Here is a 65,532-nt window from a genome sequence, read left to right as displayed (position 1 = left end):
CTGGAAGATCCTGATTGTACCACTTCAGTCAGTGTTTGAAAGGCTGTAGAAGATGTAGATTTTAAAATGATAATTAACAACAGTATTCATCTCAGTGATTCTCTTGGCAAAACTCTTGCTTTAACATTAGCTTTCAATAAACCTCTGCCATTTTAAAATTTCATTTTAAACAGAAATGCTTTTAAAGTTCCATATTTAGAAGCTTTTATGGGGCTTAACAAAAATTGGCTTTTTGGGCAAAGCACAGTCAACAGCTGTATTGGTGCTGGTGGTTTCTATTTAAAAACACTGTCTCTCCATTTGCTGCATCTTGCAGCTGCTGAGATTCTTTGTCTTGCTTCCTCTAACTTTCTTGTATCATTTCACAACCATCAGAGATGGGGGGTTCAAGTGTCTTCAACACCAGTGGAGACAACTTGATTTTATTCTCTCTCCCATCTCTCAGCTGTTTGTATAGGTGTTGGAAGGATGGTGACCGTGCAAAGTATTTTATATATAAAACTTATTGGGACAGAGGCTACTGGTTATTTTATGTTGGGTATTTCCTTGAGTCCTATAAAGACAGAAATGACAGTGCTGTGGGAGTCCTGTTAAATGCTGTTGGTTTTGGACTGACATTCCAAGAACAGATAAGCAACAGCAAAATGATAACCAGAGTAACATGGGCTATTCCAAGAGCACAATTTAGGGAAATAAAGCACCTATGAATTCACTGAGCAAAACATCTGTCTGGAGAGTCTGGGATCCGGCTCATCCTGTTGTCAAATTCCTGGATGACTCTTGCTTCTAGGAAGAAGTGTGAAGAAAAAGAAACCAAAAAGTTAATCTCCTGCCTAACTAGTAGCTGTATCTCTTTACCAGCTTAGCACTTCTGCACCATATATTCATGCAGGAACCCCAGTTCTACTTCTTTTTATGTGTATTGACTTAGTGGAGTGCAAACATGTTAAAAAGTTCACTTTCTCCTTTATACGAGTCTATAAAAAAGCTCTTAAAATGGAGTCATAGGGTTTCAATGAGACAAATGAATGATCAGCCGAGACCTAACAGTCCTTTCTGATGGATTAGGTGCTTTAGTGTGAGAAATTTTAAGATGCTAATCAGCCTGGAGAGTTTTCATGCCTCCAGCACTATGTAATGACACAAAATACTGTGATGCCTCCCAGTTATAATGGAGTAGGCAAGTAGGATGTAGTTATAGGTATCACTCATGATATTTGATTCCAGTTAAAACTACATTTTCAAAAGTCTCCAGGCAGCAAAGATTTCTTATGCATTTATGGGAATTTGAGTAAAACTAAACATATACACACTAGCTTGGAAATTCTAACAGCTATTTGGAACAGTAATGTACAGAAATAATTGTAAACACATGCACAAGTAGATCAGTGTGTGTTTTCAGCGCCTGCTTTTAGGAGAAATAACACATTAACATATTTTCTGAATTTTGCAAATACACTGCAGAATTGCAGCTCAATAAACCTAGCTTTATATATTCTTCTAAACTGATGACACCAGTATAATATCAAAATGTTTTCTAGTTGGGATGTAGGAAGCTGTAAGACATGACAGAAATGTTCATAATAGGACATTTCAGCACAAATTTTAACTTGCATGGAGTGGATCCAAAGTCAGCTCTCCAGCAAGGAATGGATCTGTTTGCAACACTTACTGTGGAAGGATCGACCCCGCTGTCAGGGTAGTAAACCACACATTTGCTGCAAGAGCACAGAAGCAGTCACAGCTTACCCAAAGGAATCATTTACTGCACAGAGCTATTACATTTTATTTCTGTATGTTTGGAATTTTGAGTTATGTCCTGTCACACTTGCAAGTATGTAAGTGCTGTGTTTATATTCCGTGTTGGTCACCATAAAAAGAAAGAAAAAGGATATTTCATCTGTCTTTTTTACACCACCCACCAACACACCCCCCCCCCCCCCCCCCCCCCCCGAATGGTATTATTTTGGGAGATAAAGAGCAAAACTGAAACGTTTGAAAACTGTCCCTGGAACAACTTTGTTTCTACAGGTTTACTGAGCATCACAAGGATGAACTTGAGGTAGTGCTGCAATTTGGTAATGGTGCAGGCTGGAAAGGATTAACTAGTAGCACAGGGCTGGGAAATCAGGATTCATCCCTGGCACAACTGCTTCAGGAATGGTGCCAGGAACCAGTAGCCGAAAGCCTCACTAAAAACAACAGGACAACACTATTAAACGCCTGGAGTCTTAAATGGAGAGTAGTTCGTCAAGGTGACGCATTTGTGGTCTTTATTGAAGTGCAAGCTAAAAAGACATCTCTGCTATTTCCTGAAATGTGTAACCAATGCAGTTTGTGAGTATTTATGTTGTCGTTACAAGAACAACACTTCTGCATAATTACAAAGTTATATTCTGATAGGGATTGTTATTTAAGCCTGTTACATGCTCCAGCAAAGCAGAAAATCCCTTACTGAGCACCGTTAATAATGGAGCATTAAGAATACACTGTTTTCTTTTCTTGTTTTATATATATTTGTTTTTAAAACAACTGGGTTTGGTGCTTTCTAGGATTTCTCTCCTGGGTGCTGGAGAGGTCTCCACAACCATTTCTGGTCATGTCCCTTGTGCCTTGCGGGGACCAGCTCTGTCCCTCCCACCACAGTCTGCAGCAGGGCCTGGGACAGGGCTTTAGGTGGGTGAGAGTTTTAGCTCTAGGGAAAGCACGTGGCCCAGGAGAGGCTGGTCATGTTTGGAGAGTCCTTTCCATAAGGATTAAACTGAACTGAATTTGTATCTGGAGAAGTTGTGGAACTGCTCCTCCACTCAGTGCTGTGTCTAGTGGAGATATTGTGGTTGGACAGTAAGACGGGACCAATCCCGGGAGTCTGGTTTCCTGTGGGGATTCGCACGCTGTAGAATCCTGTAGTTGGAGGATGGTTATGGCAAACCTGTAACTACTCCACTTAATGTGATTAGCTGCTAGGATCCGTGGATGGATCTCCCCATTCTGTAGGAAATGAGCTCATCTCTCCAGTTTCATTAAGACACAGCAGTAATGAAGCAGTGTAAAAAGAATGAAGAATTAAACCCTTTCCTGGGCTGGGCACTTGCAGAACTGCTAAGTGCAACCTCAGCATTATGTGGCTTTATTATGGACACATGCACACTTGGATTTAAAGGCCAGTGGCTAGACTGAGCAAATATTCAGTGTGGGTAGGAGGAGGGAAAACATCTATTTTCTTGTGCAGGTACAAAGGATGACTAATTACAGCAGGAACAGCTGCAGTGCACTTGAAACTATAGAAGACCAGCTGATTCTTATTGAGCTTCCCCAGCCAACTGGCAACACCTGAGCCTTGCCAGGTAAAAACCAGGCTCTGTGCTTTGTCCAAGTCATTAGAGCTCCACTTGGAGAGGAGTGAGCAAGGAACGAGCTTTGCTTCGCTGCTTAGAGTTACTCAAAAAGGCAAAAAAAAATACCTGGAAGAAATATTTCAGTCCAAAGTAATATTTACTTGGGTACTTAAAACTTAGTAAAATGCCCTGAAGGTCACAAGCCATTCATCCTGCTGTGTATTTCTCTTTAAGAAGGTGCTTGTAAGTACTACTGGAACACATGTGTGATGAAGGGTTGCCATGGCAAACAGGTTTTGGCACTATTTAAGACAGAGTTTTATTGCGCAGCAGAATAAATAAGCATGTTAAAGCCACATACAGTAACTTGTTGGCACATACATTAGTGCTCCCAAGGGCTGCAATAACTTAAGCACCCTCCCTTTAAACATTTTTCAAAGTTCTTTTTCTTTTTTTTTATTGACTACATGCATTTAGTATTAGGGCTAGGAATGTCCCGTTTCCACCCTCTTTTGAAGTGAGTAATTGAGGCAAAGAAGGAGGACTGTCTAATAAATTATAAAGAGGCATTGTGCACACACAAGGGGGGCAATTTTCCCTTTCCTAACATACATGAGAATAAACCAGCATGAGACCTGGCTGTGTACTAAATCCTGACTCACTGCCCCTAGACTTAGGAGTAGGTTGGTGTGTTTATATTTCTGATAGAGCCTGAATGATCAGAAATGGTTTCACACAATTTTCTGCAGCTTCTGCCATACTCTTTTGTCCCCAGACAGTCTTCTACCACATCACAGCAGCAAGCTGGTTACTTCAGCTTTACTCATTTTATGAACAACCTGTTCTGTTCCCAGTTTGGCTCCCAGTTGACACCAGTGAGTCCTGTCAGGTCTGGAAACACTCCCAGCTTCGAGGAAGTGCTGCAGGGAGGCAAGAGGCAAATCTGTGCCTGTAAGAGGGCTCAGGTTTGTGTTGCTCTTAAAGGTGAACATAAATTACACTTTATAATGAAAGCTCTGGTTTAAGAAGAGGTATTAGTGTATTAGGCTGGGCTTTATGAGCTTGGAGGTTTTGGAGTCATATAGGAGGTGGGACACTGGCTCCCTCTTCTGTGGGAAGCAGTAACTTTTGTGGTTTGGAGGACTTTGAAGCTGCCAAAAAGCAGGTGAAGCCCAGAAAATCTCCTCCTTCCCCTCCCACCTCAGAGGCATCAACACCCAACCAGTGCAGGAGATCAGATCAGAGGGGCAGAGCTGGGAGGGAAGGGCGGCCCAGGCTGGAGCGGGCAGGAATTGTTTCTTGCTAAATAACTGGCAAATTGCTGAGTGTGATGCACCGAATTCTCCTGTTTCATCAGTGACTGAGGAAGTTACTGGGGAACAGTAACAGTACATGTCACCCTAAAAGACTGTGTTCACTGCTGGCTCCCATTACACTCGGAATAAAAATCTGTTTTACATATTCCCTATGGTTTTAGGATGAAAGTTGTAATGTATTTTACTTTTGAGGCTCTTTTTTACTTCTTGCCCTATTGCCAAGATGACTGCCCCCCCCCCGCTTTCAGTGAGGCTTGGGCTGATGATCATCAGAGCTACTTGTCCCCCCTAAACTTCCCTGTATGCTCAGCAATCACTGAGGTGTGCTCACACCTCATGGAAAAAAAAAGAATTGATTTCTCTATGAAACATACATGTTTGTAATATCGCATACTGATTGGCTCATTATGAATTACAATTTGCTGAATAAGAGAATTCACAAGGGAGGGATAGCACATGGAGAGAGAAGAAAGAAAAAAGGCAGGAGGTGATTTTTATGTCTATAAAGGTGTCTCCTGGGCATAACTGGAGTTGAAGACCTACCATTTTGTTCTAGCTGTTTGGATTTGCTTGCAATTAAAGCCTAGTGAAGCTGTCAGGGGCTGTTGACAAATATATTATAACCAACTTAGCTTAAGCGAAAGTTACTTAAAATTAATCCATCCCTGCACGATACTCTTGTTTCACTTCAGAAGAATGTGCCAGGAGGAATAAGTACAATCCTGACTCTGCTGGGAGAACCTCCTCAAGGTGGGAATTTGCAAATAGGGCTACTGTAGTATGTAATGAGAAGCTGCAGGGCTTTCAATTATCCCACATAGTCTGTCTCTTTGCAGCTTGACTGACAGCTAATTATGCTGGTGCCATTTTTTTGGCAGTGGAATTTAATCTCCCAGATGGAAAGCAAATCAATCTGCCCATTGCTGCAGCTGAGGCATACTTTGGCTCAACTTTAATTTATTCTCCTAAGCCTGAGAAGGCTAGTCATTTCAAGGTACAAAAATATCAAATTTCTTCCCTTAACCAGGCTGGTGAAAAAGTGTGAAAGAGTTGGGATTTCGTAAGCTACGCTGTGAAATGTTGTCGCTCTTGCCTTTGTATTAGGAAACAGCAGCATCATTGCCCCTTGATTCCTGCTCGTGGAATCTGACAAGGAAGGAGCATTTATGAGCAGGTTGCTAGTGATAATGGTTAAACATGAGTTGTGGAGGCATTAAGTAGGATTCTATGGAGGAATGAACTAAATCTCTGAAGAACTCAACACAGAAAGGACTCGGTGGCAATTTTCAAGCACTTTAGCTGGTGTGCAATAGCCCGGTTCCCGCTGGGTTTCACACCAGGGATATAAATACAATCCTTCTACTTACCTGTGCTCCTCAGGCCTATCAATTATGCTGCTCCCTCTGAGTTGCTGCTACAACTTCAGGCATTACTGTCCTCTGGAAACCCATTGTAGAGCAGAGTATGTGACTAGTTACCACAGGCTACAGACCTGATCTTCAAGCACCCAGGCACCTGCACCTCCTGTCAATGTCATTTTGCAGGCTAGGAAACCCTGTTTGAGCTGGGATCAAGGGGAAGGGAGCTCACAAAAACTTGGTGCTAATGAATGCTGGGAAACTGAAGCTTTTCTTTTCTGCCAACTTTTGCCTGTTTGGCTAATGCAGTCACAGCCTGTGTACGGTACTAATGTTTTGTCTGTTTTGTGATTTTTCCCTTTTGGAGAACTTTCTCTGAGTTCTTAATATCTCAGGTTATAGGATGGATGTACTCTGGTTTTCGGAGTTTACAAATAGAAAGGTTCCCAATGCCTGTTTTTACTCAAAAAAAAAAAAAAGGCATTTCTAAAAGTGCTTTGCTCACACCCAATGAATCTGATTCCAGCCTTCCTTACACTTGGACAAATACAGCTGTTCTACTGATGACTCCTTAGTACATTTGGAGGCTGAATGATTACAAGCTCATCTATCTAGCTGTTAATACTCATCTTTTTATATTTTCATATTATGCTTATAATTATGTTGATGCTGCTCCTAATGAGCCCGTGAATGACTTTTTATAATTATGATGAAATCTTGTACATGGAAGCATTTGTTCATGACAAATCTCTGGAGAGCAGATGTTCTGATGCTGTCCCATCAATGCGTTCATCACCGTGCTGCACACTGGGTTTCTGCAATGGGATAGTTTAGAGAGAGCCTTTGAAACGCCCACTCAATTTGTAGCAGAGATATCGTTGAATAGATGGTTGGAATCCTAATTAATCTAGTCTGTGGGAAGAACAATCAATACCTGGGGAAAAACAGTGTAGGAGCAACTAAATGTGGGCTTGACAAGTGACATCCTGTGCACCTCATAACTGACATCTGAGGTTATAATGCCACTTAAAGATGCTCATTGCAGGCAGTTTTTCTGAAAATGTACGTGTAACAAAGGGAAATCCAACATAATCTGGAAATAATCAGCTAAATGGAGTATTATGAGGAAACCCACTGTTCTGGGCAGATGTCAGACCTCTCTTTGTAAAGCGCTGTAAAATATTGGTGTGTCCTTATGGCCTTCTCAAAGGGTGATAATTTTTTTTTTTGCAAGTGGTGCTTGCACACTCAGCTGTAACAAGCAAAACACTAGGGAGATTCCCAAAGTCATGTCCTGGCTGCAATGGATGTGTTAGCAGGAATTTCTCCTCTTGTTTTTCTTCTTATGTGCGTAACCTGATATGTTACTTTTTAGGTTCTTGACTGCGTGCCATAATCTGCTCAGGCCGCCCCATGTGGCTGAGGTCAAGCTTGTGCTGGGACCTCAGGTTATCCTGACGGAGCCTGCTGGATCTCTGGACCTCAGAGCAGCGTTCCCGGGGCTGCAGGAGGTGGGAGAACACAGACCAGCAGGTGGGACCATGTCAGAGATGGGCTCACCCTCCTCCGGACAGACTCACCTGGCTGTGAGTCAGCGGGGACCGGCTGGGCAGGGGTTCAGGGTCACATGCAGAACAGGATGGGTCAAAGTAGCAGATTGGTTGTTTTCTTTGGACATGCTGAGGGTTTAAGGGATTTTGAATGAATAATAATGGAGAGAATGCTCTGGAACTGGTACAGAAGGAGAATACAGCGATGCCCTTGGGAGACCAGATTCAATACTGAATGGTTTTGCACAGGAGCAAAACATAGTCCATAGTGACAAGCTGGAGTGAGAAGAGACTTTGTGACAGCTCTGGGATTGTGGCCCTGCCTGGCACGGAAAGCAGAGCATGTCCCCTGCTCAGGACAGGGATAAAAACCCTTGGTAACTGTTGAAAGACACAAAGCCCTCCCACCATAGTGTAAAATACTGATTTATTAAATGCAGTTGGAGACTGTGCCTTTCACTACTTTGAAAATACTTGTGGACAAACACATTATTTTTGTTTTCTGTTGCTGACACTAGAATTTTGAGACTCTAGAAAAGTGAGACTTTATAGATTGTAGAGTCTACTGTGCAAGAAGTCCAGAAAGCTGTGATCTGTACACTCATTTTGAGGTGTGCATTCCTTCTGTGTTAAAAATCCCCTTCTGTGCCGAGAAAATTTAGGCCCTTCTCACCAAGCGTTTCCTCAGGCACCTGCTCATCCGTGCGCTTTTTGTTTTCCAATCCTTTTACTGACACCTAGTGAAGTTTGTGGAAAGTGCAGTTTCATTTTTCTTCAAGAATCAATGTGACTGCAGTAACGCACCTTTCACAATTAAACGCTGAAGTGCTGCACCTTATTTCATTTACTGCCACTTGAACTGCTGCCTTTGAAGAATGGCACCAGATGCATTTTAGCCATTTAAAAATGTTAAGTTTGAGCCCATAGTACTCTTTCCTACTTTTATGTAGAATAACACTTAAATTTTGTCATCTTTTGTTGCTGCTGTTGTTCCTCTAGAGCAGCCCACCTGTAAAAGCCACAAGTATCTGGACTTCTACACAAAACACCAAACTCTTGCAAGAGCTTGAGCTACACATTTTTAATATTTGGTATTCCTGGGCTCACTGAAAAGTCAGTCAGATTTGGCTCATTCATGGCTCTAGATAAATCTAGCATGGATCTGAAGCATTCTTTCATCAGCAAATGAAGTTTTCCACAGTGATGGCAAACACATGCCTGCTTCCTCGAGAGAAGGTTACAGCCTTCAAAGGAAAAGCTTCCTCTTCAGAGCAAGCATTCATATGTAACTGCTTTTGAATGTGTAACCTCTTCTTTCTTAAAGTACAAAAACAGTGGCTTCTGCAAAGGTTTATGTTGGTATGGAATTCAGCTGTGTAAATGATAGAGCAACCAATACAAACAGGGCTCATAAATATTTGGAAAAAATAAAAAATGGCTTCAAACAGGCCAATATGAAATGACTGGAACTCCTTCAAAAAATCCCAGGCCTTGCTTGATCCAAGAGGCTTCAACCTCCCCAAACTTAACAGGCAAGTAATTCAGATTCAGAACAGGAATCTGTGAAGCACCAACTGGGAAGACAGAATGGTCACCAGGAAAAGATCTGACCATGTGTCACCTGGCACACACGTGTCCAGCTGGTGCAGGTAAGAGCCCCAACATCTCCAAATGAGCTTCCAGGCCCCTGGTTCAGATCTGGTGTTTTACCAGCCTTCTCACGGCTAACTTCTAAGAATTTTAAAAATGAAGGCTTAAGGGAAAAATTAATTCAAGTACACCAACAGTTCAAACATTTTACTAAATCAATTCACACAGTTTCAAAATTGTAAATATAATTAAGGACAACAGGGTTTCTGTATTTTTTTCTTCCAGATTTATCAATAAGACAATAAACAAACACAAATTAGGTTTATAGCATCTGTTCTTTTAAAAAAAATGAAAGGAACGCCACTTGATGTATTGATAAAAGCACCACAACACAGTTACAAAATAGGGTTGGCCTGTTTCTTTCACAAGTAGAAGACTACATACTCCTAACAGCTTTCTGTTTCAATTCATACTTCATTAAAATAAAACTATAAAATCTCCTAGATTACACTAAGTTCAGACAATTCCTGGTATACAGTGCATTAACAGCAGTAATGCCAACTATCAGTGCCAACATAAAACATTTTAGAAAGTAAAAACAAAACAAACAAAAAATCCTCAAAACAAAGAAACAACAGAAACCCCACCCTTTTTTCCCCTAGATGAGCAAAATTTAAAACAAGGGATGCTCTGCTTCACAATGAGTTAAGGATGGGGGGAGGACAATGGGTAGAAGAGAGGGCTGGTACTGCAGCTTTCTGGGCTTAGTTGGCATCGAGTTTGGCCATTTCCTGCACGTAGATCCCTATACTCTCGCTGTCAAAGAGCACGAAGTACACTGTCTTGATTGAAGAGGACATTGTTGACACAAAATAGCTGGAGATGGCTTTCAGGATGAGCTGAGCGGCTGTCTGCTTTGGGAAGCCATTTCTAGGAGAGACAAAAAAAAAAAAAGGAAAGAAAATCAAGACTCATTGAACAAGCTTTTGACAATCTGACCTTGCAGGGAACGCTCAGTCTTTTTTCTCTACCACAGCACAGTAAATAGAACTACAAAGCCAGCGTTTACAGTCTGAATCAGAAAACACAAACTTGTTTGTTTAGGCAAGACTTCAAATGTTCAAACAGAAGAAAAACATTCCAAAAATATAAACACAGAGTCCACATACGTTAATGGCTTGAACCTTACAGTATCTGATGTGTCAATTATTCTCATTTAATAGAGAATAAGCCAATAGCCAGTCAGCCTGAAGTGTTCAGAAAAGCAACATATATGTTAAGAGTTGCAGAGTCCAACCTGTCCTGAAATCAAACCAACCATTAAAGAAAATTAAAAAGGGATAGATTATTGATATAGAAAGTGAAGCATGAAAAGACACAAAATGGTTTTACCGCTATTACTGGTTAATAATATAGCACAACATTTTAAAAGTTACTCATACAGCCTTGCTGCAGACTGAAGAGTATGAGTTGTAGTGGTTTGGTAGTAAGGAACAGCACTGGCAGCCCCCTTCCCATCGTAGATGTGGTAGAAGTGACGTGTGCTGAGGGTCACCTGGGTCACCGCAAGCCTTGTCCAGATGGGGTCAGTCTAACCCCAGTGGGTTTGGGAAGCCCAAGGAGCTGTGCCAGATCTAAGGACAGACTTGAGGGACACAATGGCTTTTCTAAGCCAACCTCAGCAACACTTGCAACACTCCTTAGACCCTTTTTAATTAAAGGATGATTCAATGGAAGTACAGTCCTAAGAAAAATACCTTGTCAGACACCTGCTTGGTATCAACCAGAGAGATTTAAAAACCAGAGGCCTTTCTACTCCTCTAGCAATGCCTATAGAAGAGGCTCCTGCCTCCTTCTGAAGAAGCCACAGACAAACAAAACAAACCTTGCTACTTTCTCTTCACAACTGAATTTCAAAGCTCAGTGCCTAATCCGGGAACCCCTCTTACCCTTCTTTTCCACATTTTTATCTAACAGTCCTTGTCTGAAAGTTTCATCTAATCTTAAAACAGGTCAAGCACAATTGTATGAACAAAGCCATGACCCAAACAGTGAGTTTTACAGGTCATGGCAAACTTCCGAAATTACACCTGGTAACTAGTGTGGATGTGGCCTGAGCTTTGCTACTGTATTACTCACTAAGTACGTCTACCCACCCAGGCTGCGGTTTCGCCCTGGCCCAAGTCCGTGCACTCCCTGAGCCGCAGCGAGGTCCGAAGGACACAATCAGTGTTACAAGGAGGACCCATACAGAGCTTGAACAACCCTGCTGAACATCACCTGGTTGCCTGCCATGCACTTACATATGATGGTCAGTACTCTTGGTTATAAACTGCGTCCTATTAATACTACTAATAATTTACAGATTACAGATAGCAGGGTTCCTCAGGAGTGTCCTCAGCAATTTGAAGAAGCTGGGCTAAATTCACCTCGGGCACTAAGAGGTGCAACATCACATAGCATTTGCTCACTGAAGCACCAAACTCTTGTAATGAAATGCTGCTGTTCTCATTACATGTGGTAAGACACAAAATGAGAAAGGCAACTGCCTGTGTCACGGCCCACTTACTGCACATTACCTTACCATAAACTATACTCCAAGAGCAACTCTGTGGTAGTGCTGCCTGTAATGTGATATAGTACACACTGCCTGAAGATAATGCTTGTGATAGATCAAAAATGATGACATGAAATAGCTCATGCTGTTTCTTTCTTTTCTGAAAAAGCCCTTATTTTCTTTTCTTTTACCCAAGAAGAAAAAAAGGAAAAAGCATTATGAGAAAAACTTGTACTCTTCCGAAGCCAAATGAGCTGGTCGGGGAGAATCAGCTGTGTGACAAGTTAATCCACTGAGAGCACAGTTTTGATACAGGAGCTACTTCCTACTGTCAGCTAACACAGTGAAAAAGACCGAGACTCAGCATCCCTCCACCTCAGATCACTTGCTAGTTACTTATGAATGCTGCATTCTGGCACATAATTGAACAGATCTTTGAGGAATTTTGCTCCTGAGCAGGAATTGCCATGCAGGTCAGCATCAAAATGAGGGTACACACCACTGCTGAATTGCTCACAGGGGATTCTGAAGTCAGACAACTTCCACTTCAGTAGTGTTCCAGCAAGGTGGTCACACCGGGGCAAAGGAAGAAGAGCAGCCTGGTCAGAGGGAGGCACACACACAGGAAGCCAATTAAAGTAAATTGATTAGGACCACTCTCCCAGAAGAAAATGTAAAAAATCAGAAGCTGCTGACCCAGTGGCCATGTGTGGGCTGCAAGAAACAGAAGCCTCTTGCATTGATCTACTGGTCTGAATTAAACTCTTGTGGAAAGCCAGTTTGAGACTTTAGCCAAGTTAGTGTCAATTCAGATCAAAGTCTGAGCCTCAGAATGAGATCCCTACTCCCAGGATGATTTTATGTTCAATCCCTAACTCCCCTTTCCCTGTTCTCCTGCTGGCTCTACCAGACTGAACTCCAGGCTACCTTTGTACAGCACCCAACTTCTGCTTTCCACAAGCTGGCTGTAGCTGAGCATCTGGCCCACTGAATGCTACAAATATGCTATTTTATTTTTGTCCGTGATTTATTTGAACTGCCTTCATGTAATCCCATTCCTCAACTATAAAAGAGAATGAAACTGTTTATGTGGGTTTATTGGGTGATGTCTGCTTGACAGATGTCTGTACTAGAACAGCTGCATACATGTGGTGTCTTTGGCATTTGTTGTCTTTAAAAGCTTTACTTTTATTTTTTTAACGCTTCTGACTTCATAAAAAAAAAAGTAGAGTACTGTTAGAATATATTCTGTTCTCTCCAAAAGTAATTTATGCTTGAATATCTCTAATTAGGAGAAAAAGGGAAAATACACAACCTCATTACTTCTCAAGGCCTGTTGATCCTTCTCCATCTTTCAAATGCACCACTTGAACTGCTTTGAGTGAGAATGACATTCATACGCCAAGCTGAGGACTTAGCCACAGATCTTGCCTGTCAGTAACCAGATTTCATAACAGAATGCAAATCTCATGATTATTCTAGGTCTCATCATCTTCCACTACCAATCCACTACTTTGCAACAAGGGTTGGAAATGGTTCTTCACATTGGGAATGCTGCTTTGCTGGCAGCTATCCCAAAAAGAAAGGGCCCTGTGGAAGATACTTTATAGTCTCACTTTAGGCACCTACATAACCAGCTCTACAGTCTGTGGAGAAATACAATTTCTCCAAAGAGCAATACAGAGTTTCGTTTTGTACTGACTAGCCCGTGAACCTGACAGATAATTCAACACGTTAATACAAACCCTTTACTGTATTTCTCTACCATTCCACAACATTTGCTCATATTACCTCCTTAAAATGACACCCATGCAAATTAACCTTATTTGGAGCTTTGTCTGATGCAAGTGTCTAAAATTTATCATCCTGGTGAAACTTCTTTTTATTTTTTCACCCAAAAGCTCAAATAGCCCTTCCTGTCCTAACCGCCAGAACATGCAGGAATTCATCCAGTGTTGCAACACAGTACAATGGGAAGAATATTCCTCCTGTGCATCAGCCAACTTCTTTCATGGCAAATTCAAAAGGAGCAGTTGTTCAGGGTTAAATACACAACTGTGTCATCCAGCCTAGATTTGACCCCTGGTCTTCACACTGAGCCATCATTACGGGCTAAGTGTTCCAAACCTGCCTTCCCATCTCAGACCCAAGAGTGTCAGATTAAATCTGTAGTCCATATTTAGGCTCTTAAGACCATGATCCAACTTTCAAAGGCACTGAGCATCCTGTACAAAGTCAAAGGACCTTAACTTTAGACTTCTGCTTTCGAAAAACTTGGCAAAAGTTTCTAAAGCCTTTTTTTTTCCCCTGAAAAAATCCTATGATGTAAACTGCATGGAATTCAGCTTACAGTTTTGGGTGAAAGCTTGAAGTGACTCTGCAAATTCTGAGTATCAAGGCATTTCAGGTTTCCTGCTTAAACAAATGCTAAGCCATGTCTTCTGGTCATCCTAAGACATGTATTCAGTAAGTTTAATTATGCACTAAAACTCGGTATAATAGATCTCTTTTCTTCATGTTCTCCTCCACATCTCCAATTTATATGAAAAAATCGACAGCCTGAAGTCTTTTAATATCATCTTGAAAAGTTCATTTTATGCTCTTTAACCTATTTGTGTGCTTTAAGATTCTGCAGAGATCACTACTAGACCTGCCAAAAAGTTGAACTAGTATTCAGGAAAGCACTGCAGGCTCCATGCAGAGCTTGAAGGAACCTAGGAGAAACATTTCATTCAGGGAACTGATCTGAACAAAAAGAATAAAGTAAGCATTGTAGCAATGGGTTTTGTGCATGAGAAGGAACTGGAACACATGAAATGGCACTAAGAAAATGTGACCTATTTGGCATGGGGTTTGTGTAACAGCCTTACCTGCCACTACCAATTGAAGGAAATGCAATTGATTTCAGCTTCTTTTCATCAGCCAGAGCCAAGCAGTTCTTCACCGTCTTTTCCAGCAGCTCCTCACATTTGTCTGAGCCCCAACCTGGGCTATTACAGTGGATCACAAATTTCGCGGGCAATCCGTGGCCAGCACTGACAACAGCTAGTAAGAACCGAAAGTGAAACACTATTACTTTCTTCTCTTTAGGATTAAGAGTGCACATACGATTAAAATAGCAAACAATTGACAGACATTCCTTTAGACTCTCTGAATGTTTTACATTACAAATCACAGAGCCTTAAAATATAACAACATGATTACACAGACTTTGTATTTTCCATTTCCAGCTGCACTTTACTGTGGTAATTTATAAATAATAGCTATAATTGAGCTTATTTTAGAGACAGCAAGAATTCATGGCCGACATCAAAGGAAACACATTTATATTGGGGACTGTGCAAACTTCTGTAATATGTAAGGAGAAGGGCAAGTAATCTGTTAGAATGTAAACCGTTCAGGGGATGATCTTGCTTTGGTTCAGTTTACTTCAGAGCTCCAGTAAGTATCAGGATGCTAAACAGCCACACAGTTACCACTTGTGTGACCTTCAGCTACTCGTGCTCAATACAGTTTGTTCAGACACCTCCTGATCACACTGCAGCTCCCAAACTGGATGAGTCCAGAGCTACTAGTGCTCTGCAAACTGTTAAGGAAGGGTAGAAAAGAGATGAATTAAGATTTTTGCTTTAGTTCTGGATTTGTTTCTGAGTAACTGTAAAGAAAACATTTTGCACGACTTCAAGACTTTGGGCCTGATCCTATTCAAGCTTTTTTTTGTGTATGGGTCATCCAAGACCACTTAAACAATGCTGGTTCTACTTTATCTCTTCCATCACAGGCTCGACAGACAGTTGGAGAGGATGCATTTATATATTTACAATGCTTGATTCACACTGTTTATATACAAATGGGCAAGGCCTTGTATTTACAAAGAAACAAAGAAGAATTTTTAGTATGTTAATCCTATATGATCACCACAATACTACCACAGATGTGTAGGGACTAAGGATGCAGCACAGGGGCGTTCTCTCAGCAGGAGAACACAGTCTGGGTTCACCACAGCCCATCACAGAGCAAGAACAGACTGTGCCCTGCCTGCCAGAAAACAGGACAAGAGGATCGCAGTCACTTCTGAACTCACAAGTCTGTGGTTGCCATTAAAAGCCTGTAACTTTGGCTTGTTTAAAAAAGAAATAAATATAGAAATAAAAAAGAAAGGGCAAGGAAAAGATTTCAATCCTAATCACAAACTGAGGGAAGAAAAACACCTAGTTGAAATCTCTGACGAGCACACCCTGAACCTTCAGAAGGAGTCAAGCTCCTTAACACACACACTGAGATGTGATCATACATGGCCACAAAAGTGTACATATAAAATGGCAGCTTACATCTCCAAAAACGATGACAAAAATACCCTTTTTTTTCTTTTTTTTAATAAAAAGCCAGGTTTGTGAAGGTGCACAAAGGCCAGAAATCCCCTACTCCATTCTGGAATGTTTATGAGACATTTTCTTATTTAAGTGTAGTAGAAATAACTATCGGAGCACAGTCATCACATATGGATACTATCCTGTAGCCGCTGCAGGAAAGAGAAAACAGACTTTGTCATGTGGCGTTCTGACCAGAGGTTAATCAGAAGGGTCCATTTTGAAGGACTATGGAAGTACAAGCATTTATATTCTTATGAGTTTGTAGATTCTCAACACGTTGAATAGCCTCAGTGTTAGTCAATGCTAATTTGTCATAATGTGCAGCTAAAATGTTGGCAGATTCATAATACATCATAAATCCAAGAAAAATCTATTAAAAGCAGCTGACATATCTCTAGTCAGATGTGAAATGTGGATAATATCATAGTCCTGAAATAATAAAATACTATATCGATATGCATCACCAACTTTAATATTTCTCAGGGAGTTTTTTCTAGGGTAGCCATTAATTAGCTTGTTAGAATTCTGTTGAGGACAACTGTTAATTACTAAGAGCAGTTGTCCCTTACTCCAAATGCAAATGCTCTGCAAGGGGAGTGTTCCGCTTTTGCTGGAGAAAGAGGGAACCATGGCTATATCCTGTGCTAGTTGCAATTATAATCCGGGTATGGATCCTGGTTATTGGTAGATTAAAGGGATATCCATATAACTGAGAAATCCGAAAACTGGATATCCATGTGACTGAGAAATCGAGGTGCCCCAGTTTTCTCTAGAGTTCTCCAAAAAGTCCCTGACAAGCAGGTTCTGCCGGTGTCCTCTCGAGCTCCCCCCGGACCCCCAGACCCGAGCGGTGCACGGATGGCTGGGAAAAGAAATCTTTTCTCTCCAACTTGTAACCGATTTGTGAGCAGTTTGTTCTGATACAGAATACTGTACAGAAGTAAGAAGGTAAAAAGAATTATTACACATATTCTTGCAGAACAAGAATTCCAAGAAAAACTTATTAAAAGGAAAAGAACCAACATATTAAGTACCAAAAGTAAACAGCTGAAATTTTTCCTGTCAGAGCTCAAGGCTTATATCTCCCTTTCAGCTTCAGTCAGAATTCGTTTACAAAACTGTGCACACTGTATTTATTTTTATAGCATAAACACAGATGGCAGAATCAGCCTTCTATATGAACAACATGCATCAGCAATTTCACAGATGGTGTAAAATTATATATCGCCATTACCAAACTTTATTACTCATATAGTAGATTTTTCTCAGATATTACATAAATTTTGATAACTAGGCACCAAAAAGTCATAAGCTTTTATAGTGATGATTTTGGCACTGATTAAACAAAGTACCCAAGCAGATGCTTAACTTTAAGCACATTCTTAAGTTCAGTGAAAGTCAGTGGCACTTCAGCAAAGCAGATGTTTAACAGAGTTGGGCTCAACTGTTCCGAAAAATAAGCATCTAATTAATTGCTTTTCTGAACTGTGCCCTTAATAATCAACATTTGCTGTGTGTGCGTGTACCCGTGCACCGCCTGCTGGTACTTGTAACACCACATCACTACACCATTTCCCAGATGCTTTGGTAAAGGTTACTTAAGATGCAACGCGTGTATTTTAACTTTGGAGAACACAAATACCATGTAACCTGTAAGAGTTGTCTGGAGACGTGACAAGAACCCAAGTGTTGTACCAGAAGGATTTCAGCCTCCTGCCCACAACGAAGACCCGGCAGGCAGCGAAGCCGGTGCCCACAGAGTTTTCATTTGCAGGTTCCCGAAGCGCAGAACCTCACCTCCAGCTACGTCCAACGGCCCGTTCTTTTTCCGAAGCTCAATGACAGCTTCCACAAACTCCTTGCCGCCTTTCTTTTCCAAAGTGCTCCCTGAACAGAGAATCGTTAGCTTACTCCTCTGATCCCAGGTTTCCACAGCAAACATGTGATTAATCGTTATTTTTTTATTACATCATTCTAGAGTTTTCTGCCCAAACATTTTTTTGGGGACTGCAAAGTAAGATCTAAACCTTTTGGGACTTCAGAATTAGCTAGTCATTAAAAACAACAACAACAACAACAAAAAGAAAAAGAAACCGAACCAAAACAAAAGACAACCCTAACAACCCAAAAACCTCACATCCCTTGTTCACATTCTCAGAATCCAATTTTAAAGACAAAACACCTGATGTGACATCCCTACCTCCTTCCTTAGCACGAGCATCTGTTAGTGTGAAATGTTCCAGAAGAATGTGCTAGCTCAAGGGTGGCTGAAGGTTCATAATTCCTTCCCCTAAGATTCATTTCCCCTCTCTCTTACAAATTCTTTTAAAGAGCCATTTGCCACAATAAGAATTTGAAACTCACCTGATCTTGGTCCCTGACCCCAACAGGTGGCACCAGGAATGAAACAGTCTCGTGAGTGCAGCGGGCTGCTTTACTTGGTAACTGCCCAGCTTGTTGAGCCACCTTTAACCAAGAGGAAGAGCCTCAGAAATCAGGAGAATCTCTAAGGAACATATTCCTCCAATGAACTTCTCTATACTACAGCTAAGGAGCTGGACAAAATCATTCTGGGAGGAGAAGAGCTGTGCAGCGTGTCAGGGCAACCAAACGGTATGCTGTTTACAAAGGCAGTCCATCACTAAATGGTTTAGATCTTATTTTGCAGCTCTAGTTGTAAATATTAACTTAAAAAAAATGGCCCAAGAAAGCATTTTCCTAACTACATAAGCATCCCACATAATTTTGCACTGTGCGTATTAATTATAAAGGTAGATAAGTACAAAGCAGTGATATCATAAAGGCTCTGATTTGAGAGATTACTTTGAAAACTGATTTCCAAAAATTCAGAACTAGGATCTCTAAAGATCTAGACATTTCTTTGGTGAAACCCTTTACTTTCACTGATGAAGAAAGAAAAACCACATTTTCTGATGGAAGTGCACATACTATACGCTCAAGGAAGCAGAACCCCTCCTCCAAGATTCAGTTGACTAAACGGGGTTATAGCTCTAAGGACTAAGAGGACTGCAAGATGATTTTGCTTTGACACCATTGCTACATTTCTTCCAAAAGTAAAATTAGAAGTTGAAAACAATGCATTTGTTTGTTCTCTCAAATACTGGCTCTCTGACCCTGCCTCTATTCTGCTATTGGCAGTCCATGGCTTTCGGAGTACAAAAGCTGAGGATAATTAAACAATGCATGCCTTTTCTTTTGCCTTTTTCATAACCAATTCACAATGAGTGTTGGCCAAAAGCTGGATTGCAAGGTCAGATTGTAATTTGTTCTTTGTGCTCATTTGAGCTTTCTTATATAAATACTTCGGTCTAAGTTTATTCAGACAAACTCCTCACTACGAATTTTCTGAAACTCAAAGTTACCTATTCCTGTGGAACTGAGTGGAAGGCACCATCTTACCACTCTCTTAGAGAAGACAGTGATGAATTTATTTCTAGGAGCAAATAAACAGTCCTTGGAGAGTGTACTGGGAAGGGAGATCCAGCCCAGAATGGAGGTGCCTGGAAATGAGCTGCCAGACACCAGGTCATACAAACATCACTGACAGAGCAGGGATGGGGAAGAAGACAAACAGTCTTCCATTCTAGTTCTAGTCTTGTCGTATGTATTTCTATATCATTCCTATTTATATTTGTATATATTCCAGTTATATTCTCCTCCAGTCCATTAACTCAGATCAGTCCTAAAACCCATGACATTCATAATCCTTAATTTCTCTTGTTTCAAGGGGAAACATAATTAAGCCTTGTGCAGAATCGAGGAACAGAAAAGATCTATTAAGTAGGTCATTTCTTTGCCATTGCAAAGCTGTTGTACATTTAATGGAATTTAGCCTAGTTTGGTTTAATTCAATCCAGAAGGATCTCTTTTTTCCCTTCTACTGGGAATTAATTTATAATTAAAAGCAATGAACAACCCTGTCAGTTTATTTCACTGAGCTCTCTTCCTGCAGATCCAGTACAAAGAAGAGCAAAAGTAGTATTTGCTAGGAATCAGTGAGGCTTTCTGCATTTACTCCTCAGTTATGCTGCTCTGTCTGATTAATAGTGAGGATTTATATCAAAATCGTATTTCAGACCTGTGTTGTAAATTAGCTTCATCTGGGAAAGGACATACTGTATTTAACTATTTTCCACTACATCGGCAAGTTTCTTGATGGAAGTCTTGCTTCACAGCTTCAAGGTTAGTAGCTTATTTGCTCACAGGCATAAATATGTGTCACTCCCATGAGAATAAGATCATTATTATCTCATGCTTTCCAAGCAGGCATTGGTATCAGTGTTGAAAACAGCGTTAGCAGAAATTTAGCCTCTAAAAGTCTCAGGATAACCCCCAGTACATTTAAATTGTTAGGGAAAAAAACAACAAAAAGAATAAATAAATAAATAAACAAATAATTTAGATGGGTAAAAGTTAATCATTGGAAGCTAAGCATTTGTGCACTTCTATTCTTTCTTACAGCAGTCAGAGGCAACAGGAACCTACACTAAGGAATGAGCAGTGCAGCTTTGAGAGACAGTTTTCTTTGTAGGGTAGGAAAGCATTTCTTTGTCAAAGGGTAGGAGCAAGCACATCAGCTAAATGGGTTGAAAGACTTTAAAAGCATATTCTTCAGATACAGGGTATTAGGGCATTTTTATTTTAATGTCTCTGCATAACATTTAGCCAGCCAAGTCCCAGCTGCTCCTGGCAGGCCATGCAGAGCTGCATTTGCCCGCACATTACTCAGCAAGTAGCCTGTTCAGAAAAAGCAGGTGTTGTATAACACCCAGCTCTGCAGCAGGACACGTGTCCCTCCAAACCAGCACTGGAACAGGACCTCAGGCCTGCAGGGACTCCACCCACACAGCAAAGAGGGGGTTCAGGTGAGAGGCTGGGATCATGTGGGTTTTTTTTTAAAGTGTGGTGGGTCCTCACCCTAACCAGTGACTTCTGTATTCAGCCCAAATTCTGAGTTGCCTTCTCAAATTACCAAGGCAGTTCAGTAAAAGTACTGCTACCCTTTTACAAAACCCTTCAAAGTACTGTACGCAGAGAGGGATACAACTAAGATACTCAAGGGACACTTAAGATACTGAATTAAGATGTCTGTTATGTTTTCTACTGTGTGTTCTCTCATCAGTGTAGCTTAGATGACTGACCACCTGAAAAATGCCTGTAATGTCACAGCCATGTGCTTCTGGGCGTAAGGACCATTGAACACGGCTACAACGGTAATTGGTCCATAGGTAAAACGTAAATGAACTAACCAATCTCAAGAGTTCATAAAATACAGATGGGCTAGATCCAGCATGTCAGATGTGAACATCTGAAACTTGGCATGGAAAGGGTGAACTGAAACAGGTTATAAGTCTTAAGATCAAGACTCAAATCATATTCAAAACAGGCATTTAACATGTCAAACAAACAATGCTGTAATTCTTTTTCCTGGGTCACACGCCTGCATTGAACGTACTGTTCCTGCACTTCAAATTTTGGCGGTGCGTTCTGTTGTTACTTCTGAAAGTCTGATTTGATGATAAAGATCAGAAATGCCAACTGAGTTTGCAATTATGCATTTCTTTTTATTATCAGTCAGGACTGCTGGAAGTGAGAAATGAATGCAAATCTGCATAGCTACAACAAGCTTGTGGCTGCTGATTGACCATGCACACACATACAAACTCCGCAGCACTGAACTTGCCATTACCTACTTCACCACCGGTGTAGATGTCAGAGTTTGTCGGGTGAACGACAGCATCACTGTCGATCGTGGCAATGTCAGCCTGTACAACTTGCAACTACAACAGGTAAACAGATGTATATCAACCACGTTGGACAGAGACCCAGCACAGGCTCTACATTTACACATGTACCAACGTCCATATTTTCCTACCTTTACATCTCCAAACCTTGCGCCAAAGGAGTATGCTGAGGTGTGTGTGCAGGTGTGTGTAGAGAAAGGGGTGTAGGGAACAGGAGGAGGAATCTTGAGTATGACATGATCAAATAAATGTTAAAATGACAAGTCAGAGCAATCACACGAGATCATTTCCAAAGTTTTAATCAGCTAATACCCCATTTCACTTTGCAGAAACCTAGAACAACCAGTTCCCCACAGAGCATGACACTAAAATATGGAATCTGTTTAAACAAAGAAATTCAGGATCATCAAGCCAAACAAAATAACTAGTTTCTCCATTTTGTCAGCATCAATAAGCTGACAGGCACTAATCTTCATATGTATAGTGAGCGACTCACCATTTTGTTTTGAAAAACAACAGTCTCCTTCATATGGAGGAAACCATGTATTTGCAGGCAGGGTTGTAATGAATTTGCTTTTAAAAATTTAAATGATCGATATTACATTTTAAAGATACAGCATATTTGCTAATTATGTGTTGGAATGACTGAGACATGCACAAATATACATATTTCAGAGAAAGGCTGATTTAAAAATTAGCCTTCTTAAATATTTTTCTTATTAGATTACATATGTACATTCCCATAGGAAATTCAGTAGTAGAGGAATTATGGGTTGTAATCCATTAAGGAAGTTCTAAAAAAAGACAGCAGCAGGTATAATCAAATAAGAAAGGAAGGCAGTACATAATGCATAAAAGTTAATTTTTCTTTTGCTGAAGAACAGGCTTTTGTTGAAGGATGATTTTTGTTTTCAATCTGGAACAAGACAGAAGCTTTAAAAGTGATATACCACCTACCATAGTATGTGGAAGTTCAGTGTTGGTATAATGTCAGCATTTTTTTTCAGCTGAATGTGAAAGGGACAAGGAGTAATTTATGCGTAATGGAAACAAATTGTTTAACAGAATTAAACATGAAATCAAGGTAGGAAAGATTTGGGGATAGTTCATTATTCCTCTTTAAAAATCATATGGTTACTCTGAGTATCAGGAAGAAACCCCAGGACTGCAGTTAGAATGGAGAAACTGCTTATTTTGAAAACAACCTGACAAAAAAGTATTTTAGTCCTCAAAGTATCCAAATAAGAAACCCCCCAAAATAGCTAACAGTCACATATGATCATTATGGAAAAGAATTTAAATGATTTGTTTTAACTGTTTCAACTGCAAGTATTCAGATTTGGTGAAAAAAAAAGTCTTTTGAATACAGTTCTTCAAGAAAACAGAACCTGCGAGATTTGAATTTCTGCTTTTATTAAATGTATGAAGCCCTAGAGAGTAAATTCTGGGTTCCATAACTTCCATGTGACCGTTAGTTGTGTCAACCCATGCCCCATTTACCTAGGTCATCTTTAAGGTCAATGTCAGCATTGGTAGGATTGATAATGGCCTCCACCTCGAAGCCGGCTAAATTACTGATTTCACTGTGAATAAGGTTCAGCTGAAAAGAAAAGCATGAGGTGGGAAATAACAGGACAGCTGGGAAATCACAGAGAAGCTGCAGAAAAGTGAGCTTTGCAACACAGATGGAGATAGCATCACTGCAAACATATATGCAAAATAAAAGGCAGGTCATAAATAAGGATTATTATCCAAAAAAAATTCAAACACAAGACTCAAACATTGTTCACACTGGGAGGATATGAATGTACCGACTAATAAGCTCTATTTTGGCTTTGCACTGACAGCTATTTGGGATTATTAGCTTGGCATTATAGGAGGATACTTGTTTCGCCTCGTGGTATAGATGAAGGACACCCTAATCATTTCTCAAGCATCAATTACAGGAATGTGCCATGACCGTTCAGCACTGCTACTGGATAAAAGATGCTGCCCCTCCTTCCTTATGCCAGCAAACAGAAGCCTATCTGGGGGGAAGCACACACCTGTCTCCAGTGGTTCCTCCATCCTAACAAAAGGACATGTTTCTTTTTCTTTCGTTATTAGTGGTCACCGTTTTCTATATCGCTGTCACTTCAGTTTTCATTTGTACAATTCTGCTGCCTTTTGGAATGGCTGGTGACATACAGTAAGCAGGCACTATTCTGTACTGATTGCTTCTCGTTTTTATTTGCTTTACTTCTCTTTGTCATTTATGAAAATTGAGATTTTAACCCCACCCATTAATGCACAATAAGGCTGAGGGGAGACCTCCTTGCTCTCTACAACTGCCTGAAAGGAGGTTGGAGCATGGAAGGTGTTGGTCTCTTCTTCTGAGTACCAAGTGACAGGATGAGAGGAAATGGCCTCAAGTTGCACCAAGGGAGGTTCAGATTGGATATTAGGAAAAATTTCTTCATGGAAAGGGTTGTCAGCCATTGGAACAGGCTGCCCAGGGCAGTGGTGGAGACACCATCCCTAGAGGGGTTTAAAAGACGCAGAGATGAGGATCTTAGGGACATACTATAGTGCCAGAGTTAGGCTATGGTTGGACTCAGTGATCCTGAAGGTCTCTTCCAACCCAAATGATGCTATGATTAACTCCTCTCATTAACACCCATGTATTTAAAACATGCTTCTCAGTTGCTGCCTGGACCATTACAGAAGCAGAAGGATTTCTCATGGGTATACAGTAAGGTGAAGCAGTTAGCACAGATATCTAAAAATTAACCTCAAATCTGCACATGCTCTTTAAAGTATAAAAATAATTAATGAAATACGAGAAAGCGCAGATTTCAGCTTTTAGCAATACATTTTGAGCAAGCCTTACAAACTAGTATATAAAATAAGAAGTTGATTAAAAAAAATCGGACCAGCAATGGTAACAAACTGATCCTACTGTATCATACTAGTGAGGATGTTTTTTGGAAGTACTTAGAGGTGTAAAGCAACAGCAGAGTTTGCTCACTACTGACAGTTCGGGTGTCTCATCATAGTACGTGACCCACAGCATAGAAGCAACATTATTTAAGGCAATTTGATGAGAATGCTGAACTTGGCAAAGGTTGACAGGTAGGAGAGGAAGCTCATAACCAGGGTGTGTGACACTGCTTCGTCCTCAGCCTTGGGAGTCTGATTTCACATGTACCAAGTTTACTTCCACCAAAACTTAAAACACTTTAAAGTGCAAAACATGCACTTTCATGCATGGAAATTGGTTATCTATACCATAAATTACGCTTATATCAACAGCATGCATTTAAAATGATCATTTCAGTAGCTGATTAGGCAATATAAAAATCAACTATGAAACAGAAAGTTCTCATTGATTTATGCAAGTCCTGAAGCCGGCTGCAGTTAAGCCAGGCTTTCTTTCTAAGCCAAAGCCTGCTGGGTTCAACCTATGAAGCATAACACCTACATTCAGGCATGGCAATGAATCTCATCAATAACTGAGTTCTGTCTCTTGGTTTGTAATCCACATTCTGTAAACTTAACACTTCAAATCTTCTCCTTGTGTATGTGAGTTTATTAATAGGGAATGTGAGCCAATTCACATAACCAATACAAGTGAATGGGTCATTTAAGGAGGCCAACATCCATATGCTTAGTTTTATGAAAAAAATATTTCCATTCCATTCATGTGATTACATGAATTGACCTTCTTTCTCTTTTTAAAAGCTTGCATTTTCATATAGTTTACTCAAGCAACATATGCAAATTATGTTCCCTCAAAACAGGGTGATTTTGGCTAAAAATGAGTGTAATTCAGCCCTGGTTTAGGTACAGGTCTGTTCGGGAATTTGTAATAAAATCTAAGCAAGCTTGCTTTCCAAATAGCTTAGAATCTTTTAATACTTCACACGTGGCACGTTATTCATACCTGAGTTTGAGTCTTGAGTTTGACTACAAGCAACTGCTGTTTAAAAAAAAAAAAAAGTCAAATCAAACAAAACCAAAATGTTAAAGAAACTTTATGAATTTTGAAATAAACACAACAACAAAACACATGCACACACCAAAAGACTGTTTTGTGGAGATTTTTGCACGTTCCTAAGTGTATTTTGTTCATTTTATAGGTGACTCTTTTTGATCCCTAATTCTGTGTTCTACAACTTTTTGCCCCAGATCTACTGGCTGCAGACCATTTTGGTTTTAGATCTTTAATCTATCTCTGTGCCTACTCATATATGGGATTTACATAGCAACCAGCTGATAATTAAAGTTTTAACAGCAACAAGATGCTTAAAAAGCCACTCAGCACTGATAGCATATGTTGGCAGCTAAGTATTATTTTACTAAACGTGGCATGTACTGTTCACTGCACTGTTAGCTATATGATTGCCAAAAAACAATTAAAAAAAAAGATGTTGTCCCGTAGAATTAAATTCTCCAATGAATAATTGCTTAATTTTACTACCCAATAGTAGGAAACATGTATTAGACGGAAGAAGTGATTCCCTAACGGGCCACTTAAAAAAACAGGCACAACATACAAATACATGTGCAAAGAATGGACATAACTTCAGGTAATATTTATATTACATGTGAGTTAGACTAGATAAAGTGCAGATGGCACTTAGGAGGTCCATGAATATTTTCTGAACCAAACCTTGTATTTCTTATTTCAGACAAAATTACCTTTAAAATCTTGTAACTTTTTTCTGGTGTGAGTTTCATACAGAAAACTGAAGATGCTTATTGCAGACAATAAGCTGAGTTGGCTCTGAAAGTCCAAATCCTAACGCTTAGAGGCAGAGTTGTAAGACCTCAAGCCCATCTACTCCGTAATTGTCTCAGGGAAAACAAATTAGCGTGCAGAATACCATGTTTTCTTTGGGATGTCACTTGTGGGATGTGCAATTATTTACATAGTTTACTACATGTTAAGAGTTAATTAGAGTAGCACTAATACATTTCCACAGGAATAATTGAAGGGTTCTTTGCTGTTTCCTGACCTCTGAGAATTTCTAGCTGACTGTCAGCAGTTACCTGAAGATTAAATGCAATAACAGTATATTTTAAAAACTAAATGATACCCAGGTTTGCAACATTCTCATTTGTGTCTTCAGTAGCTAAATCTGAGGATATGAGAAGGAAGAAAACTGTTCTTAGAAATAAAGCCCTTCCCTTTCCCTCCTGCAAACATGGAGCCAAGAAAAGAATTCTCCCATTAAATACTCATAAGCGACGTGATACTGAGAACAGGATTTATTTTCTTCCTTCTCTGCATCTAGTCAATTATTTCCTGATCTAGCAGATAGTGGTTTTGTAGACCAAAGAGACGTGATGCAAAGGTGTTCAAGGATGTCACGGCAGGTTCGAAAGATAGCAGTTTGGTTTTTTCCGCTTCAGGTTTTTGTGTTTGCACTGTGGTTTAGTAAGAACACACAGAGCATGAAATTATATTGAGAATCCGTATGTACAAATTCAAGAAAAATCAAGTAACTGTGATTAATACAAATATGTTAGCTTTTCAAACGGAAAAGCTCAAAATGTTTTTACATATTAAGCTTTCCTTCCATCCATGTGAAGAGCATAACTGTATCTCCATTTTGCAAATGGGGGAGGCAACAGAGAAAGGAAAGGTCATTTACAGTATCTTTGAATCCGCCAAAATCAGAAGGCAGGAGTCATGGTTTCCAGGCCTCCAGCCGAACCACCTAAACTCCCTGTTCCTCCCTGCCCAAGAGATTTTTCCTTCCCTGAAAATGCTGTTTAAGGACAGCGAGGATGTGCTGAACAGCAGACGGGTCCTGCCACAAGCAGGCAAACACCTTCTGCCCTCACAGGCTTTGCCAAAAAACAACATGCACAAATCTAAGGAATCAAACTGCAACACTATTGTGCAGAATCACTGTTGAAGCAAATTCTTAGTTCTTTATGAATACCAAATGGCACTAATTTAAGACAACTATAACGAACCAGATTTTTTCCTGTGAAGTATCATACTTAGATAAACACTTTAAAACCCATATTATATTTTTAAACAGCAATTGCATGTAGAAATGGCTCAGCAGAAGCATTTAGCCAATTCAAAGTCACTAGTGTTTTTATAGATAATTGTTATATTTAATTTTTAAATTTCCAAAATAAATAGCAATTATTTGAGACTTCCATGTGTCACTTAAATAATTAACAACCACCACCATCAATGAGACTGCAGCCTGATAAACCTGCACAGAGCAGCAGACAGCCAGGAGCCTCGTGGCCCATGCAAAACGCACCTCACGTGTAGGAGAGAGAAAGGCTCCAACTCCCACCGATCCCAAGATTGAAAGATTTATCTTTGCCTTTCTATTCCAAGGAAATAGACATTATTTTGATAATTTTGAAAATGCATGTTTTGAAAATATTTCTAGGAACAAACCAGTATAAAAGGAGTTTTTTTGGTTGTTTTTATGCTAAGTATAATCTCTTTGATCACTACAGCACAAAGGTTTTTTGCATTTTACGCTTTCCACATTTTCAGTCTTAATGAGAAAGAATTTAGCTTGGTCTAAATGTGCTGTTTTGGGGGTAAATCAGAACAAAGCCATTAATACACTATTTCTCAGCTCAAACAAGTCACAAATAATAGGATACAGAAAACTCCTACATTCGTTAGACATAGCCTACTTCGCTTCGATTTTTACACTAACCACTTACTGCCTCTGAAGACAGTTTCTCACAGGGAATCAAAACCAAAATATAACCTGTGCCAGAGACATCTCAACAGCACCTATGGATGCTTTGCACCTCAGTAATTCATCCATTTCAACTGGAGTGTTCCCTAACCGGAGACAAACGAGTTTCCATTTTTAATTATGTGTACTGTGTTACAACTAAAAGCTGACACCTGGCCCCTCTCATGCACTAACTGACCATGACCCAGCATGGGGCCAAACATGTCATATCAGTAGTTTTGTCAGGGGCTGCACTCCAAGCAAATGAGAAAGCCAGAAAATCCATTTCCCAGCAGAAGGTACTCACTGGAAAGCTCTACAACAGACTCTGGCTTTGCTCCCCACAGCTTAAAGCAGTCCTGGCGTTCACGACTCTCTTCCACTGCACCAAGACCAAAGCCCTGGTTATTTGCTGGGTCAGTCTTGCTGGAACGCAACACCAGGTCTTATTACATGTTTCTTATAGTAACTAAAAGGGGCTCAAGATCAGGTCCAGAAGGCTGATGTTACTTGCTTTTTTGAAAGAGTTTATAAATTCTGGGTTCTAATTTAGTCATTAAAATGTTTTATAAAAATACATTCAAAACTAACCCCCCTAACAAAAAACCCCTACCAAACGAGCAATCTAACCCTAGCTGTAAAATTAAAGGTGGAAAATCACATAACTTGCAAAAAACAATGTTACTCTCGTGCAAACAAACTGTGGAAGGATAAATGGAGAACCACCTGAGTATGACATAAAAATGAGTCAGAGGAGACACATCCCACAATGGACAATGGCTCATCTTTTATGACTTACAATGATCTGATTACTGAATGATGGAAGAAAGATGCAGTTTTACTTAACAAAATTTTGTATCACGAACTAAAGGCAGGTTTCAAGATAAAAGATCGAATTAATTTAATGAATTGTCTCTTTAAATGGATCCTCTCTTTAATCAGACATGTATTTGTATTAAACCACCCCATGTCCCAAAGCATATTCACAGGGAAAAAAGGACTGTTGACTTCTAGCTTTTCATAAAAGCATCATTCATTATTACACAGCATTAACTTTTGTAAATAACAAAGCAGAACAAAGCATAAAACCATTATTATGCGCAAATGTCTAAAATAGTTTTTGATAAAAACCTGTAAATCATTTACATCAGCAGTGAAGTGGGCTGCCCATTGGAAAAAAGGCATTTTAGTCTTAGAATGATCTCATCTTCAGCAGAAGCTGAGCTGTAACAATTATGCCATTTATGAATAAAGTGTGATAGATTACAAGCACACAGGCTTTCCTTCTATTTGAGTACTTAATTATGTAGCCATATGAAGTCTCATTTATATATTGTTAAAATGTTCCAAAAGTGGTTTCAGAGAATTTCTTTGTTCAAAAACTAATATGATACACCTCCTCAAGTGCTCAGTGGGGAAGTGTCCATTGTACCTAGATGTTCTGGGGAAAGTGGGGTGGTGGGAGGGGGTATTCCCTAAGCAGCGCTGAAAATAGGTATTCATGTATAAAAACGCAGGAGCATACCTTCTGGCCCAGAAACAGACTTTTGGTGGACAGGACTGTGAAACCATCCGCAGGAGTTCCCTCTGTTGTGCTGTCAGCACTGGCTGATTTGCTCACTTCTCCCTGCTTCTTCTTCCAAAAATACAGTTAATTAGTTAACTCAAGACTGAGAGAAAAACACCGTTTAACAACACTAAGATATATGACATGCCATAAATGCTTACCAGGCAATAAAATGCCAGTACAAACACTGGGGTTTGGATTTTATCCTTCAGTCTAACTAAGGTGACTGATTTCAGCTGAAGGAACTAATAGAAAAAATGACCTCAACGTCTGCACATCTACATAAGCCTTTTCTTGCCTAGGACAGTGCACAATTCAGACGACAGTTCTCTTAAATGTTGCAGGAAAACATGTAAACACCCCAGGCTTTTAACAGCTTTCTAATGGCTTTTGTGGAAAATGATGATGTATCTATTTATACATGTAGGCGGACATTAATTTTAAGGTAAAAACTGACTTTATCTCTCTATGTGAAGGGAGGTGCTCCCAGATTTCAGAAACTGATTTTTAGAAATACTGCTTTGAATTCTGGTCATCCTTAGAGCCAGTGTCAGAAGAATACACCTACTTTCTACCTGCCTAGAAGCAGAAAATGGGCCGAACAATTTTCTCTGTCTTGTTTAACATGATCATCTTCATCTCCAGTAAAGCTGTAGGGGGAGAGGAAGTTCCTCTCAACCACTATTCCTTTTTCCAACTGTATTACTGAAATAAAATGATAGGTTTCAGGAATGAACTGATTTACTGAATAAAAATGAGAACTAGGAACATGTTGAAAAGGATGTTTCATGAAGACAGTGAACTGACTGCTGTAGTTATAAACTCAGTGACCAAAATAATTTTATATTTTCCATAAAATTACTACTTATGATTTAATATAAATATTCGGTGCCTCAGCAATACATATGCTGAAGCTAAAAAGCACACCTGGAATATTAAGCAAGCCACCATTCTCCTATTCTCCCTTTCCAAAGTATATAAACTAAATCTGTGGCTGAGCAACTAAAATGACTTTGATGCAAGGGTATATTGGTGCTTGTAGAAGCTGTAACCATGCTTTACTTTACACAAATGTTTTGAAAATTAGATTTTCATGGGTCCAATTTCAATTTCCCAGGAGTTTACTGTTAGCCAAATACCAATATAGTAAGCAGACAATACAGTTTATTGTGTGGAAGAAAAACAGAACCCCACAACAGACTTCCTGCTTTTGTAATCAAGTAGGGGGAAAAAAAATCCAGATTTAGGTAAATTATTAGTGCATGTTTATTAGAGGCACTGCACTTGAAATGTCAGCTACTAGGTGCTCTAAAAGACAAAACTAAATTCAACAGTTCAAAAACAAAAAAGTGAAACAGTTAGAAGGGTGGCCAAGTAAACCATAACAGAGACATACATGATGCATACAGAAGCTTTGTCTGACAGGAAAGGCGACTTTTCACATGCACTGTCCATTTCACATGCAATTCATGTTATTTTTTTATGTAGCTTCATAGCTTACTGCTTGACTGTAGTTGTTTTGCAAAAAAAAATCATTGGCTAAACACACACACATTGGAAAGATTCCCTGCTCCTACAAACTGATACTAAAAAAGGAGGAACGGAATGTTCACTTTAGCTTAAAAAAAAAGTTATTCTTAGTTTCCTAACACAAGAAAAATCATGTTTTGGTCCTCTTGTTTTTCCCCTCACCTCCACACTTCATTTTGAATGAGTTTAATTAATTGCTAGGAATTAAAACCAAAACAAAATACAAGTCTAAACATGCAGGATTCTCATCTATAACATATTAAAACGGAGGGGGATATTTGTGCATCTTTAGCTCAGCCAAAGCAATTTTGTGTAGCCATAACACTACACATAGCCATAACGCTACTCTGACATTGCAAGAGACTCTGCTCTAGCAGAAATGCACCCTACTGAAATACTTCACCCTCTTTGGATTTCATCAAATCGACTAAGAGGAATCTTTTACTAAGCTGGAACAAACAAAATTAAAACAAACACCACAATGAAAAATGAAACAAATAAGCCAAAATACACATACACACACACAAGATCCAAACCAAACCAAACCATCCCAACAACAAACAGAAAAACACTACACTTGAAAACAAGGATCTGACCTGCTGGTGGCTGAGGACTTAATAACGCAAGTGACTTGGGCTGTTGTTTTTTTTTCCCAATATTTACAATTGCAAAATGCTGCTTTAGTGTGACATTGCTTTTGAAAAAGATACCCAGTTTCCCTGTTTCTGGCAGACGCATCTCAACACACGAGCAAAGTCCCAGTGAGTTTACTCTGCCCAGCCCAATACCAGCACCACAGCGAAGCTACTCCTGCAGTTGCTACACAAGGTCTCGCTTGCTCACCAGGGCAGCATGATCAGTACAGCCCCCATACACTCGCTTCTTCTGCCTCTTGGTGCCTCCAGCCTGTGTCCACCTAACACCTGTTTTGTACAAAGAACAGAGTATTTCCAGCTTTTCCACCTGTTCTGCAGACCTGACGGTTTTCAGCCTTCCGCCTGTGCTGGGCAGAGGGCAGCACGCCTTCAGCATTTCCTTACACTGCTCCTGAAATTCATGTTGTCAACAACACATGGAACAGAAAGTTGACCCTGTGTGATGCCCCAAACAGCTACTACAAGCAAGCTTGTTGGGTTTAAAACAAACAGGTGACTCTACCTTGGATTTCCTCGCTCCTTTCTTGCCACCTGTTTTCTTTGATACAGTTTTTTTCTGTGATGGAGACTTGGCCTTCTTTGCTGGAGGTGGAGTGATGATGGCTTCCAGTTTTCCTTTTGATCCTCGCTTCTTTGCCAACAGCTCTGGGTGAATATTGGGTAACACTCCACCGCTGGCTATGGTGACCCCTTTCAATAGCTAACAAAAAAAATAAAAGTTGTAGATAACAATTTTCAGCATTCACTTACCAATAAATAGAAAATGACAGTCACTACAAACTTTGTACGTTTTAACTGGTTCTTGTGTTTTTCGCAACACATTATCCTTGAAGAAGAGAGCCATGAAATGGAGTTGATCATGTACTAAATTTTAACTATAAAGTGAACAGGTATTCTTGCACATATGCTTGCTAGTATCTCTTGGGCTCACACCAAATGAGTTTCTGTGAGGCCATGCAATCCAGACCATTACCCAAGCTGCCAGAAAACAGAACAGCCCCAGGCCCAGACGTGAGGGTTCTGCAGGTGGTCTGTGGCAGGGACGGGACCCCAAAGTCCATGGGATGGGACTGCAATGGCTACCACGCTGTGGAGAACCCAATATCTGTCCCAATTACTGAATTTTCTTGAAAGTGCATTTTTAAAACAGATTTTTTTTTATTAGAAGAAAAAACTTCAAATGGAGGGTAACATTTATACAAATCTCTATATCTTAAGTCTTTCTTCAAAAAAAATCTTTATGTAGTTGAAGAAAAGCAGATCAATACTCAAAAGTGTGCAGTTCACTCAAGCCTTTAAAAGCAGAGGTGAAATATATAATATATAATGCTTTGTATTTAAAACCACTTTAACCCATTTTTTATACACCTAACTGGGACTCATTCACTGTTCAGGAGGATACAAAAGGTGACATTAAAGTCCCTCAGGTACTCCCACCTTCTGAGTCGTGTTTACTGCTCCCCAGCCACAACTCATTGAGGCTCCGAGCTCACAAAGGGATGATGAATGGAAAGTATCAAATTTCAGACAAAGTCAGGAGGCGGTTGGTTTGGGGATATTATTTCCTTTTTTCCTGCTCCATCACGATATGTAGGTTTGGAAACAATATCTTTTCAGACCTGTTTTTACAGCACCTCACACAAACGGACATTAATCCTAGCCAGTGTCCCTGGCTGACACCACAGCACTGTAATAATAATGCTCAATTTTTTTTCTGGCTGAGTTACACGCATTTTGAAATCTGTAAAGGACACAGGCTTGCAAGAGATCCAGAGCTCTTAATTCTGTGGTCAAAACTGACAGACTTCAATGGGAACATGATAGGTCCTGCTGAGTCCTAAGCTGCATAAGGGAGAAAACAAAAACAAACAAACAAAAAAGCATCTACAAGATTTTCTCCATGTCTCTGTAGAGTTTATGACAATGTCCTGCTCTAACAGAAGTGGATGTAATAGTGAGAGCATCTCCATTGCATTTTTACACATTTTAAGAGTCCTGAAATACATAATTAAGCTGAGTGCTACAGTATGTTAGGCAGGCAGTGCGCTAGTGAGTGAATGAGCTGCTTCCTGGTGGGCTACTCAATAAGCAGAGGTCTTGAGTTACAATTCAGCTATATGGAAAGACAATTTTAAAAGCCCTAAAGGAAATCGTGGCCCTCACACAGTGAAGTTTTTTCTTACCTGATTTAATTCTTCATCATTTGCTACAGCCAACAGGATGTGTCTAGGAGTGACTCGACCCTTCTTGTTGTCCCTTGCAGCATTTCCAGCCAATTCAAGAATTTCCGCTGGGGAAAAAGTAAGTCCCTTTTAATTATTGCAATCATTAAGAAAAATCAATGTGTTATTTAGCATGCATGCAAAAAGATATCTGAATTATATCATGTTATTCGTAACTACTGTAGAATACACTCAATAGACATCTAACCCTAACATTACAATTTCATTTTATATATCTAATCACCGATGGGCGAGTGCACACTCAAAGTCCTGTAGTCTAAACTATATTCACTTTTTCGTCCTTTTAAAGCAGTTCCTCCAGATTCTTGACTTTTCAGTGTTCTTGTCAGGGCTACTGTGCGTTCATCTCCCAGGATCCCCCTCCTATCAGGTGACAAAGCACTAGATGTACAAACGCTACAGTCTTTTTTCTCAAACCTGTCATATATGTGAGTTCTGGCTTACATCGATTCTATTTTTTTATTAGTGGAAACGACATTAATCTCAGTTTGTAATTTTTAACATTATGGAAACATGTAAGCACACATCCGAGTTAGGACACTAAGGCTACAAACTCCACTGCTGCACCAACTTAATGTTGTTTCTTTTTCCTCTATCTGAAAAGTTTCTGTCCAAAAAAGTAATTGATGAATCATGTCTGTTTCCTCCCAGTAAATTATCTCTGTAAAAGAAATCTCCAGTCCTGACAAAACACATCTAGCAGCTGTGCATAAAATGACTTTTATTGCAATCAGGAAAGATTAACTTGCTCCCCTGCAAAGATCTATGAAGTGAAAGGCTACAGCATTACCTGCTCACTCATCTGTCTTCGACTCAACAAGCCTTAGGCAAAGAATGCAATTAATTACAAGAAAGTCTGGGGAACAATTTAAAAAAAATGACATAACATGTTTATCTGACTTCACAATAATGTGCTATTGCTGTCTCCGTTACACATAACCTTTCATCCCCCTCTGTACAGACTGTGTTTCACTATTGCTTTTGGTAAATTTCCTTTTGCAAATCTGGTAACGTTTGGAGAAAAAGAGAAAAAAGAAAATGGAAGTGTCTTTTTAAAATCTATTACACACTATTATATTAAAATTTAACATTAGAATAGCGTATGAGATTGATTTCACATTAAACAACTGGCTACACCATGAAAGCTCTCCTATAAGCTTGCTTTAGAGGTAAATAGAACTGAATTAAGACATTAATCTGGAAATGAAAAAGACTAAAATCAAAGCCCACATGACCACATGCCTTTACCATAACACATAGTAAATCTTAAGTAATAGCACATAGCACAGACTATGGCTTTTCATTAGGCTGAATTTAACATGATTCCCCAATTATTTTTCATTGGAAGTTCCATAATAATCTAGTTATGACACCTACTGGAAAACTTACAGCTGCTTCTGGATGTTCTACAGTTAAACTTCATGGAGGATTTTGCTAGGCTTTCACTGTCTTTGCATTCTTCAAAGTGCACAATTAACTTTATTATACAAGATAGAATATTAAGTCTAAGCCCCCAAAAGTAACTCAGCATTTCATGCTGACAACAATTGCTTTAATTTATTTTTAAAGCAGGATTAGCAGGGTAAAGTCAACCTGACTATACTTTCCACACCTCCAAAGAACTGAATTAACCTGGCATAATCCTTTTCACATACTTCTCAAAAGCCACAGCTCAGACAGGGGAGCTTTAGCTTGCATTCAGCACTGCATACAGCCGCCTGTCGTGACAGAAGACATGTTACCACCTTCCAACGGAGAAGCTGCGCTCTGGGTTACACCCCACGCATCCCCACTGACCTCAGCAAGACTCTGCGTCACTGTAACAGCACCAGCATCTCCACCTCTCTAGACTGGTAACTGTCTTGGCTGTATCTCAGACTATATCACTGGCTAAAAAGCATGGGAAGAATCTGCCGCAAACAGCAGACAACTTTTTGGTTTGCCTCTGCTTCCCCCACCTCCGCTTCTTTACCGCATCAAGCACCATGAAACAGTCAGTCCGTGTTATTCTCTGCAACCGATCAGCATAACCATGCAGACAGGTCGTTTTGTAACTAAAGAGTCTAAGAAAGTGTTATGCCTGTAAAGTGCAGAGGAATGTTTTATTTGTTCCTCATAAAAGTAAAATGTCTGCCTCGTACAGTGGAGAACTGTTCTTGTAAGTGCTAAGCCCTCTTCCTTGGACAGGAAACTCATTTTGAAATTACAGTTTTCTAATGGTCCTTTAGGGAAGTTGAGGTACCCCGCTTCCTTTGCTGGAACAGAACGCTTTGCACTGGCGTTGGGGACCACAAAAGAGGAGCTGGGGAGAGGGAGAGAGGAGGGCATGGAGGGTGGAATTTTTCTTCTGGCCTTCTCAGCTCTCCAATAATAACCAAGCATTGCTCTCACATGCAGAGAGACCCGCAGCACAGAGAACAGCCAAACACAGCTATGCGTGCAAGTCTGGTCAAAGGGGGAACTCTCCCCTACTTAAAAACAGAAAATCAGGACGGATTCAAGCTGAAGCAAATATAGCCAACTTTTTTTTTGTTGTTTTTAATTTAGCACTGACAGAGGCAAACCTCATCCAAGCCCAACAAATGGTAGAAATGAAGACTTGCTGGATCTGGATGGGATCTTGTCTGGATTTTGCTTGCAGTCAGCTTTACTTTCACATCTGTTTTATGCTACTTTACTGCTTAAGATTGAACTGGTGATTCATCTGTGCTTTAAACCAATTTTAAACTAGATTAAAATCTAGCTCTCTCTGTAAGGAAACTGACTCGAATCTCCAAAATAATGACTCTGGATTTAGATGTGGGGCTGCAAATAGTGGTAGGTGGGAAAAGGTAATTAAAAGCAAGATGGGATCTGAATTCTTAGGTCAGACTCATGTTTGGAAATGCCATTCTACCAGGCTCAAACGTTTGAGTCATTGAAGAATTCTGTTTATTAAAAGTGATCTTCCAACAGTGGGAAAAAATAGACATTCAAAAATCAACTCCTGCAACTGAACAGGGTCAAGAGAGAAAGCTTTAGCTGTCAGGGCTGAGGCAAAAGCGAGTGTTAGGAGCTTCCATGACTTCAGGATTTACTCAGCTTGTATTTATCCAGCCAGAAGACCAAAACAAGACCATTTTACAAAAATGAGGCCTCACAAAAAGGATACAAGTTGCATAATGTCTATTCCATTCCTTTCATTTATTTACTCAAGGCATTTCCCCCCAGAGAATAATTACACCCCTACCACGCAGGCACAAGGCAACTGTGAAACACACTTTAAAGCAGCATTGAACACTAAAATATGTTTTTTAATGAGGAAAATATACAAATTAATCAATATTATAAGCTTTTGAAGGTATAATTCTTCAACTACTACATATTGAAATATTCGGTTAACATGAAGAGATACTCTTTGTATTTATACAAATGGCTTTTTATGTGCTTTTAAATAATTTCCAAAAAAAGCAAACCAACATGTATTACTTTACCTGCAAATATAAAACAATCTAGCAAAAAAACTAAGTAGTACATAATGAGGAAACAAAAAACTATGTAGGAATGCCATGTCAGCATGTGACATATTCATGTATGAACAGCTGCTATATAGCAAGAAAAGGGATGGATGCCTTAGGAGTCTGACTATAATACGAAAAGATCAATTTGATTTCTAAATTCTATTAAATTATTAATATAATTAATTTAATAGAACTATGATTCTATGAAATGTAGTTGTCATTTATATCAACTGAAAAATTCTCTGCAATGTTTAGAACTAGGCAAATGGTACGGGCAGCGAAAACTGGTCTAAGCCTGTTCTCAGCACTTGAACCAAAACTATTTTTTCTCGGAGGTTTTGAAAAGTTCAGTTAAATATTTTTAAAGGAGAAAAAAAAAATACAAACCAGGTTGTATATCTTTGCACTTACGCCTAACGTAAGACCACAGGAAAAGCTGGTCTCAGGGCACTTCCTAATCAAACACAACCAAAACGTTTTAGAATTCTCCACAAAAACCTCATCCTGAAGCAGGTTTTCAGATCGAGTTCCTCATCCTCTACTCACAGAGACTCTATAATCTCTGGTTATCTCTTGGCCACCCTACTAAGTTCCTAATTTCCTTATCTGCATTTCCCTGTCTCACAGTGGTACTGCTCTGCCTTAAATACCGTTGCTTGGGTATTTCACAACACTTGCAAATTTTGGAACAAGAACTCAGCACAAGGTTAAAATGAAACAAATTACAATTAGACCAAACCAAAGCAGGCGCAGTAGCAACTGCAGACCTGGATGGAAACAAAAGCAAATGCATTCTTCTCCACTCCTGGAGAATGCTCTGGTTCATTTATCCTAATTTTCAAACAAAATATTACTGGTCATTACTGACTAAAGTTCCTTTAAAGCCTAAATGACAAGGCGTTTAGCTTATCATGCATTCTAGGCTATAACACTTTCTAAATGTACATCATCAACCTGGTCCAAGTTCATCCCCCAATTCTTTTTTCTTTTCTTCGTTTACATCTCAAGCTAAAACGCTCTTGTTGCATTGAATCCCTTTGTCCACCTTCTCTTCAGGGAGATGAAATCATAGCTTTGAAAATTAAACTCTTAACAACTAACAGGTGATATGCTGACACAAGGCCAATTTCTGAACACGCAAGTTCCAACAGGAACAAGCCTAAAAGTTTTGAAGCCTCTGCTCAAAAGAAAATTGAGCACAATATCCAGAAATTAAAGAAAAACGAAAAGAAATAAAGAAAAACAATTCCACTGAGAAAAATATGTATTTCCTACAAAGCCAACTACATGACAAGGAGTCTGTTTATTGTACTTTAAATTAATCATCCTTCCATAGTATTTGATTGACTTCAGAATCATTTTACATGATTCGGGAAGGTTTTATCCCAATCAACCAAGACTGTTAAGAGTTTCCTGCGTTCTTCTCTCTGTGTATTCCACCCAATCTCCCTGGAATCTGCAGTTGTGAGAGTGAAGGTAGAATCATTTAACAACACTTTCCCTCTTACGCATTCCAATAAAACAGTTCTCAGCCTTGGTTCAAAGTCATGGAAATTTGATGCAGTGAAAATCAATTCAAGAAATGTTACTGCTTTGAACAAGCCTTGATGAAACCTCAACTCTCTACAGAGCAATCATTCTCTTAGGATACGATAAAAAAACCTCAAACCATTCAGTCTTTAGTGTCTGAGCTGTATCAAAACTGGGCCCCTTAAAGGAGAAACTGTTCACTTTGCCAAGTTATTATAAGTTTTGCATTTCTGTGAGGCAGATGACAGACTGCTGTTTACATAAAACTCAAGTTGAGGCCACAAAAGCCACCTCCACTTAGAGCCTTCTGATCTGTCTCACACTTCTTTACAGCACTTCTTGACACTTTAATACCATCCCCCAACCCCAGTTGGTTTTTTTTTTGGTAAGAGATCCAACATTATTTAACTTCCTAATTTTTAAAATGTTATGGTTTACTATCAATCTGTAAAACGTATGTAAGTTTACTTTTCAGGGAAACCTGAAAGTGAATTTAAGCTCAAATGTTATTTATTACAACAGTCACACCCCAGATACTAATTTAAAAAGCAACAGCCTCCACCGACTCAAAGAATTCTGATCCAGCTCAAATGAACCTATTTTCTTTTTTCACAGTGGAGCTTCCCCTACCTAGCAGTTCACACTTTGCCATTACTCCTAACAGTTTACACGTTTTAGAAATGCACTCAAACGTGATTAACATCACTGCTGCCAGACGTTACTCAATCAAGTGCAGCATGTATGATTTGGCCGGGCTGTTACAGTCTGAAGGAGACTCCTCATGTCTTAACGCCTGGTCCTAGCTTAGTCTCTGGCCTTTGCAGGCACACGTTAGGAATTCGCATATCCAAACGTTCTAGAAGTGGCAGGTGCCAATCATCTACTGAAGTTCAGTGAACATTAACTGCATTATTAACAAAAGAAAGAGACAATAGGACTTCATATTGAAACTTTGGATTTTACTGAAGTGGCTCCAAAACCTGGGCTTGAAAGAGGAAATGAAAATGTATGTCAAGGGTGTGCGTACTCCTGTCCCTACAAAGAGGAGCAAGGCGTACAAGTCACCATCAAAAACTTTACTAAACAATGACCAAAGGTGATGTAAACCATATATGCTCTGCTCTCATTTTTGTAGTGTACCCACTTCAGTGATCTGGCAGATGGTGATAATGGTTTCATTAGATACTGCCTCTGACAGTGAGGAAAGTGGATTCAATATTTGTTACTGAAAATATTATGACATTAAATTGCTGTTGTCTCAAAGCCTTTTCCCAACATCAAGTCTTTTTGTATCAAGACAAAAATTGAAACCATAATAAATACAAGTATCTGTAGACAAATACAACTGTTATTATTTGGAAGAAAAACCTTTACAAATATTTTCCCTCATTACTTTACAGAAGCAGAATAGGAGTAACTATATAGCATGTTCAACACTTTTTTTTTAAATCCATGTGTGGAGAACAAAGCATGTGAAAAATTCTATTACTTTGTATATTCTGTGGTAGGTGAGCATATGGATTAGCTATAACTCCATTGGAGCAAAAAAAATACATCAAGCCTGATATCCTGTCGCCAGCCAGTGCCCGAGAGCAGATGCTCAGGAGGATTAAAGGAACAGGCAAAATTAAAATGCTATTTTTTCCAAAACATTCCCTCTGATTCCAGCTATGTGCAGCTTAGTGGTTTCCCAGCTTAGAACTGCCATCTTTGTGTTTAGTCCCCCAGTGGGTTTTATTTCTATGCAAATGTCTAATTGTTTTCTGAAACCATTCAGAATGGTTTGGTATCCATAACATCTTGCAGTAACAAGCCTCACTACATCACAGATATTTTTGTAATTTGGAGCAAAAGTACCTCCTGTTTGTTTTAAAAATACTGTAATTCACTGTATACCCCAATAAATTTATTTTTCCCCAATGAAATTTATATTGAGGATGAAGCATTTTATCTGACTGCACCCAAGAATCCACATGGAATTTAATCCCTGAAAGAAATTCAGGGATAAATGCGCTGTGGAAAAAAGACTGAAGACCAAACATATAGTGTGATCTGAACATGGGTATTCTTAAATAATCCTTATGAAAAAAAGACCAGGGAAAAAAGCATGCTTACAATACTTGATGTCAGAACTTCAAGTCCAAGAAAACCTAGGGAAAGGATGTTGTCTGTTGTTCTCAACAGGAGATATAAGTCAAAATAAATACAAGGGTAGGAAAAAAATGTGTAGCAAAATCAGCTATATTTTTGTTTTACACTTCACTTAAACTCCATTCTTCGAAATGAAGGGTGATACCAATATTAAATTGAACAGCAATTTATAGAAGTCATTGCTTTGTTGCAACTTAGCCAAATAAATAGATGTAATGACTGTTGCTAGAATTAAAAATAATTCTAGCTCTAAGGATATTAAAATATAACTAAAATATAACAGTTTCAAGAGAGAAAATAATTCTGTGACTATGATAAAAAAAAATATCAAACCAATCCAGTCCAGCATTTTGTACAATATCTGAATATGACAAACGTCACAATGCAAATTCTGATGCATATTTACCTCTCCGAAATAAGTGTATATACTGACATATTGGTATGCACTGTTATAGCTTTTATTATGAGAAAATGCTTTTGCTTTTATTGTTTTTCATCAAGTCTGATCTTTGTAGCTTGAAGTACACATTAGATTCCTAATCAGGTAAATAATTTTGTATCAACTTAGCTTTTTGAACTCCGAGATCAACTAAATTCCACTGATTCATGCATTTATAAGTTCAGAAAGAGAGCTGGTCATTCAGTTGATAACAACGCAAAGTTTTAAATGTAAAGAGGCACTTCTTGCAAGTATAGTAATTTTAAATTGTGACAAGCCCCTAATTTATTTTAAACCTCTTTTGGGGGACGGTTTGTGGCACAACACCATAACAAGGATTAGTGTTTCTAAAGCTGCCCGTTTAAATAAAAGAAATGTATCTTGGTAGTGAATGCACATTTCAACAGTATCAAAAAGATATTTTCAATTATTTCTCTTCTTAAATTTCATTACTCCCTAAGGACCATTATTTATGGTATTCTCAGCGTGCCTGGAACTTGAATCTACTTTTAACCTAATGCTTTTTTACTGTGGACCTCTGAGCTATCCCTCTGCCTCCAAGCAGAAGTTCAGCAGTACATCTGCTTTGTCAAACAGGGCAAATCGTTGTTCTCCTCTGTGACTCTGTAAAAAATTTCAGCAGCAAGGAAAACACAAGAGGTAAGCAGCAGTTCAAGTTGATCAGCTTGCACGTTGGAAAGCGAGCAGCTGAAGTGAGCAGCTAAAGTTACTGCATTTGGGAAGAAGTTTCAATCTGCAGCCAATCAGCAACTGGCTTAAGAAAATTTTCCACATCGAAAATTAATCAAGATGGAAATGCAATGAACTGAGCTCTGGCACATGAACCCCCATTAAGGAATTCTGGTGACATCAGAAAGCCTGAAAACAAAAACTCAGGTAAGCACCAGAATGCCCCAGATGCAATTCTAACTGTGGGATTCTAAAGGTGCTTTAGATTTTAACAAAATACATGATCAACAGCACACAATGGGCAATAAAAACCCAGGTAAGAGAAAAAAAAAAAATCTAATGGAGAAAACAGACATTTTCTCCTACCTTACTTCAGTATGTACAAAACAAACATAAATCAAAGTCTCATTTCTTCTGTATTTCTGTTCTCCTGCTGTTTTATAAACTTCTCCTTCTCCTCATTTGCGATGACATTTTGGCAATTGAAAATTATTTACAGTGTAGAGAAAATGATGGGGGCCAGGGAGAACAGAATCACTTGCAGGCCTGGTTCTTGCTGCCTTTAAATATACTCAAGAGGTTTCTATTTTTTGAGGGCAAAGGAGTGTCTTTTTCAGTTAGTAAAAAAGTTTGGACTATATTATAACTTTGCAAGCTACACATCTGAAAGGAACACACCTGATTACATGTATGGCCAGACCAGTTCTGACAAACACAAACCACACAACTTCATCAGAGCAGCTGCAATGCCCAAATGATGTCTCTGGCTATTCTCCTAACTGACCTAGTTGTTTTGCTTTTTTGTTTGTTGTTTGTTTGTTTGTTTTTTATGTAAACTGATACTGATGCACTACTTTGTAGAGAAAATAGAGAATGGATTGTAGTTTTTTGAATTACACATTAGGGAAGATAAATAAGTAATGAACCACTGTAAAACAAGTGCCACAATAAGTAAAAAAGACAAAAGGAAATACTAACAATGAACTTCTTGACAGCTTAAAGCAGTTGATAATGCTTACAATTAGTCATTCAGCATAAGCCTAAATTAATCCAATATTCTGACTACTCGCTGCAAGACAGGCAGCACTGCATGAAGTGCTGCTGCAAACACAGAAAAGAAACAAGAAGCATGCATTAGAGTTCTTCAGCACCCACACTCTTCCTCCAGAGTACAGAATGGAAGTATATCCACTTGCTTCAATATCAGCAGAACTCAAAGGTACTTTCTACACATTCACCCACAAACACACACTTGCATTCTATTGGCAGGGAACATTACAAATTATTTCCTTAGATGAAAAGCAGGAAAGAATAAGCAGGTGGCTTGCTTAAGAAACCAAACTGCATACACTGGATGTGCTGATGAGAGAATTATTTTGTAATATTACTCATAGGTATCAAGAATCTTCAGTAAATAAATAAGAGAAGGATAATACTCACTGTAGAACCTGTCTATATATCAAGTATTTGAAATGTAAGATAAGGAAAAACACTTTATTAGCTGAAGACCAGAAGACAAATTGTACATCTAATAATACAGTAGGTTTATTATTATTTTTAAAGCTACCAGAACAGGCAACACAGGCAAGATGTATTCCAGGCAGTTCCTGTAGAAGAAGTTGTCTGAAACCAAGGGACTGAAAAGCAACAAAGACACACAGTTTTTAGCTCAAAGCAACTGAAGCAGCCAGACTAACTCCTGTGTGCTAAACCAATGCATGTTCCTGCTGGTGGAGCTGTACCGTGTACAAACATGCTAATGCAAAAGTAGAAGAACAACACAAATGTAGTTTGAAAAGCACTCCATTGGGCACAGACTGAAGAAGTGCTTAAATTATAAATACACCCATACGCTACAAGAAATTATAGAATGCATAATTTTACTTTTTGGTGAGTAGCACTACATATATCATAAGAGTAAGTTACCTTCAGAGTATAAAGTAGATAAAGTCATAACTACAGATGGATTCAGAAGAGAACTCCAAGTCTAACAGCTGGAAGCATTATGGAAGTTCAAATCTCAAACTGAACCAAACCAAAATCCCAGATCTGAGCATATTATGGGCTAACGTCAGATTTACATCAGAGTTAAACTTTAGCAAAGGCCAGCAAAATTTAGCACCTCATCTTCTAAAGGATTAAAGTCAGTGCCATATTCTGCACACACATGAACTAGTTTTCAAACCTTAGTAGGTTTCTTTCTATTAGGTCACGTCTTTCTCATTTCCCCTCCTAGTCTTTTCTGAAGTTCTTTCCTGCAACTGCTTTTGATATTTTACGTTTTTCTCTCCTTCCTGGATGCACAGGATTGCTTTTTTTGATTTAGTCAACTTACTAGCATGCCACTTCACATGGTCTCCTTCCTGTTATGTCACATTCCTGCTTTTATTTTGAAATGACTGAAATGCTTTGATTTAGTCTCAGATCATGTGCCGACATGAGCATCTTTAAAAACTCTCCTGGAGAAAAGTCAGCATTTCTCTGGTTTTGTAAAGCAATAACTGCCAAGAAGTAAAAAGAACACACATCCAAAATCTCCAGGCATCCCTTTTCAAGGAAGTGTTGTTGAATCATACTGCAAAACGATGAATGACCTTAAGTTCAGAAAACATACTGAGCATTAAAAGGATAAAGAATTATACTATATAGGGTGTGAAAAACTTACAGAAATAGAATGAGAAAAAACCCCCCACCAGACTGAAACAGTCATAAAACATAAAACTATCACTAACGCAGTAAGGAAAGAAGAGTATCTGTGCTTTTGAGGTGCAACTATGTATAAGAATGAAAGAAAATCCCAAGATACAGGATGCTAGAGCTATCTACCTAGCCTTCAGAGGAAAAACAAACAAACAAACATACAGCTTAAAAATACTTAAAGGAAGAAAAAAGCAGGTACTTTTCTTTCAGCTCTCCTTCCCTCCTCCATTTTTCTTCTTTCTAAAGCAGCAATGTGTGCATTTTTTTTTCGTTTTTAATCTCCTCAGTTTCCCAGGATGCACAGCAGTTAAAGAAACACCTTTATTTCCTCAGCCTATTTTTAGCTGCCTAAAGCATCATTGCTTCAGTAAACATTTTAAATCAGTTAACCAATAACATGTGCTGCTCATTAGCAGTGCCTTAAGCTCATGTGTTATTGGTTTTTTTTCTTTAAAAGGGCAGCAAAGCACCCTTCACCTTAAGAAGAATTTTATGTGAGTTGTTATTGGTGTAAGCAGGAACCTATCTGAAAGAAACGTTAATTTTTTTAACGCCATCTATGGAGTTTAAAAGCATTCTTTTAAAGAAAAGGCCCAAATAAAGACAACTATGAACATGAACAAGTAAAGATAAAAAAGGGATATTTAATGGCTGAGAAAAATTATGTAATATGAATACTTTACAGAAAACAGGCACTCTATTAATTATTCTCTAATTTTACCAACCTCCATCTTTAGAGGAAGAAGAGACTCTACAGAGAGAAAAACAAAACAAAACAGCCTATTTCTGTTCTTCAAAGTCAATATCCATTTTACCGTGTATCTAAAATTGTCTCAAGTTAGGTCACTTGGGTTTTAAATACTCTCAGCAAAGGTAAACCACATGCTTTGCTACTTTGTACTTAAGTCAAAGAAGGAATGAACTGTATCTCTTCCTCGGAGACTCAGCTCACCATTATAGCTTAAAGACTACTGTCCCTTGAAACACTCACACCTGCTGGAACCAAAACACAGACACGAGCAGATGCGTTGTAAAAAGAAACACTGCTAGGAGAAATGAGATCCAGTGCAAGCTTTTCCTTAGTCATGCTAATAGAACCTGTTTCCCCACACCAATCCCTCTAGCACTTGTGCTTTCTCTTATATCCCCAGCCTACAGGTATATCCTTGTAAGTCAGTCCAGCCACGCGAACGTGACTGAACTGGTGGTTTATTCTTATCTATTTTTAAAAAATATTAAGTAAAACAATATTGTGAAAAGCCCGTATGTTGATGCTATTATAGCTGGGGTTTATTTTCCATGAGAAGACTACTTTTGTAGTGCTGTTTGTGGGGTAAACTTGCAATATTTTGGATCTCGCTTGAGAGGAGAATCGCTATGTAATGTTCTTTACTTGCATGTCTGGTTTGTCTTTGGACAAAGCATTTTCTTCCTTTGAAACTTCTTTCTAAATGGAGGAAAAATAAATACTTCTGTCCTCCAAGAAGGTACTGTGAGGATGAGATAATTATTTAAGGTGTTCTTATTCTGATGTGATGAGGGGAACAGAGAAAGCATGACAAATGTAAGAAAATAAGCTATGTTGATCTGGGGCAGACAAACAGAGTGTGCATTTATACACAGACTCAACCAAACAAATTGCACACAACATACACAGTCTCAAAAATAATCTGCAAACTGAACAAAAACGTTTAAACAACACTGTAAGCAATCTCAGCCCTGCGTAAACACTGAGAAGCTCTCTAAAAGGAATGTATATGCTTAACAGACAATTAGAACCCAAGCAAAGCCATGAAGCACAAAACCGGAGCAGGCAGGACTGCAACACTGAAGGCTCAGTCCGTACGCATTGAGGTTAGTAGGAATTCTTCTGCCCGCCTACTTGGAAGATGTGTGTTTACAGCAGGTCAAAGCAAACCCAGCGCTGGAATGCACAAAAGCCATCAAAGCTGTGAAGCAGAGGTGGAGGTACCTTGATTTTGGCTTAGATGTGTGATCAGCATAGCACTTACTTCAGCTATAACTTTTTTAGTCATTTATAAATCAGAGGATCTTTCTCCTTTTTTTTTTTTGTCCTGTGCAAATTCAGTTTGTATTATTACTTTCACTGCTGCTATTTCACACTGTTCAGCAAAACCTACCGGTCAGATATTCCAGTACAGCAGCCATGTACACAGGAGCACCAACACCAATTCTGTACTTCGGGTGGCCTTTCTTAATGTAACGTAGCATTCTTCCAACAGGAAATATGACCCCAGCCTTCGCGGAGCGAGAAGTCTTGGTTGACTTCTTCTTTCCACCCCTGCTGGACATTTTGTCTGCACTGGGTCTGGAACAGCACTCTATATATAAAGGAAAAAACAAAACAAAACAAAAAACAACAGATTATCAAGGTTATCAATAAGGACTGATGCCATAACACCATATACTGGATTTTAAGACAGATGAGTATTTTGGGGTAGGCAATGCATTACGGTGCTTAAAACATACAGACGTCACCTTTTTAGATATATTAAATCTGCTTTGGAATTACATTTCTGTAATTCCTAACAGATGAAACCCAGTACCATTAACAGAACTAAGTGTGATAACTACCTAATGTGAAGTAGAGCTGCTGCGTTAAAGCAGAGAATGCTTCCTGCAAGGAAACTGATACATCCCTCTGCTCTCTGGGAAAAGCTCTTGACTGGGCATTTGAACAACTGTGGTAGGACTGTAACACAAATAACTGTGCTCCTAACTAGGAAAAACTGCATCCACTAAAGGCTTCATAAAGTGCATTCACCTTCTTTAAAGAACTAGATCTTCAAGTATGTGTGAATTTACAGAACAAATGCCTACGCATGGCAAAATACACCTCCTGTACACTAAAAGTTCTATTTTTAGAAAGATTCGAAATGAACCCCTTGAGATTTGAACATATCACAAACCAGATATCTCAACATCAAAGACTGTACTGCTTCAACACGCCCTCTAGGAATGTGATGAACTTCAATCTGCCACCTTTCCTTAATGTAACAGTGGTCTGAACACCCAGGAGATATCTGACAACTGTATCTTGGTTTATCTCAGTGAAGAAACCTACTGCTGATACAGCTGTCAAACATATTTTTTTCTCTCTTTGATTTCTGCTCAGGCTGTAAATAGAAGCTGACAAATCCAGAGTTGGAGGCTTTGCAGGCTCTCAAGGCATCTTTGAAGGTTTAGGCAGTGCACTGGGTTTTGAAATTAACTCTAAGGAAAGGAGACTGTCCCCATATCCCCCTCCCTCCCGCATGTCTGACCTCCAGGGAAACCAGCTGCACACACCAGTGACACACACACCTCTGAACATTCTAGTGCTTTCCTTGTTGCACAAATCCTAACACAAATGCAAATTCACTGGTGCATTTATACACTCCACAATGAAGCCTCTTTAAACCTCCTTTCCCATCACACCAGTTCTGTTTCCCTTTTTTTCCCCTCTCGTTTATTCTGAATTCCATTCTTATGAACCTAACTGTATTTGCCATACATCTGAATCCACAATGTTTAGTTGAGCTCAGAATTAGGCAAAACAGATTCACCAAGCTCATTTCTAAGTTTTGCAACTTCTGTTCTGTGCTGACATGTCCCGCAGTCTTTTAAATCTCAATGAGTCACTGAGATTCAGACTACATAACTATCAAATGAAGACCACTGAGGATAACTAAAGAAACATGAGTATCAAATATTTCCTTTCCACTTCCACACTCCATTCATCAAGGAGTCGATACTTGTACAGCACATTAAGTAAAATAAATGCAAAGGGCTTACTGCTTGTTAAAGGTAAATTAAATAATCTCATCTTACTAGTGCAGACGAAATTCACACTATATTTACTAAACTCATGTCAAAAAACAGACAAAAAACTTTGGAAGAGGGAAGCCATCAAAAGTGCTCCTTCCCCCTTCCTCTGCTGTGGACTCAGCTCTATAACAACTATTATTCTGCTAAGAAGAGGACAGAAGTCAATTTTCTTGCCTTGAGAAACTGCCTAACCGGAGTTCACAACTGATTTCAAAAGCTTTCCATTTAATTGCATTTTGTCACCAACTTAGCTCTGGCTTTGTCTGAAGGAAGGCTGGGTGTGCCTTTGAGTTGGCTATGGACTTTCTGCCAGAAATTATTTTCATAGTTCATAACACATTTTCATAAAAACTACAACTGTTTAATCTCACAAGTGTTAAGAAATTCACTGAACCAAACACCTAGGAGAGTAGGCATGAGAAATACCAGTGCTTCTACCTTCCCTCATAATTCCTTTGTGCTTTAAGCAATAGGTGAATGATGAAAAACATTTTTTCTAGGGAAAATCTGCAAGCCTTAAGCAGATTTGGCTTATGAGTTTATGGGATAGTCAGAATAGCTGGAAGAGAACATGGAAATCCTTATTTCCTGATGTTTCTTTTGGGTTTGCGTTTTGGTGTTGGTTTTTTTTTGGCGGGGGGGAGAGTGTCATGGAGCCATCAGCTGCTGTACCACTTGGATCAAAGTCTGAGTAAAGTATGTATCAATACAGAACTACTGCCAAAGAGGCTGTGAAGGAGCTGGAGTAAATACAGCTCACCCAAACTAAAAATCCCAGTGGAAGACACACACAGATGGCCATGCTGTAGCCGGTAACAGAAAAAGAAGGAACACTCACTGCCCTTTGATTTTCAGTCCCAAGAAAAGGACTAATCATAGAGACAGGAAGTGGTTCCTTCATATATCGAAACAAATGGGCACCGTGTATCACTGTCTCTGAATACACTTCACCTATGCAAAGTGATGTTAAGTTTTTTGCTAGCATCCTGACAATTCTCATCAGTCACGCTGAACCAACCTCCCGTACATTACCCTTGAGCAAAACACTTTGCTGTTACTTTCCAACCTCTTTCATCTAGTGTCCAGATGTTCTACTATTTTCTACTTAATACCTCCAAGCCTCCTGTCATCTGCAGCTAACACCTACCCATATATAAAATGGTATCTTTTTTTACTGTCTTAATAAGCTTATTTAATCACTTCTGCAAACTCCACAGCTTAATTCCCCCCTTTATTTTATACTCCTGGTCACATTTCTCTCATTAATATTTAAGATAACCCTGGATCTATCTTCACAATCCACCTGATCCTCTCATACTGTACATTAAAAATCTTTCTAACTGTAACTTTATTTGTGAAGAAAAATGTTGCCTGAACCAGAAAGGTGAGGGGCTTGTATATTGAAAAAAAGCAAGAACTTCTTCAGCTTTTGAGATTAAAGGTGAAATACCATAGAGATGACTTTCAGAGCTTCCATTCCTACAAACCCTACTCCTACAACATGTAGTAAATCACTGTACCTTTATATGTTAAAGGGTGGAGGGAGGGAAATTCTAATTAGGTTTCAAGTACCACTTTTGATTTTGCAAACCACATAATTTGGAAGGAGAAAAAGAAAGCCTGGCATGGAAGACCTTTTCCTGGCTTAACTGCAGATTCAGGACCATTACTTTGCAGAACCTGTTTGTCCTGTCTTTGAGCTGAGGGATGGTGCAATGAGCTTGCAAAGTCTCTTCTCTGCTTCTAGTTCTCCACAGCAAAAGAGAATGGAAAGAGTTTTCACTTGCAAAAGCCAGCAAAAGAAAAAAAAAAAAATTGCAGTTAAATGTAAAGAGCATGGCAACAAAAAACCAAGAAAACTGCATGCCTTACAAAGATAAATCATTTGAGAACATGTAACACCAGAAATGCTGGAATGCTGCCAACACTAATGAACCAGAGCTGTTTGCTGAGTCACTGCTAACCAGCAACCAAAGGGAACCTTATCACATGTGCCACAGTTCAGACAAGATTTGAGCAGGGTAATTAAAAAAAAACAAAACAACAATCCCAGTCAATGGGCCACTCCTTTCTTTTGTCTTTGCAATGGAATTACTAAGAAACTTCTCAAATAAATTGCAAAGTCTTCAAAGATCTGACAATCAAATAGTTTCAATGTGACAGTTCCAAAAATTATCACTCAGATAATCAGGGGATATCACTGAGGAGCCAACTTAGATAAGTCCACCTTCGACATTGAATCCAATTTAATGCTATATTCTTCAGTGACTCTGCTCTACTTGGACACAGATTGCCCTAGTTGCAGAATTTAGCACCTGATTCATCGCCCTGTGAAAACCCCTTAAAGCCTGTAGCAAGATTCATACTGCTTTCTAAGATCTCAAAAGTCACAGAAATGAGAATTTGATGGTATATTATTTGGGCTCATAGCAAAGATTCAAGCTACAAGGCTCCTCTGCTGTCACATCTTCTCAAGCCATAAATACTTTTTCTAAGAAAAATATAATATTAAGGTGTAGCAATTAAATCAGCATAACTAATATTTTTCTATTTGAAACTGCCTGTAATAAATCTGGTTAGCCATATTTTTCTGTGTGAAGATAGATCCTCTGCTAAATCACACTTTCAAATACCATCTTCCTGTAATGCACATAGACATCAGTTTTCCTGAAAGGTTTAACATCACACAATTCTGAAAGTACAGCCTGCACATCCTGATAAAGTGATACCTAATTTCCAAATACCAGTACTTCATTAACTCAGTCAGTTTGACATTTTCATCAAACAGTAGTAATAAAAGCCCCTGCTATTAATAGTTTTCAGGTATTGGTTCTTAACGACTTAAATTACTATGTATGCTACTGCTGTCAGGCAGGGACTGTTCTGATCATAGGTTTACATTGGTGTATTAACTGCACTCAGCAAACAGATGATTAAATTTAGATCTATGTTATAACATCAGGAGACCATTACTACAACAGGATAAATACTAAGATTTAGTAATTACTTTTCTTTCCAGTAGAAAGACTAAGCTGTAAAGTTCATTTTTGTATCACAAGAGATTAACTGCAATGCTATTTTCTTTCCATTGTTTCGAAAGATTAACAATGTAAGTGCTGTCATTCTCTCTTAAATCTATTTATGTACTACAATAATAGCCACTCACTGAACTCTTTTTGAAAAGGTGCATTTGAATTTACTTTGACAACTAATTTTCTCTGTTCTTGGCTATTCACAAACTAGTCTGGTATATTTATAAAATGCACTGTTTACAGAGCCGCTATAAAATGGTCTCTACTATTACTTGCCTAGCACAACATCATCTCAGTCTGTGACTGTGGTTCCTCAGTGCAACAGTAATAAGAGCTAATCAGTTACCATTTGATCTGACGCAATTTCAAATTTTAGCTTAAGTGCTTTATCAAAGCAGTAACTCTTTGTGGTCTGAAACCGATTATGAAACAGCCATTCCAGTACTATGCTAATTTCTCATCTGAAAAGGCAGCACCATACATACCTTCATTTTCACTTGGAAAACTGAGAGAACATTCCTCATCTAGGAATGTCCAATAGGTGTACTTCCTATTGAAGATTAAGAAGACTAAAATCCCCACAGTGATAATGCAAAGGATGGGAAAAAGAGGAATAACATTTTCACAAAATCTGTGTGCAGAACAAAACGTTGCACAATTGTATTCAACAAGCAAAAGTCCTTCCCACCCACAATGGGTCTGAAACCCTGAAAGGTCCCCCTAATGTGCAAACCTCCACTATTAACAGCACTGGGAGCACAAGGACGGTTTTCGCTGGGCATCCTGCCACCAACAGTCAGGAAAACGTAAATACAATTGTCTTCACTGACCACTGCTGGGAGTACTAGCACGAAATCAAGCCCATTTGTGCATTACAGCTTTTAGTATACTAGGTAAATCTGACACAGGACCTTAAATCATTGGACCATTTACAAACTCAGTGTTCAGAAAAACTGTTGTAAAGAACATTTCAAAAACTTTTTTGGCTCTTGACATTTGTGGAAGAAAGCAAAAATGTAATCAAGAATTCACGTGAATGCTTCCAGGGCAAAATCCAGATGCAGAAGGAAATTTATGATAGATGCTGTACTGCTGAGGGAAGAGAGTGCAAGAACTCAACCCACTGAGAAGGCCGTGAATGGCATGATTCCAGCATCACTCCTTCTGCAGCAAGGACCACGAGATGAATCCTACTCACCCTCTTTTGGACTGGTCTGGGTAAGGAACTGTAACTCTTTCTGTGCCTACAGCCTCTTTCCCTGAGAAGCGAGCAAGCACTGTGTTCCTTCCACAGACACTGCATGTTTCTTTTCCCATTTTACCTCTAGGAAGCACTAAGCTGCCAAAACATAACACTTGCTGCATTGCCCACTGGGTCAACAACTCTTCCAAAGGTCTCTGGAGACTCTTTTTCTCCTCTTGTGGCATCAGTTCTAGATTCTTGCTCCTTCATCTCTGCTTTATAACCTTGCTTGTGCAGGACCACCTTCCATGCAGACCAGACAACAGGCCTTGATCCTGGCTGACAGAGCTGTACAAAAATAGTTCTGAATTTCTTTGAGAGAACAAGATTTTGACCATTCTTCAGGAATATGACTATATCACCTACCTTATCAAGAGAATCAAAGCTCATTGCTGTGTATTGGATTTTACCTGCAGAACCAGGCTAAAGACAAATTTAAACATACTGATTTATTTTAAGACTAAGTTTGCAGCAGTGGATTTTTCTTTTTGCTAATGCTGATCTAAAAAATAAGCAGTGCTTAAGCACTCTTCCTGTATTACTGTCATTAGGCCAAACTCTAATCTTTCTACTAGTTTTAGATCAGTTATAGTTTAATCTATACTGTCAACATTTGGCTTTACTGGCAATCAGAAGGGTATGCCTTGCACAAAACAAAACAAAGTTACTTTTCAGGAACCCAGAAGGCCTAGAAGATTTCAGTGTGAGAGGTTATGACACATAACACAGCAAAATGACACGCAGCCACTACTAAGTAAACAATAATGCAATTCCTTTCTTTCAGAACACTTAAACAGAAGACATTGGGTAGTTTGCTAGAGACCATTTGATATACGATCTCCCATACCCCACTACATTAAAATATATTTTTCAAAGCAACTGTAATTGATTTGTTCCCACCTAAATCTTTTAACTCTGGGTTGTGCCTGAGAACCTGGGTCTTGTTTTTATTAACTGCTCGCTTGCTCCTTAACTCATTCATTTCTTCTGCTCTTAGGAACGAGGGAGGCAGTGGATCTGCAAAGTTCCCTACAGACCTGTTGCTAAGTGACAGCCACACACAGTCCTGGGTAAAAAATGGTCGTTCATTTGTATGGTCAAGAGATAAATAACAAGCCTCATCCAAATACATTTCAACAAACAGTCTCCTCCCATCAGCGTAAATGAAGCAACCTCAGTTTTACACTAGCCTGCTTGCATATGAGGTGGTTCCAAGTGGTGGCTTCAGATGCAATTTCATGGGCCTTCTGCAACTTACTTTTAAAGATTACAGATGAAACAAAAGGATTATAGAAAAACACAAGTTACAGAAAGAGTTTGCTCCCCTGACTGTCTCCTACACGAACGAACATGTCAGTCTTCGGTCTAAATCTGGGGATGCCTGTGATAGACCTCACACTGAGTCTTAGGAACCTGCATTCACCTGCATCTTGCAGTACTCGCAGTCCCCCATGAGAAACACCCACACCCAGAGACAGTCTGTACGGGCTGCTCAAATCCTGCAGGCAGACATATTGCAGGCTATACAAGAAGTGACAGTTCTGGAAGAATAAGATGCATTTCTAGCTGAACATCTATTTTACCACTCTTGGAAGCCTTTGCTTGCAGGTTTAAAAGTGCCATTTTTTTTTTTTTTTTTTAATTAAGTCACTCGCATGTGGCAGGTAACTTTTATGCCACGGTTTCTTCATCTCAAAGTGAAACGCACTGCAAACACACTCTGCTGCTTCTCACTTGCGCTTTTTGCAGTCTCTCTAGATTATCTTCTCCTGCCCGACGACCCGAGGTGGGAAAGAGGGAAAAAAAAACAAAAAAAAAAAACAACAAACAAAACAAAATACAGAAGGGAAAAAAAATAAAAATAAATTAAAAAAGAAGAGTCCGTGCGAGTGCATAAAGGAGAAACCGCGGCTCAACACAGCCGTCCCTCGGAATCACCGTGCGGGGTGCGCGTCTGCGGGGCGCCGGCTGGACCCCTTCCAGCCTCCCTGCCAGAGCCCAGATGCAGATTCAATAGAAATAAAACCCCGCTGCCACCATTTCCCCGGGAGCGGGTGGATCTCCAGGCTTCACCCGAAGCACAACGAGAAGAGGCTGAACCGACAGACCGCCCGGCGCGGCCCGGGCCCGCGGTTTTCCTCAGGGAAGGGGTGGGCGGGGGGGTGATGATACTAAGACCCCAGCTTCCTCACAGCCCACCCCGGCCGGCTCGCTACTCCCGGCCCGGTGCCACCCGCCGCGGCACAGCCCCTCAGCGACCCCGCCGCCCCCTTTCCCCACAGAGCGGGCGGCCGTGCGTGAGGCGGGCACCCCGCGGCAGCGACTTACAGCCCGGCCTCCGGCGGCAAGATGTCTCCCGTGGGCCGGCGGCGGCCCCGCTCCCGCAGCCGCTGCCTCCGTGGGGGCCAACGGGAACGGCTGGAGGGGCTGGCGGCGAACTCCCACAATGCCCCGCGCGCCCTCGCGTCACATCCCTCCTCCCCCCCTCCCCACGCGCGTCCACCTCCCCGCGTGGCCCCGCCCCTCACGACGGCGTGGCGGCCGCCTCGCGCTCGCCGCCGCCACTCGCACCCCGCGGGGCCTCGCCGAAGCGGCGCTCCGGAGCCCGCTCCCCGCCGCCCCCTCCGCCTTGTAGCGCTGCGGAGCCTCCCGCCTCAGCGGCCGCCCCCTCGGTTTCCCCCGCGGCAGCTGGCTGCCATGCGGGAGCCCGGCCCGGTTGGTGAAAAGCCGCGTCCCTGCGTGGGGCTGTGCCTTGGCGCTGCGGTCGCCACAGCTGCTCCCGGCCCCCCTCTCCCTGTGACCTGCCCGGCCATTGTCTGCAAACGCGTTCGCTCCTCGAGCGAGGAGGACAAAGCAGGGGGTTAATGCCACATTCCTCCCAAAATGAAGTTGGTTGTTTGGGAAGAGAAGAGAACGAATGACTGGATCGTTAGCGCTGGTGCGAGGCGTTCACGCTCCACCCATGCTGTACAAAACTGGCTTTCTGCCATTTTATAAAGGCCCCAGATGGAGATTGCGGAGGAGTTTTCACATGGGAGATGCCGATGTCCTTGAGTGCACCTTGCTGGGTTGGGAGAGCTGGGTTGCTGCTGCCCACCCAGCTGACAAAGGGAGGGTGCAGCGCCGTGCTGCCTCCTCTGCCCTCCCCAGCCCCTCCCTGCCGCCTCTGCCCTCCCCACTGGTGCCAGGGCAAGAGGGTGGCTGCCACAGGGGCCCTGGCTGGAGCATGGACGAGTCAGAACAGATTGCTTCTGCATTTACAATGGTGGGACTATAGGCAGCTGGAGTTTTGAATGTCATTGCAGACTCCTGGCTTGCTAGCACTCCCAGACCCTTCTGCTGCTCCCACCTGAACAGAGTATCCCGTTTCTTCAGTGCCCTAAGCAGGATGCCAGCCCATGGCCTCACCCCCCATTGTTCCTTGCTGTCCCTTCATGTCTAGAGCTATGACAGGTGACAGTGGCATAATATTGCAGCTACCAACAGCTGGTAGAGACAAGGAGTTTATCTCTCTCCCCCTTTTCAACCACCCTGAGCTCCAGCTCTCTGTATTTTGTTCAGTATCAGCATGTATTCACAGCACCTTTGTAATACAAAATAAAAAGCAGAAAGGAAGAAAATGGTTTAAAGGAAGAATGAAAAACAAGGAACTGGGGACAGCCTGTATAAAATGCAGGGCTGGTTTGAGAAACATTGCTTTGAAAAGTGTTTTTGAAATAAGAGGCAAGAAGACTGAATGCACAGTGCTGCGAGCGATACATGTGGCCTACAAAAGCAATGTTGTGTGTGATTCCACTAGGCACACTCAGGCATTATAAAGACGGACCCAATTTGAAATCACTAAATCTCTGCAACGATGAGCTGCTCATGCTGAAAGGGCAGGTCATAGACTTTCAAATGATGGCTGCTTGATAACTCATTAAACTGTTCATAAATTTTTGTGTAATTGTACCATGTTGCCATTGTGAAATATATTGCTTTGAAACTGGATCTATCTTTTTGAAACACCTTATAATTGTGGTGTTCTCATCCATCAAAATGGCCAGGCTTGGTCTGTTTCTTAACGCAGCTGAACTGCGTCTCTCAGGACGTCTCTTGTGATGCTTCTGTGCAGCGCGTGGTCAAATGCAGCCTTGGCCTGAGGGTGCTCCCAAAGTGCTAATTGTAACCTGAATACTATTCAGACGAGCAGTTTTGCCTCACAAAGACTCCCTGCTAAGAAAAGTACCCTCTAGTCCCTGATTGCCCTTAACCCAAGGATATGGATACAGTACTTACTGCCATCTGCCGTGGCTCCTCTTACACAGCTGAGGACGTGTTCCCATCCACACAAAACATCTTCCTCCCTCCCTCCTCCTCCACAGCACGGCAGGGCTCTGCTCCCTTTTTCCACGCAGGTAGAACCACCCACGCAATAACCCTTCCCGTGGGCTGTGCAGAGCACTGAACAGAGCTGGTCCTCCAAGGCTTGGCTCTTCCCACTCCATTTTGCTGTTACCCACAAAAGTTTTGTATAAAAAAACCAAAACAACCCCCAAATATCTCTGTTGACATGATGAGCTGCAAAGGAATTTAAAGAACCCACCACGTTTCTAATGGGGTTGATACAAGGCTACAAGGTGAAGGGAGCTGACCTACAGGGGCAGATAGAAGGATTTATCTCTAAAGCCAGTGTAGGTTGGTTCCTGTGCTCTTTCACTATTGTTCATTTTGTTTGTTTTCTGAGGCAAAAAACACAATTGGTGAGGATTTCTGGAGCGAGAGCTGCCTGAGTTTGCAGAGGGTCTGAAAAATTTGTCCATGGACTAGGATGCTAGCATGGAGGCTGCTGTGGGTGATTTTAATGTTCACATTGACTGGCTCACCTCCCACCAAAGCACAGATTTATCATACTGAACATCTGGGTCTGCAAAGAGCACCCATTTTGAAAGCACACTGTGTGTCATGGATGTCTAGAAAGGAACATTGCTACAAAAGTCCCTGAAATGACACTACATAAACTACCTCACTAAAACAAACCTTGGCTTGGATTTTATTCCCTTTGCCAATTTAGTGATGCTTTTATTTACATCTAGAATGATAAAAAAGCACCTTTCTGGAGCTCTGCTGTCTTTATGATTAATATAAACAGTTCATATTCTTAAATTCTTTTATTCTTACTTCATTTTGACACCCTGACTGTAATCAATTTTAGCAATGTCAAGGGACTATTTGCAGAAGATAGTTCTGAGTGATTGAGAATATAAACACCTCGTTTGTTTATACAGCTTAGGTGGCAAAGAAGGAAATATTACTTGGGAGGGGGCAGAGCAATGTGGGAAGGTTGTGGCTGATGATAATCCTTGTAAACTGAGATAAGCGTTTTTACTTTGAGATAGCTATCTTAATTCTGAATGTGTCACCCCATTTGTCATTGCTGTTTATTTGTCACTCTGTGTTTGTTGTATTGGATATTCAGGATGCCTGTCCTAGGTTACTTCAGTTTGCTGAAATATCTCTTCAAGGTGTGATGTGCCCAGCCAGCAGGTCCCTGATCTTTTTCTTCTGTCTTCACTTGGTCAAAAGAAAGTACATGTTCTTCAGACACGACCTACTTCTCTGAAGGGGCTGGCTGAGCCTCCTTCAGCTGCTTAGTCTCCTCTCATTTTGCAGACTATATGACTAATCCATGCTTCAGTTAATTCCTTACAGTCAGGTAACAGTCACATAGATGTACCTGTAATGTGCGTAATGCTATTGACATTCTTGCGTTCCCTGTCAAATGGGGCACAATGATGTTGTACCAAATCCGGTCAGTGCTCACCACGCTCTGAATGCAACCCACAGACTTAATACCTCTCCTGGCAGAGTATTAACTGTGATTTCCAGCGGGCTGACACTGGCCTTCCTGCAGATTGCTGTAATCCACTGTGGTTGTTACCATATTGAAAAATTCCTCACTATGGTACTTGAATGTGTGTGGGACTGATGTTTATTTTTCTTTCACTTTGGTGGCCAGCCCCATAAAGATATTATGCAGCTGCCCTGTTATTCAAAATTAGCCCATCGAGATCAGGAGCTTCTGCAAGTGAGATCAACCACAAACTGATGCTGGAGCTATGGTGTGTTTTGATACCTGTTTTGTGCAGGGTCAGAGCCATTGGTCTTAATGATCTCTTTTTATCTTCATTATCTAGACAGAGAACTGCAGTTTGGTTTCCAGCACACTTCAAACACTGCCAGCTGACTTTGTTGAAGTGAGCTGCTGTTTCACACTTCTTATCTTCCACAAGCCAGCAAAATTAATTCCATTTTCCAATAATCACTCTTTGTTTTAACATCCAAGTCATGACAATTGTGAGGATATTCCTTTTCTTCTGAACATGGAAAACAATTACTTGTTCCTGCCTTGACATTCTCAAGGCACCATCAACTCTAAATCATAGAATCATAGAATCATAGACTCTGTATTATTGCCAGGTATGTTGTTCTACAGCAGAAGTGCCAACTGGTGCTAATATGTTATGGTGAGATTTCAGGGCAAAAGAAGTGGATGTCTGGGATTCATTTCCTGGGTTGGTAGACAGAGATAAGTTATTGCAGATAATTTACTTATTTCACTGAAAATTTTTGCAAGCAGACTACCTCTTATTTTTTTGCAAAATGAAAATTGTGCCAACCAACATTTTCAAATACCTGTGCCGTTTTAGTTATTGCTTTGTTCTAGAAAAACTATGGAAATTTCCAACCATGCTTGTACCTCCTATCAAAAACTGCTTAATTGCTTTGAAAATATTTTAAATAAAATGTCACTTTAAGGAAGGCAAACTTTTTCCATTTTAAATCTGGAAAATGAAAGCCACTGTGATAACTGCACTTTTGAACCCAGGTTGTAAAGTCATTCATACGGCTATTCATGCTGTGACTCAAAAAAGTGCTGAAACGTGTAAAATCATAATTGATCAGTAGATTAGGGATAATATTAAGCTCCAATAGAATGCATTTCAAAACCTTCTTCTTCCAAATAAAAGCTGAATGCTGTTTTGAATTATAAGATATACTGCTCACCAGCAGTATAACACAGTGACATCAGGAAACACAAATGCTTGTTTCCCAGCAGAAGCACTCTTGAGCAGACAGAGAACAGGTACTGTCATCTGTCCCTCGCGTAGGCAGCCTCTGCTCCAAGAATAACCTGATTCCAGGTTGTGCATTAAGCCAAGAAGTTCATTCTCTTCTGGTATTCAAGAGAGCCTCTTGCACGACTGCATTTTTAATGTCAAGTGACTGGGGAAAGTTCTGTATTAGTGTGCAAAGGAAGTATTAAATGTAAGAGCTATGATTTATATTATTAAGTCAGAGAATTCAAAATTACATCCCATGATGATCTGCTCAATGGTTCTTGGTAGCTGGCGAAAAGTTTGGTGGATAGTCGTGTAATAACTCATATTTCTTATTTTTAGTTATTAAATCCCATTGCTTCCCCAACATTAATTTTGCATGTAAGCAATAACTGTAGTTTCCAGGGGGATTTTATATAATTGCAGATGGTAGGAGACATAGTTGGTAATTGCAGAAATGCAGAGGGAGATGTCCAGGAGATTATCTTCTATTAAGATGTGACTGTTGCTATGGAATACTTTACTAACTGCTGCTGCTCTGCGTGAGAGCACAATGATACATCATTTGAAATAAGAGGTTATTTTTAAAGTGGATCCATTTCTTTGCCTGCAAAAGCAAAATCAGATCACCTCTCTGAGGAATATTAATTAAAAAAGTTCCTGTGCTGGACAACAGACATTATGTAGAATATAGTTCATGAAGGAGTGAAGAGAATTAGAGTTCATCGTAATACCAGGCAGCAATGAAATCAAGAGCTTCCATATCCATCTCATGAGACAAACCTTACTTTTTAAATTAAAAAAAAACTTATCTTGCAGATATGAAGATCACCAACTGTCACAGCAAACAAAAGTTTACTAGGAGCTAACATCCTCAGTTTAAACTTAACGTCACAAATGCATTCGTATCAGAGAGTCCATTATTTTTTCTGTTTATTTTGAAGTATATTCTCTATTCAGGGAGTGGACTACAGAAAGCAGAAATAACGGTGCTGGATGCTTGTTTGTGATGGATGCAGACATATGAATTGTGGCTGCATGTTTATGTCAAAAGTAGTGCCAGATGACATGGTCACCCTGGGCTTTGCTGGAGGACTCAAAGGCCTTGGTAGCTCTGGGAATGCAGTAGCTGTTTTTCTTCTTAAAAACAGTTTCTGTCTCCATCCCTCTTCGGGAAATATTATAAGCACTGGTGAAGAAAACAATAATGAATTGTAAATTTAGTAATGCTGTCTCAACAAGATTTGCCAAGTCACTACTGTCACTCTGTAACAGTCTATTTTTAGCCCTCTGTGGAGCAGAAATGTGAGACAAAGCTGTTATGTCAGGACAAAGGAAAAAAACGTAATACAATAATAGATACGAATGACAAGTTCTAGTGCATGCTCTGCTTGTCTTAAAAATCTGCATGTTGAGAAGTGTCTGCACGATGACTTGAACACGTAAAGTTTTTCACATGGCATGGACATATAAAAACCTTTAAAATAAGAAGGAAACAAAGCAACGTCTCCCTCTACGGGAGTTGCCTGGATTGCAGCCCCAGGCTCTTGGCAGCTGAAATCTCTTGGAGTGCTGGATACCTGTCCGGTTGGCCAAACCTCATCAGCTCCTGCTAACTGCAGATGAACTGTGGGTCCTGACAGCAAACAGATGCTGAGGGTATGAACCATAACTAATTATTTCTAACTAAAATCTTGGTTCCTTGACAGCTACTCAGAACTTGTGCTTTTAAAGAGTTTACACACGTTAATGAGAAACTAGTGATTATTGATGTATTGATGGGGTTTACCTTTCTTTTTTTTTTTTTTTTTTTTTTTTTCTGTAACAGGCTTTGCAATATGTTTGTGTGTACATGCGCTACTTTTGATGGGGTAACCAGCATGCAACTCCCTGTAAATCGCCAGGCAAACAGGTACATCCTTCTGTGCTTTGACAGTTCAACCCTTCTGCATAGTCCCTGGAAGAAGAAGGAACCACATTGTTTTACAGAGGGAGGAAAATGTCACTATGCTGAACCCAAGCGAAAGTCTAGAGATGTGAGACAGTCTTTGTCATCTTCAGATTATGTCACTAGACACAATGAGAATACGCAATAAAATACATATCTGTATATATATATTAATATTCCTTGTTCTTTATTTACATAAAGCCCTACAGTTCATTTTGGGATGTTACTCCCTTTACTTACTTCTTGCTAATTTGTCTCATGACATTTTTGTCCATAAAAATGGCTTATGGAAAGCACTGGGGTGAATATCGATGAGAAATATGCCAGGATATTTGTCTGGAAGTGCTTAGAAGGTCGTTCTGAAGGTTGTGGATCAACCAGGCCAGCAGAATTAGTCTCATGTGTCAGTTGAGCTGTGGAAAGTAAAGCATTCTCTGGGTGATAGTTGTGGTGAATACTTTCCAAACAATTCATACAATAGAAATATGGTCACATAAACTGTTTATTGGATAATAAATGAATACAAAATATGAAACAAAATGAAAATCTAAATCTTTCTATGTACTCCTTTGAGAAGAAAATAGTATTTGGTGACTTCCTGAGTATACTGATTATTGTGAATAACCCCTATAGCTTGGGAATATGCTTCTTAAATTAATTTTTTATTTCCCTATATGCTATGCATTGAATTCTCAGAGGTTTCTGTCTCATTAATATCATAACATTTTTCTAATGTTTGGCTAGTTTTAAGAAAATAAGAGATGTATAGTTTTATGCTAAATTGCCCTTATCACACATGGAAGCGTTTACTAGAGCACAGCATATCTCCTGAATACATCTCATATTCTTAAACTACTCTGTTGATTGTTTTTCCACTGGCATTGCTTTTTAGGTACCGAAATAAAGAAGAGAAAACAAAATCCTGTTTTTTTTTTTCATTGTATGATTTTGTAAAAACATAGACATGCAGGAATCCCAACGGAAGTAAAGGTCAGCTTTCTGCACCAGTGCCATTACCCTCCTTTTCATTTTTATGCATTGTGTTCTGCATATGTACGTGCCATTAGTGAATTCCACTGTTATACAATTACTTGAAATATATCTGTGGAAACTCAATTTGGCAAACAAAGCAGCATCTGGTAACTCAAACCACTATGTCAAGCCTTTTTCATTAAACATATTCCTTTTTTAAAAAACTGAGAGGACATTTGTTGCTTCTCCTTAGACCTATTTGTGCCTCAGAATGTTTCTGGGCTGTTGTGGCCAACTTTTTCAAATGTGATTAGTGATTTTGCAAATCAGATCTTTTACACTTGTATCTATTTAACAGAGCTAGAGGGATCATTAATCACTTTAGAAAGTATTGCCTCATATTTTTAATTGGGTGTATAATGAAATCTTTCTTAAGCCCCTTACTGTGGAAAGGAGAGCATCCTTAAGCACCTTCACCATCTGTCTGTATAGACATGATGCCATTAAGGAGCTCAGCCAGCAGGTGGAGTTTAAATCGCATTTAAAGAGCAGAGCTTTAGACTCAGATTCAGGCTTAGCTGGAACTGTGCTACTGAAAATGCCTCTTTCTGACAGTTCTGGAAGAGTGTTGGGTCGTTAAAGCTTCCATTGGCTGTCAGACCATTTATATGTAGGTCACGTCGCTAGTGCAAAGATGGCACATACGGTTTGTTAACTCACTTTGGAGTAATGTGGAAGAGTGCTATGTGTAAATTAATAAAAAAGCTGTGAATTTTATATTTACCTGAACAGACATGAAGGGGAAGGAGCACTCAGATGAAATGAATTTCCAAGTTAAGCTCTTTTGTTTTTTTGCCTTGACAGCAAAAAGTAGGATTAGGGTAGAATTCAATGGCAATGCTCCACTAGTATCTGTATTAAGCACTGAAAGAGATGAGAGGGTCAAGAAATATCTGACAAAAATCATAATGCTGGATGGGTAGCAATGGGAGGTAGACAAGAGAAGGGTTTATTGCATCTGCCACTGAGCTTTGTTGTGAATCTAGTGCTGAACAACAGCCAAAGCAAGAGAAACCAGAGCTGTCCAAGCCTTCTGAGCAGGATATGGCTATGGCTGGCATCTGCCCGGGAATGACGCCAGACTCCAAGGCTTATACCTCCATCTTCGAGATGAACTGTGTGGTCTGGCACCACTTTATCTTACCCTGTGTGTTCTGGCTTAAGGTTAAAGAGAAGACTGATTTTCTAAATGCTGCTATGATAAGCTATTCTGTTCTGGAGGCATTTTCTGCTGTTATCTAGAAATCAGTGTAAGAAGTGTATACGACTGCAAAGAAAAAACATGATGGTTTTTCTTTGGCTGATAGAGATGTAAGCAGTACTGGCATCCAGGGAAGTCCTTATGTTACAGTTTTCAGGGGGTTGAAAAAAAAAAAAGAAAAAGAAAACATTACACTATGCTGTGGTCATTTGAAGGGTGACATTTTGCACCTTTCTGACAGGAATGGCTTGCAGAACCTCATGAAGATGCAGTCTATAAAATCTAAAGTCATACTGGACACAAAACCAGGCAGGAGCATGCAAAGAGGAAAGGGAAAGTGAAGCAGAGGGGCAGATCAGGGCCTGCCAGGTTACCCTGACTCCCTCAGGCTATGCAGGAGAAAAAAGGGAATTGGCAGCCATTAAAAACACATGATGGCACAACCTGATGGCTGCAGAGACAATGCGAATTACAGGCAAAAAAACTGAAGAAAAATGTCCAGGCTGAAATTTCAGTTGTAGACGCTACAGGAAAAACTACTGCTTTAATCTAAACCAGGTCTGTTCCTGAACTGGTGACACTAAACCTGTG

The 65,532-nt window shown here is 39.9% G+C and overlaps 1 protein-coding gene across 6 annotated transcripts; it reads right to left on the bottom strand.

Moving 5' to 3' along the window:
• Positions 1 to 9,344: 9,344 nt before the first annotated feature.
• On the bottom strand, positions 9,345 to 56,155 carry LOC102091124 (core histone macro-H2A.1). 6 transcript variants are annotated; one of them, XM_065029950.1, is made up of 10 exons: positions 55,989 to 56,131; positions 47,699 to 47,899; positions 34,488 to 34,594; positions 32,807 to 33,004; positions 30,077 to 30,187; positions 25,770 to 25,805; positions 23,348 to 23,447; positions 17,880 to 17,969; positions 14,580 to 14,754; positions 9,345 to 10,082 (listed from the first exon to the last, which is right to left on the bottom strand). In XM_065029950.1, the coding sequence occupies exons 2-10, from the start codon at positions 47,868 to 47,870 to the stop codon at positions 9,917 to 9,919; spliced, it is 1,155 nt and encodes a 384-aa protein (XP_064886022.1). In that variant the 5' UTR covers positions 47,871 to 47,899; positions 55,989 to 56,131; the 3' UTR covers positions 9,345 to 9,916. The 6 variants fall into 6 exon arrangements, with proteins under 6 accessions (XP_064886022.1, XP_064886023.1, XP_064886025.1 ...); XM_065029951.1 differs by having other exon boundaries at positions 30,077 to 30,184; XM_065029953.1 differs by lacking the exon at positions 25,770 to 25,805 and having other exon boundaries at positions 30,077 to 30,184; positions 55,989 to 56,155.
• Between the last annotated feature and the right edge of the window lie 9,377 nt (positions 56,156 to 65,532).

The sequence above is a fragment of the Columba livia genome, chromosome 14, assembly GCF_036013475.1.
Source record: "Columba livia isolate bColLiv1 breed racing homer chromosome 14, bColLiv1.pat.W.v2, whole genome shotgun sequence".
NCBI lineage: Eukaryota > Metazoa > Chordata > Aves > Columbiformes > Columbidae > Columba > Columba livia.
This window is presented reverse-complemented; position numbering and strand designations above follow the sequence as displayed.

What these genes read in the sequence shown, in the direction of transcription:
- LOC102091124 (XM_065029950.1), bottom strand. Translation starts at nt 47,870, where the DNA reads ATGTCCAGCAGGGGTGGAAAGAAGAAGTCAACCAAGACTTCTCGCTCC. An exon ending in TGTACTGGAATATCTGACCG is followed by an intron (nt 34,595 to 47,698) that starts GTAGGTTTTGCT and finishes CTTTTTCCCCAG; the next exon opens with CGGAAATTCTTGAATTGGCT. An exon ending in GTCTGTTTCTGGGCCAGAAG is followed by an intron (nt 25,806 to 30,076) that starts GTATGCTCCTGC and finishes TTTTTTAAACAG; the next exon opens with CAGTTGCTTGTAGTCAAACT.